Raw genomic sequence first — 72,089 nt, forward strand, 5'->3', positions numbered from 1 at the left:
ATCATGTACTCACCCTCTCAGAGTACTCAATCTCATGGTCTCACTCTCTCACTCATCACGCTCGATGCTCAGCATTGTACATGGCAGATCCAACCACACCAAACATAAATAAAACCTCATGCTCAGTACTGTATATGGCCAATCCAGACTAGGGAAGATCCATCCCAAATATATATATCAACTGAAAGCCAGTCACTCAGTATTGTATAAGGCCGATCCAACCCAAAGAAAATCCATCCCCAACATAAATGATTCGGGCAAGATCTGTGACCAGGAAAGATCCATCCCTCAATATAAATGCCAACTGTACTTGTTGGGGGTGTACAGACTCCGGATGGGCTCCTATAACCCAAGCTCTATAATAAGAACGATCCAGGCATAAATCAATAAAACATGTTGCGGCGTGCAGCCTGATCCCATAAATATCACTCATAATCAGGCCCTCGGCCTCACTCAGCCATCAATCTCTCCAATCTCTCGGACTCACAATGTCATGAAATTAGCCCAAAAATGATGATATGATGTATCGATAAATAGCAACAGAGACTAAGATATAATATGAAATGAATAAATATGATTGAGTACGAAAATTCAATTTAAATATATAATTCAACAGCAAAAATGACCTCAGTGGGTCCCAATAATACCAACATATGCCTAAGCATGATTTCTAGCATGGGTCAATGCTCAGTTTCTCTAACACATGGAAAATACAAGTTAATTGACTACACAACTCAACAGAATCGATTGAGTCACGATTACTACGGTGCACGCCTACACGCCCATCACCTAGCACGTGCGTCACCTCCAAACAAATCACATAACACGTATAATCAGGGTTCATACACACAACTCCAAGTTTAGAAGTGTTATTTACCTCGAACAAGCTAAATACAATACCGAGCAAGCCAAACAATGCTCCAAAAATACCATCTCACGCGTACCGACCTCTGAACGACTCGAAACTAGCCAAAAGAATATCAAATATATCAAATAAAACCCAAGAAAATAATTCCAAATGATAAAGGTTGAATCTTTGATCAAAATCCCAAAGTTAACCAAAAAGTCAAATATGGACCCGCGCCTCGAAACCCGATGAAAACTTACAAAATCAGACAACCCATTCAATTACGAGTCCAACCATACTAGTTTCACTCAAATCCGACTTCGAATCGATGTTCAAAACCAAAGAATTTGCTCTATGAAACTTTAGACAACCCCCCCCCATTTCTCTCTTGAAATGCTCAATCAAATGCCAAAAATAAAGGTATATTCATGAAATATAATAAAAAATAAGTGGAGAACACTTACCTCAATCCATATGGTAAAAGTCGCTTCAAAATATCGTCTCTATCCGAGCTCCATAACTATAAATATGCAAAAATGTCCGAAACCTTCAAAATAGATTACTTTATGCACTGTTCCAGGGGTAAGCTTTGCGATCGCGATTATAAAATTTTTGCAAGACAATTTTACCCAATGTGATTGCGACTATTTCCTCGCGATCGCGATGAACAAACTTCCTTTTAACCCTTCCCAAACCTTCTCAGACAGCTTGTAGTTTATTAGCCATAACTTTTTGTACAAAACTCCAAATGACAAACTGTTTGATTTTTTTGAAAATTAGACACAAAGGGCAACAACTTTTATTTATTGGATCATCTCTAAATTCCTTATAGATTGCAAGTTATAAGCTTTCAAAGTTGGATTAGTGCAACAGAGTTTTGTTTCTATGCGATCACGAGAAAGCTTCCGCGATCGCAATTCACAACTCCATTTTTCCTATTTTGCTCTTCTCCATCGCGACCAAATCCACGCGATCGCAATGTAGACCCCTGTAGCATAAGCCAGCAACTAAAAATGGCCTAGAAATAGTCCAAAACCACCCCGAAACTCACCCCAGCCCCTCGGGACTCCGTCCGAATATACCAACAAGTCCTATAACATAATACAGACCTACTTGAGGCCTCAAATCACGTATAACAACACCAAAATCATGAATCGTCGATCAAGATCATTCTCATAAGCTCATAAACTTTAAACTTCGAACCAAGCGTTCGATTCAAGCCTAACTAATCCAGAATGAACCCAAATTTTGCGTACAACTTCCAAATGATAAATCGAACCTATTCTAACTCCCGAAACAACAATCCAAGCCCAATAACATCGAATTCAACTCACGGTCAAACTTATAAATATTTCAAACCTTCAAATTTCCAACTTTCGTCAATGAGTGCCGAAACCTTCTAGGAATATCTAATTGCAAATCCGGGCATATGCCCAAGTCCAAATCACCATCCATACCTAACAGAACTATCAAAACTCCGATCCGAGGTCAAATACTCAAAAGTAAAACTTTGCTAATACTTTCAACTTAAAGTTTCCTAGTTGAGAATCATTCTTCCAAACTAATTCTGAATAATCTGAAAACTAAAACCGACAATTCTCACAAGTCATAATACATCATACGAAGCTACTCATGCTCTCAAACCATCGAGGGAAATGCAAATGCTTAAACGACTAGTAGGGTCATTATAAAATGATTTTAAAACAAGAGGTATCCCTTTCAGAGAAAGAAAAGAAGGACTTATCTGGAGTACATGCAGACTTCAATGAATTTGACATGCCTTTTGGACTGGATTCATGATATTTGTGAACCGTTCGACTCTCAAAATTTCATTACAACTTCTGCCTCAAAACTGAGAAACATTACCCAAGATTGTGTCGATGTCAATAGTTGTGAGGCTCCTCTTTTCGATCTGTGGTGCCTTTTAAGGGTTTTCACAAGTTGACCTCTCTCATTTCTCTTCTTTACGAGTTTTCACTAACAAGACTCTCTCATTTTATTGCTCTCATTTGGTTGTATCATATCCAAGTGACTGTATCCTCCAATTCTTGAACATTCTCGCCGATTGATCGGAAGGACTTGAAAAGGATATGGGCAAAAAGAACTTGGATTGAATTTCAACTTTGGAACATTTCAGGTGAAACCATCACCGAACCATTATAACATCTGCCTCAGTTTTCACTTTTGGGGGAACGTGGATTTTTGTTTTCGCGTGACTGAACCCTATAGTGAGACTTCCTATGTAGCCTTTTCGGAATCAAGTCGAACATAGTTCAATAAAGTTTGTATTTGATTTTTTTGTTTTTTTTGATTTTTTTGTTTTTTTCTTTCTTCTTACATTTTTTTTCTTTCTTTATTTGTTTTTCTTCTTTTTCTTTTTGTTTGTCTTTTTTTTTTCTTTATCTTTTTCTTTCTTACTTACTTTCTTACCTTCTTTATTTCTAATCATATGGGATTCCAAAGAGGATAATCAAGGAAAGGGAACCAACTCAAAGGGTTCGCAAAAGGGTTAAAATGGTATTTGAGTAGCGAGAATGAAGGCCTTCTTCATCCCAATCGAAGAACATTAATGCTATATAGAGGATCAAACATAGTACCTTTTGACTGCACCTGCATTGACAATTATTTCAAGGATATTTCCTTTGATGTTTCCCAGGTACAACGCTCTTTTTTGGCAGTACTCTCGTTACAATGATGGACCTTTCCAATCTGGAGCCAATTTTCCTTTAGCTGTTCCGATTCTTTGTTTTATTTCCTTAAACTTATCTTCATTCTATTCTGATTCTTGATTCATTATTTCGAAGTCTGACAACGTTTTAGGATCTAGGCATGAAGTCCGCAAGCAAGTCATATCATGTCATTAAAATCTGCATTAATAGAACTGAAAAGAGAATAAGAGAAGTGACAAGATTAAGAAAATAGACATTCCTGGACAATGAAATATTAATTTCATTTGATTTTTGTAAAAAAAATTTAAGATAGAAGGGTTTACATTAGAAATTAAGACAATAAAGCAAAACATTCGGATTACACCCTGAAAATATCCGAAAGCAGAAAAGAAGGCAAGACCAGCTACCGATATTCCCGTCTGATAGAGAATTTTTCAGGTTTGGCGTCATTTTTAGTGTCTCTTCTGCCACGACAATGGCTACTATGGCTTTCAATGATGGATCAAATTCCCGAATTGTCATAGATGATTCCAACGACTGGCCCGTTGTTGTGATTAGGCAAAGGATTGTTGGTCACATTGGGCTCTCTTCATCCCTAAGAACAATTCTTTTAGCTTCAATCAAGTCTTCAACAGCCCCCTTGAGGGTCAACAGTCCTTTGGGAGGCTCTCTTAGGTGAGGATTGTATTGGGAAATATTTTGTTGGGGATTATATGAAGCTTGGTAGGGACGGGTATTTCTGGGAGATGGAGCTAGATTTAGTGAATAATATTGTGGCCTTGGGTAAGATTACACATTCATCACCTCATAGTGAGGTGGTACCTTGGCGTATGCAGCATCAAGGTAAGGGTAATAATATTGCAGGGTTCCAGGTGGCATATATGATTGGTTGAATGGCATGCGGGTCCCCCTTGAGCTCGAAGCCTTGATGGATTTTTCTTCTCTCATGTTTGTGTTCACCGAACCCCCTGAGCCATTCTGAACGTCCTATGATTTTGCCTTGAAGGCAGCTTGACTTAAGATTCATCCTGTTTTTAAACTATTTTTGACCATCTCCCCACTTTTGATAGCCTTAGCGAACGGCTTACCCATAGCGGACATCATGTTCTGGAAGTAATCCGCCTCTTAGTTTTGTAGGAAGACCGTAACCATTTCTGCTTCGTCCATTGAAGGATTTACCCTGACGGCTTGCTCATGCCATTTGACATCATATTCACGGAAACTTTCCGCGGTTTTATTTTTCAAATTGGACATAGAATTTCTATCGGGAGCAATGTCCACATTATACTGGAACTAGCGGATAAAATCTCGGGACAGATCATCCCACACATGCCAATGGGTAATATCTTGATCCATGTACCACTCAGAAGCGATTCCGGTGAGGCTTTCTCCAAAATAGTCTATTAACATCTCCTCTTTTACACCAGCACCCCTCAGCTAGTTACAATACCTTTTCAAATAAGCAATCGGGTCTTCGTGCTCGTCGTACTTTTCAAATTTTGGCGTTTTGAAACCAGCCGGAAAATGGACATGGGGAAACATGCACAAGTCGGAGTAGGAGACATTCTTTTGGCCACTTAAGCCCTGCATGTTCTTTAAACTCTACTCTAGGCTTTTTATTTTTCCAGCCATTTCTTCTTGCTCAGAATTTTTGACTATTCTTTCCGGTTTAGCCGGAAACTCATACTATGGAGGTTGAGTGTACGAGTCCGAAGTGACATGGGTCATATCTTGCTGAAATTGAGGGCCCTAAAATGTAAAAATTGGAGATTCAAAACACAACCTGGGCATGGTTGGTTGTGCCATGGTGAAAACTTGTGCTGTGGAGAACAATGCTGGAGGTGCCCTGGAAACCAGCCTCTGGGGGAAAACCACAGAAGGTATGCTAGGACCGTTAAATGGCATTGGAGGGTACCCGCACGAGATGAACGAATTGGACACAGGGACATTGGTAGCCTTACCTGACCTTGGGATCAACTCAAGGAACCTAGGGATTGCACACGGCGGTTCCCTACCATTAGACCAGGTGTCCCACATATACAACATGCGGAGAAGCATAATCCTATTCTCTTCAGCTGTTGCTGATTCTGCTTGGGGAATAGCCGGTGCCGGGCTATCCTCAGGATTGATAATTGGTAGATAACTTTCGGAGGCCATATGAACCGTGCCTTTGGATCTTATGAAGTAAGGATGGGAAGCCATATTACCAACAAAACCAACCACCTGAACAGAACCTAGCTAATTTGCACACACAACAATCTTGTTAGTTTTGAGACATTTAACAGATAGGGAATCGCACGTTAGGATGCAATGCACCTAGACAGTTAAACACTTCTACCATGTGTTTGAACGGTTGTGTGTTTCATCCCGGCTTTAACTAACTATTTTTCACTATGTACCTCTTTTTTATTTTATTTCTGCCTCTCTTTAATTACTCTTGATTTTCTCGTTTTGTTTTTGTCGCTCTTTTATTTTTGTCACTCTATCTTTTTCTCTTTTTGTTTTTGTCACTCTTTATATTCTTTCTTCTTTTCTTTTTTTTCACTCAATTTTTCTCTTTCTCTTTTTTTGGGTTTATTTTTCATTCAATTTGTTTATGACTAAGATGGAATCTGATAGGGATTTTCTATGTATCATGACGTTGCATGAATCAGATCATTACGTAGTTCAGGAATACCAGAAACAAAGTAAATAAACTAACTCTTTTTTTAATTTATTCATCAATCTTTTATTCTTTTTTTTTAAAATCATACCACAAAATGCTCCTAACAAGGAAAATATTTTGGACTTCGATTATTTTTAAATTTTGGGGATAGACTTCTAAAGAAGCAAAAAAATATATTTTGGATTTTGATTTGATTTGTTTTTTTCGAATGAAAAACTTCTAAAAAAGGAAAAAAATATTTTTTGGTTTAAAATCCTTTTTTATATGGGATATTCTAAGAAAAGACTTCTAAAGAAGGAATTAAAGAAAAATATTTTTGAATTTTTAAAAATTGCTAGCCGGAATCGATAAGGTTTGCCTACGTATCTCACATTCGGTGAGAATCAGAACTGCATAGTTTGGTCAATTTTGATAGAACAGGGAAAACATGACACTTGAAAATTTTATCTCATTTTGAAATGACCTTTCTTTCTCTTTTTTTATCCAAAAATTCGTCAGAGTTTTGGGATTTTTCAAATACCTGAATTTTTTGGAAACCGGATGAATTTCTCTCTCCTACCTCTCACTCCTGCTTTTTCTTAAATTTTTATACTTATTCTAGAAACTGGTCAACATGCAAACCAGATCAAACAAAATGCACAAGTAGCACGCAGGATGCATCAGGATGGTCTTTTATTTTCGGGTACACCTGTCCTAAATGGGCCCAACCCTTGTGTTGAGTTTCCAAAGTCAAATGCACGTGATGCAAACAAACGTTCTTACTAGGGATCCAACATGAGGCTATATTATTCTAGGTTTAAAATCCTGGGGTGTGTTTTAGACCTGGCATACCCAAGTGGACAACTTGAGCCGATATGGGGACAATGTATCGGGAGCATGAAAGTATACCAGGCCTAGTTATTGATCCAACCTCGTTCTATTTTGTATGACCTCTAACAAAAAAAGTGGACCACGCGCATGTGTGCACCATAAATTCAGAAGACTTAGAAGGGAGGCGTAAGAAGGTAGTTTACACAATTCAAATAATATCAAAGCGGTAAATGAGTGACAACTAGCACATTAGGCTCACAAACACAGTAATATCAACAATCAACAAAGCCAAGTATAGATCACATTAAAAGCTCGAATTCTGAACCTTAAACTAGAAGTTCTGGATTCTTGTCCCTAGCAGAGTCGCCAGAGCTGTCACACCTCCTTTTTTTCGAAGAATAGGGAGTTTTTCCAATTAAAGTGATATTATTTGAAATGAGATTATTTATTTAATTAGAGCCGCCACTTGAAAAAATTATGATGGTGTCCCAAGTCATCGATTTATTTTAAAATCCCAAATTGAGGAAATTGACTCTATTTGTAGTCCGCGAACATAGAAGATCGGGTAAGAAATTCTGTTAATTCGGAAGAAGGTTGAAGCACTCCTGGATTCCATGGTTTTAGCACGGTCACTTTACAATCATATACCTGGCTTAATTAAAGAATTATTGTTAGAATCTATGTCCGTTTTTTTCTTTTACCGCTTTTAAACTACTTTGGTTATTACATTATGGATTATCTTTGAAACGAACCACGTGTATGTGAGTCTGTTTTATTTGGATGTCGAAATCATGTCACGTGTACGTGTACACATTTAAAGACACTTAATTATTTATAAAGATTATTCGGCCAAAGTCACGCGAACGCATACCTTTGATTCATTGTGGGATCATAATTATGTTACAAGAACGTGTACATAATCACGATAACAGATTAAACAACGCGCCTAAAGCATTATCAAAATATTTAAGAGTTATTGCCCTAAGCTACTTTGAGATTATTGTGAAGGACATATGTTATTGAAATTATTGTAGAAAAGTGTATTACTAAGATATTATTATAATTAAGAGGATTATCTACATTGCAGGTCAATAACGAGCTAATAGTAGGGTCAATTCTTACAAGATTCAATACCGCCCAATTTTCAACAAATGATGGTCCAATTAATCATAATAGCCCATTCCAATTATCCACCCAAAGTCCCAAATCCTTTTCCCTGGGTCCAAACCTTACATTCTAATCTCTTTTAACAAATGTTATTCATTTTCTCCTTAACATATTTCAGTTGGTTTTATCTCAAATTTAATAAATGAAACAACACCTTCCTATCAGTACACAGGATTCCAAATTCATAAAGCTGAAATATACATCAACCATAAAGAAATTCTCAAGCGGATTCGTGATTTAGGCATGCTAGTAATCAAGTTTTAATGAGAGTATCATCTAACTTTCATAACGGAAAATAAAATTGCAGCAAATACCATGGAACTAAGAAGTATATTAAGAAGAGAAAGGGACCATATATTAGAAGAAAACTCCAAACCAAAGTTTAGGAAATCAGACGACAAAATGGAGAGCTCGACACGAAATGACGAACCTCACCGGGAAACCTCAATGAACCTCAACTAACCCGACTCGAACTCGGCTCATTTACAATGATTGATAGAGTAGGAACGAGTTACTAGTTTTGGATGATGGACGACAGCTTTCTTGGTGGTTTAATGCAGGAAAAGTGATTTTAGGATTGTTTTTCATCTAGGTTCAGAGCTGGTTTTTAGTTGCGTTTTTTGTGTGATCTAGAGGTGTTTTGGATTTGATTTAGGGTGAAGAACAGGGTGCTTTACATTGCTTTACATGGTTGTTTTTGCTGGAGATTTTAGCTAATGTATGGGGCTATTTTTAGACGGTTTTGCCTCTGATTTTTGCTGGGAAACAGAGCTGTTTGAGGCATTTTTTGGGGTTTTCGGACTGGTTTTCAGCAATTTACGCAGCTGGTTTTGTTGCTCTTTGGAGATGTCTTGCGAAAGGTTATTGGGACTAGTTTGGGTGATGTTTTGGATTGAGTTTTGGGGTATTTTTGGGGTTGTATTTTTTTAACCTTAACAATTGGATAACAATTAAATTTATAAGTGGTTTTGAAGATATGTAATTTCACCTAGCACCAGTTGATAAATATGATGATTAATAGTAGAAATAAACAAAAAAATAAAGCAAACCAATATAGAAATGCAATTCAGCCCTCGAGCTAGGTCACCCTTGAACTCAGTGAGCAAGAGTAAAGTTATGGAATAAATTGATGAACAAGAATGAGAGGAAAAGAGTATTGTATTGCTTTGATATACGTGAATGTAAGGTGGTTAAAAAACTATTAGAACCCTCTTTATATAGTAGAAGAATCCTATATATGGTACAATTCTAGTTACAGAAATAAATCCCATGATTAGCTAAACAACCGCCATTGATTTGATCCGTTCCGATATTTTTGCCATGATTTCGCCCAGTTACGGATATCTCGCCTTTCCGTTATTATGCAATCTTCGGTCTTGCTCGATGTTTGTTCGTTCGGCCTCAATCATTACTGGTTTCAATATTGCTAGGTACCCTGAGTCCCGAACTCGGTCCCTTATCCTCATATCTTGGCCAAATGTTCTATAGGGTCGATTCTTGATCCATCCCCTAATATCGGTCAATCAGTAAAATCAGATGGGCCTGGTTTTAATTGTATACAAATAGAACCCTCATTTTTTGGAATGTAATGACAAGAAACGAATTGACCCTTCAAATTTATCCTCGGTTTATCATGACGTAAGCAACATGACATAAGCAGCAGAGGTGAGCAAGATGTCCCATTGGTTCAGTTCCCCAGACATTTAAGGCGCGTCAGTTGCCGGTCGGCCACTACCAGTATTGAACCGTCGTCTTCAACCTATAAATGCATCTTTTAAACTTTACTTTCAATTTCTGCTATAATCTTCAAAACTCTCTACACTCTTCAAGTTCTTCACCTCAACTTTCAAGATCCATTGTTAACCTCATTTTAAAACTCCAGATACCTTAACCCCATCCTTCCTGGTTCATAAAAATGGCCAAAATATCTAAGACTGTTCCATAGAAAGAGAAAGCCTCTTCGTCTCAGCTGGTTGGCGAACAACCGACAGCGGAGCCACGCCCTATAGAGTTTGTTCCCGGGGGGTGTGTTATTGACTCCAATTTTAAGGTAAAAAAGAACTCCTCGTTTCTAGGCCGATGCGAGCCCATGTCGAGGTACCTATGCACGATCACTGGCAGTCTTCTCAACCAAGTCAAAAAGGACCACAACTGGGTTGACAAGAATGTGGTGGTGCCCTCGCATGATGAGTCAATCACCCCTTATGTAGAAGGGTTTCTAAGTGATCACTCCTTATGTAGAAGGGTTTCTAAGTATTTACACTTACCCTTTCACATTGAGTCCCTTGGACCAGTCATCATGGACTTCTGCAAGAAATATGAAGTCACCCCCAGCCAAATACAACCCTTCTTCTAGAGGATAGTGATACTGCTCCGTTATTTTGTGGGCCAAGTCGACGAGCTTCCTTTCACCCTCGACCATCTCATACAGCTATATAACCCCCAACTTTATCTAGGGGGCTAATAAAACTTCAGTGTCGAGCCTCTAAGGCGGCTTCGAGGATAAGGACCGGGGCTAGATGGGCCAATTTGTCCGAGTGAAGACCTCGGACCTGTTCCCGGCCGAAAATATGCCATTTCCGAAGATATGAAATATGATACGTAAGTATAACTCCCCCTTCTAACTTCTGCTTTATTACCTTTATTTATCTTTTCTTATTAGCATTTCGTTTGGTGCAGCTATTGCCTGGATGCCAGGTGATATTCCCCAGCTCAAGAACTGGGTCAGATGTTTGGTGTCGAAATCGACACATGCTGAACACGTATGGAATGAATTGGCGAGAGGCCGATGTGAGGCCCGAAACCACGGTAAATATTCGTACAACTCAATAACTCGGACCATTGCCCGAATTTCTTTAATCTCATTTACCCTTCTTTCACAGGTTTTGGGAAGGATGCACCGATGAGGCCCCCATCTGGCGATGAACAAGTTTCACTCCCTAACCCGAAGTCGGCAAAGGAAAGCAAGAGGAAAAGGGCTTCGACCTCCAAGGGTCCAGAGCCTAAGAAAAAGCGGATCGAAAGTCCAAGAAGGATGTGACTCCCCTGTCCACTAAGTCAGTTCAACTTCTAAGAGAAGAATATGAGGAGGAAGAAAAGGAGGATGATTCTTGTCTGGTGGCTCAAACACGAGCCAACATCGAGGGTCAAAAGGCCAGCAGGTCAGTCGAAACTGAAAATATTCTGCGTCGTTCTAACGAAGCCCAAGAGAGGAATTTAGTTGGAGTCCCCGAGTCAACCGGAGCTGAAGGTAACTCACCTCGGGGTGAAATAATGTCGGAAATAGCTGTGAGGGCCGGTCCTGAGGCTCCTTAAAATGAGGAGAGCATCTCAAGAGATCCACCCGGGGCAATAGAAATCAGAGACTTCACATCACTTCCTTCATTCTCTAAAGAGGAAGTCCGGGAGGCTCGGGCCATGAATACTCCTCAGGTAAGAGGTCCCCTCGGAGGGGAGGACCTTTTTCATGGTTGTTTCACTGGGGTCGATGATGTCACTAGCTTGAGTGACTTAGAGGTACCACGGAGGAGCTTGGGCGAATCTTCCTCGAGTTTCAGATTGAACAACTAATTTTTTGCCCCTAGTGTTAATCCCGAGTGCAAATGGACAATCATTATTTTGATCCTAGAGGATGTACGAGTTTATGCCGCCCCCGTAGGGATGTCTAGTTACCTTAGAAGTCTAGTCACCGAGGAAGATCAAGCTCTGATTGACGAGATAGGAGCATCAAGTCTTTTTAATGAGGGCTAACAGGCTTTAAATCGAGTAAGCCCTGACTTTCTTTGTTAATACCAGTCTCCACACTTGTGTTTTTTTCTTCTTGACTAATACCTTTTATTCTATTTATGTATGCCTCGGTGCTTCATCATGAAGCCTTCTTAAGGTGTTGAGGAGAGCTGAGTCGATATGAGGCCGAAATTCAAGGGCTTATTGAGGAGAAAAAAGCTCTCAAGCTTCTCGGTTAGCAAAAAGAATAAGAAATCAAGGGTCTCCGTGCTGAGCTGGCAACGACTCAAAAAGAACAGAGTGAACTAATCGAGCAGGTAACAAAAGTCTTAGACGCTTATGGCCTCGGTTAGGGATTAATGGCTCATAATTCGATCTTACGGGTCCAGCAGCTGCACGAGACGATCGGCAACTCCGTGGAGAGGTAGATGCGGTGAAGGTGGAGAACATAGCATGGAAACAAAATATTGACCGCATTGCCTTAGAGAAAAGACTGCTCGAGCTCAGTTATCCTCATCTGAAAGCCAACTCCAAGGCATGAAAGAGAAGAACTTGGCACATGCTAAGAAAATTAAGGAGCTCCAGGCTCGGTTGGGCACGGAATTTGCAGTGGCAAAATTTAAGGCTGAGACGGTTAAGGCCGATGTTGAGGTGATCGTGACCATCTACCAATCTGACGCCGAAGCCGCTCAAGCTCGAGCAAAGGAAGTTGCCGATGCTGCTTAGACTCGAGAATACTGGGTTGATGAGTATGTCAAGTGCCAGATTCGAAGAGAGACTCTCGAGGAGATTCACGCTCGTGGATTTGACCTTGCTGCTGAGATCAAAAAAGCAAAAGAGCTAGAAGCCGAATCCAAAGCATTGATATCTTCTGATGATGATGATTCCGGGAGCGCGAGTGAATCCGAGAGCGGAGAATACCCCGAGGGCGAAGATGTTTATCCTGGAGAAGACTAAGTGTTTGGGAATTGTTTTTGGATTTTTTGCATAGAACTCTGATCAGGCCATGTTGCCCTTGTAAATAACTTTTGACGTATATAGAGGTTTCTCTTTTTGTCTTATGCATTTTCATTTCGTTTCAGGCTCATGAAATTTGTGCTTCATTTTATGCCTTATGAATTGCTATTCATAGGCTCGAAGTTTAGGCAATTTGACCGAACTGGCATAGTTTCTGCAATCAAGTAAGTGCTTGCTCGGGTTAGAAATAAGGGAACCCTCAACTTTTAATTTAAAAAGGACGTTCTTTCGAACTCGAGAGAAAAAAATAACCTTTAAGCTTAAAACAATCCCCGAGCGAGAATTTATTCGAACTCGAGTTGAAGTAGCCCTTACGCTTAATGATCGATTGAGGGCATGCTCGAACTTAGAATTAGGTAACCCTTAGGCTTTATAGTCAAGTGAGAAGGATCTCTCGAACTTGAAGTGAAAGTAGCCCTTAGGATTTTTGTAAGATTTGTATTCGACCGATCTAACCTTTGTAAAACGATCGTATATATAAGGCTTTTTCTATCCTTTTATGCTTTTAAAGTTTTCCCTTTGTTTATCATTTTCTTTCACAAAGTTTGTAATGCCTTAGCATGAAATAATGAAGTCATTTTCGAGGCTCCATACTATCGAAGCCCTTTGCCAAGGATAGCCTTTTTAACAGGTTTATGAGAATATTCATGTCACGACCCCGATGGTGGGAAATGCAGTATTAGTAAAATTCAAAGGCCTATTTTATTACGAAATTTGGACGTCTCCAAACCGTGTCAATTTGGCCATAGCATTTAGTTTGGGATTTGCCTTTTCGGCTCGTTTCCCGTTACTTCGAGCTTGTTCGAAGTGTCAGTCCTCGAGTGGGTTGGCCGTGGCCTATAAAAATCGAGGGTTGTCTTTTTAAGGTCTCATAAACTCGAGATTTTAATAATTCGATTTCATTTATTTTTCGAATGGCAGTCCCCGAGTGGGGGGATCAATTGTTCAAACTTCGGTTGTTATCGGCCCTTAAGCATGTTTACACAATATATCCAGTATGGAATTGTGAAGCAGAAAATGTTTCTAAGGAATGAGATATTGGCAAGGAAAAATACTTCTTCCAATAGATGATTATACATGCGTACATGTTTGATGTTAGGGCTCGAGTAACCTATATGGGCATGGTTCATTCGACCGTTGGCCCTAATATTTACCTATTGAGACCCTACTGCTACAAAGTAATGTCCTTGAAACAAAGTTGACATTCAAGGGTAATGCCCCCTTGTATTCGAGGTTGATTGTAAAGAAGCCTCGGATACTATTGAATTGTTCTAGTTAGCACGATCAACGGTTTCCTCATTAAAAACCTCACCAGAAAACCCTTTTGGGGACAAAATCGGTCCAAAGGAAAAAGAGTGCAACGCATGCCTTCAGACCTAAAGTCTTCGAGTCGAGGATTCCATTGCTGTCTCTAGTCGATAACCTATAGGAGTTAGTTTTAAATATAAAGGAAAATAGAGAAGGTCATACCTTAGCAGTAGTATCGTTTCAAGTATGATATGTTCTAGTTGCTCGGTAGTTGTTCGCCGTTCATTGTACCAAGCTTGTAGGACTCTTTTTTAGTAATTTCGAGAACCTGATATGGTCCTTCCTAGTTTGGACTCAACTTTCCTTTTGGATTTCGAGTGTTTAGGATGACCTTTCTTAGCACTAAGTCCCCGATGTTAAAATGTCAAAGATTAGCTCTTCGATTATAGTACCTTTCAACCCGCTGTTTTTGAGGGTCCAATCGGACGAGGGCAGCTTCGCGTCTCTCGTCCAACAATTCTAAACTCGTATTCAAGGCTTCGTTATTTGACTCTTCTGTTGCGTATCGAAACCTGATGTTGGGTTCTCCGACCTCGACCAGGATTAAAGCTTCAACGCCATAGACTAACGAGGATAGTGTTGCTCCGGTACTGGATTTTGACATAGTGCGGTATGCTCATAGAACCTCGAGCAATATCTCTTTCCACTTCCCTTTGGCATCGGTCAACCTTTTCTTAAGGTTTTAAATATTGGTTTTGTTGGTCGATTCGACCTGTCCGTTTCCGCTGGGATGATGAGGTGTCGACAAAATTCTTTTGATCTTGTGATACTCGAAAAACTTAGTCAGTTTGCTACCGATGAATTGCTTTCCATTATCACATACGATCTTGGACGGCATCCCGAATCGACATATGATGTGGTCCCATATGAAGTCTATGACTTCCTTTTCTCTGACTTTCTCGAAAGCATGTCCTTCAACCCACTTAGAAAAATAATCAGTCATAAATAAAATAACCTGAGCTTTACCTGGGGCCGATAGAAGGGGGCTGACGATATCCATTCCCCACTTTATGAACTACCATAGAGATAAAACCGAGTGGAGCTACTCCTTGGGTTGATGAATCATCAACGTGTACCTTTGACAATTGTCGCACTTTCAGACGAACTCTTTGGTATCCTTTTCCATATCAGCCCAATAGTATCTTGCCTTGATAATTTTGTGAACTAGTGATTCGGCACTATAGTGGTTCCTACAAGTTCCTTCATGAATTTCCCGTACGACGTAGTCGGTGTCTCCTGGTCCCAAATATATCGCCTATGGCCCATCGAACATCCTTCTGAATAGAGTTCCATCATCGGCCAAGGTGAACCGTGCTGCCTTCGTGCACAGAGCTCTCGGCTGTTTTGGATCCGATGAGAGCTTTCCTTTCTTTAAGTACTCTATGTACTTGTTTCTCCAATACCAAGTCAAATTTGTAGAGTTTATCTTGGCATGGCCTTCCTCGACTACTGATCTCGAGAGTTTTACGACAGTCCCGGGGTTAAGTTCATCATCCTCGACCAACGATCCCAAGTTTGCAAGGGCATCGTCCTAGCTGTTTTGCTCCCGAGGTATGTGTTTAAAGGTCCATTATTTAAATTGGTGCAAAGTTACCTATAGCTGAAAGTACAAGATGGGGGAGGTGAATTGTAGTCTATTAAAAATTAGTCGACCAACGATGATTTTAGTTGACTAGTTTGAGAGCAGAATGTAAAATAACAGTAAATTGAAAGATAAGACACACAATGATTTTATACTGGTTTGGTACCGGTGGTATACTTACATCCAGTTTCTCTTGGGTCACAAGGGTTCCCTTTAGATCTCGAAAGTATTACAACAAGGATCATTTTGATTCGTTCACCACCAACGGAGTACAACAACAATGAATTCTGAATAGTGACGCAACTCTCTTTTATGTTCTAACTCTTCCTATCTTTTGAGACACTGGTAAATTAAGGATTACAGTGTTTAGGCTAAGAAGTAGAGAGACTTAGAAAACAATGTGTGTAGTTGCGCAAGTCTTCCATTTGATCTTAGAAAACTTCTTATAGGAGAGAAAAGAGTCGTTGAGCCTTGACTAAAAATAGAGGCACAAGATCTTTAAAAGAATTTGACCCAAGGGGTGGCTCTTCGAATCCTGCTCTTGGGAAGGGCCGGATTCGATCGTATCTTTTCTTGTTAGAGCTTTTATTCACGAGACAATCAAGTCTTTGATTGAGCTTAATAAAGGATACAAAATATTTGCTGGCAACAGCTCCTTGATTTGTAATCTGATTTCCTTGGTTGAAGCTGAATGAATCTGTAGATTTTTAATTCCTTCTTCTTGTCCATTGATTTAACAATCACATCTTTTGAAAGCTTCTCATTTGTTTTATTTCCTTTTGACGATTCCTGCAAAATAAGGTAAGTGAATATTATCATCATTGAAACCTTGAAATTTAACTTAACAATCTCCCCATTTTTGATGATGACAGTCAAGAGAGAATAAACATTAGTTATGAGACTTCCCTTGAGTTGATGCTTGCTACCCCTGAGAGGTTTATTTGCTTCTCTACCTGTTCTCCCTCTCTGATATTAATCAAAAAGGAAAAGAAAATAATCAATACAAGTAATATAGGAAGTAATATACATAAATAGTGCAGAAAAAGTAATGCCTTTAGCAGAGGCATAGGTTATACAGACCCAAGCAATAAAAAGTTTGTTAGAACCACCAGCAAGCAAGCAAAAAACAAGAAAAAAGAAAATATTATTTTTGAACCCATCACACGAATACACATTCATTTCTTCCCATGAAGTACTTGAGAGTGTCGATCACTTTGGTGCAAAGGAGTTATGGGAATTCTCGATATTTTTGACAAGCTTATCCATATTTTCAGTTATAGAATTGAATGTCCTGGTTCCTTGTCTCCGCGTAGCTCCTATATCCATTCTGAGCTTAGCCACATCTGTTCTTGTCTCCTTAGTAACTCCCGTGATCTTATCTACATATTCCTTTATCTCAACCACTAGTTGTTTTACCTCATCCAAATATTTCTACATCTACCGAAGATTTTGAGAGGCAGTCGACTGAGATGCTGGTTGTTCAATTTGAACTTCAACTGACACTGGAATACTATCAACATTGGCGCGTTTAAACCATCCATCATCACCCAAGGTGTACCCCAGTATTGAAAAGGCTGTCTTATCATAAGTGCTGGTAATGTGGTTGGGTGTAAAGGTGCCAAATCTACTTTCATAACTTCGAGAATGTGTGAGATGAGCATACCATATGGTAAACAAGCAACGAAGGAAGATATGTCCCTAATACTTTCAAGCATGTGTTGGAGAATTCACACAAACCAATCCAATCTTTTATTATTAACAAGATAGTAAACGACACAAACATCTCTAGTGGATAAAGAATTAAGGGACCCAATTCTGGGGAGTAATGTACTAGAAATCATGTGAGCCAAGACACGATGTTCAAACTTTAGGTTTTTGGGGCCAATAGATGGAGGGTTATCATATAAAAAGGTTTTGGCCAAGAATTTTGTACAACAGCATCAAACCCGCTAAACTTAGTAGAGAAAATCTTTTCAAATTGATAAGAGTCTAGAACAATTCTAGTGCCTAACATCATAGATTCCAAATCATCTTTGTCATTCACAAACAGGTTTGCATAAAACATCCTCACAGGTTCCTCATAAACAGAGCTACCAACAACATCAAACAGAGAAGAAAGATGCAGGAAATCAAATATAGAGGTCACATCATAGTGCAGATTTTTCATGAGAGAAAGACTTAAAAACCGTCCATAAGCCATAGATTTTGACTTGTAGGACTCAAACCTTTCTTTTTCACTCGAGCCATAAAAGATCAACTTGTCCTCAGGTCCAATTCAGTGTTCTCTACCTTTCATTTCTTGCATGCTAAATTTTTAGGGGTTTGCTCCATAGGCCTTTTGCCTGCCTTTTTCTGCCTAATGGGAGGATTTTCGGAAGATTCACTACTCTCATTATCTATTTTGAGGAAATCTGAGTCAATGGACGACTCCAGGTCTACAGGTTCTTCAAGGTTGATGGGCTTTTGAAACCTCCAGCTTCATCTGGTTGCAGTGGAGGAAGAGAGGTTTCTTTTGGCCATGGTGAGAAGATTGACTTTGATAATAATGGAGAGAGTAACAGGGATGGAAAGGTTTATATTGATACTTTTGGGAGGAATGAAGGGTCGCCTTGGGTAAAGGAAAAGGCGGGTTCAGAAGGAAGTGATGCTTCTGAAGTGACTGATCGGCAGTACTAATGAAGAAGCAATTATTACACCTACACAAAATTTAATTAAGCCACACATACTTAAGGAAATAAAATATTTTAGGACATGGTAAAAAGATTTGATTCACGAATTTGACAAAATGCCAATCTTTTTTTTGAAAAAACAAAATCTTTCTTCCAAAAGTTGTTTTGTAAAAATATCGGCAAGTTGAGAATCTGTACTAATTAATTCTAACACAATATCACCTTTAGCGGCATGATCACGTATAAAATAATACTTAATTTCTATATGCTTTGCTCTAGAATGATGCACATAATTTTTTAATAAGCAAATAACACTGGTATTATCACAAAATATAGGAGTAGAGGTAAGAGATAAATATTACTTGAGAAGTTGATGCATAATCCAAAGCACTTGTGTACAATAGCTTCCGACAGCTAAATATTCTGCTTCAGTCGTTGATCGGGCAACACAATTTTGTTTCTTGCTATGCCAAGACACTAATGCATTTTCCAAGAGTTGACACATGCCACTAGTGCTTTTCTTATAAATCTTGTCACCAGCAAAATCTGCATCTGAAAAACTTTCTAAAGCAAAATTATTAGAACGTTCATACCATAATCCTTGATCAGAAGTACATATTAGATATCTAATAATTCATTTAACAGCAGTGAGATGGGATTCCTTAGGATCCAAATTAAATCTTGCACACTTGCAGATGCTGAACATAATATCTGTCCGACTAGCATTGAGATACAATAGGGATCCAATCATCCATCTATACATGGTTTCATCAACCTTTTTTCCATTGTTGTCTTCATTGAGCATTGTTGTTGGACTCATTGGAGTGTCGATTGACTTTGCATTTTACATGCCAAACTTTTTGATAAGCTCCTTAGTGTACTTGGCTTGGCTAATAAAAATTTCGTTAGGAGACTGTTTGATTTGAAGTCCGAGACAAAATGTCAGTTCTCCCATCATGCTCATTTAGAATTTTTCCTTCATGGAAAGAGCAAATTCTTCACATAGAATAGAGTTAGGACTACCAAAAATAATGTCATCAACATAAATTTGAGTAATAAATTACCTGAACTAGAATTCTTAATAAAAGGGTTATATTGATATTACCTCTTTTGAACTCTTTTTTTAAAATAATAGAACTTAACCTTTCATACCAGGCACACAAAGCTTATTTGAGACCATACAAAGCTTTATTTAGCTTGTATACATGATCAAGGAAGGTGACGTTTGCAAATCCTGGTGGTTGCTTCACATATACTTCTTCAGAGATGTAGCCATTTAGGAACGCACTTGTTACGTTCATTTGAAACATCTTGAATCCTTTGTGAGCATCGAAAGAATGTAATATTCGAATGGATTTAAGTCTTGCTACAGGAGCAAAGGTTTCATCATAGTCGATTCCTTCTTGCTGAGAGTATCCTTGAGCAACCAATCTTGCTTTATTTTGAACCACTTGACCAGATTCATTTAATTTATTTTTGAATACCCATTTAGTTCCAATGATGGAGAAGTTTGAAGGTCTTGGAACTAATTCCCATACTTTATTTCTTTCAAATTGATCCAGTTCCTATTTCATAGCACTTATCCAGTGAGTATCTTTCCGAGCTTCATCCACTTTCTTAGGCTCAAGTTGAGAAATAAGAGCCACATGAGATTTGTTCTTCTGAGATATTCTTATAGTGATTCCTTCCTGTAGATTTCCTATAATGAATTTGTGAGGATAGCTAGGTTTATTTTTCCATTCATTTGGAGTGTTTGAGGGAGGATATCTTTCTACATTAGTCGACTGATCTATTTGAGATGGTTCGAGAATTTCTACAATCTTTTCAACTGGTTGAGTTTGCTAATCAACTAATTCATTTTGATGATCCTTTTCTGTAATGATAGATTTAGGGATAAAAGGAATTTCCTCATCTTTAGGAAGTTGAGGGTTATTTTATCAACAAAAACAACATGAATAGATTTTTTAATGCAAAACGTTCTTTTATTATAAACTCTATATGCTCTACTTAAAGGGGAGTAACAAAGAAATATACCTTCCTGATTTTTAGTATCGAACTTACCAAAATTGTCCTTTTCATTTTTGTGAATAAAGCATTTGCATTTAAAAGGGTGAAAATAGTTAATATTGGGTTTCTTACCATTCCACAGTTCATACAGTGTCTTTTTGAGGATTGGTTGAATCAAACACTTATTGATGATATGGCATGTTGTGCTTACTGCTTCTGCCCAAAAATGGTGAAGTAGAGAATTTTCCACAATCATGGTTCTTTCCATATCATGTAGGGTCTATTTTCATGCTCTACCACTCCATTTTGTTGTGGAGATCTTGGTGAAGAGAAGTTCTGAGAGATTCCTTGATCGTTGCAAAGGTTTTCAAAAGCTCTGCTTTCAAATTCTCCTCCATGATCACTTCTGATAGAAGAGATGTAGTAACCCTTTTCTCATTGAACCTTCTTACAGAAAACTTAAAAATTCTTTAGAGCATCATCTATACGACTCAAAAATATAATCCAGGTAAATCTAGAGATATCATTCACAATGACAAAAGCATATTTTCTACCACCTATGCTTGTAGTTCTTGTTGGACCAAATAAATCCTTATACAATAATTGGAGAGGTTTTGAGGTGGAAACAAAATTCTTGATTTTGAAATATGAGGGAGTTTGTTTTCCTAGTTGACATGTATCAGAAATATGATCATTTGAAAAATCTAGTTTTGGAAGTCCAATAACGAGATAATATTTATGGCATGACCAAGTTTTCTATGCTAGACCCAGGGATCATCAACTATGGAAGCAAGACAAACTTGAACCCCAAGATTATCTAAGTTACTAATAGTATAGACATTACTATCTCTATTACCTGAAAGAATGACTTTACCTGATTCATCTTCTATAAACCAACCATATTTTTTCAAAATGAAACTCATAGTCATTGTCACGTAGTTGACTAATGCTGAGAAAATTGTAGCTGAATTCATCAACCAGGTAGACTTCATCTACATCATATGTTGATCTTAGAGGAACTTTTCCGACACCAATTACATTTCCTTTGATTTGTCTCCAAATGTGACTGTTCCTCCATCTAGTTTGGTGACTGTCTTGAACAATTGTTAGTCACCAGTCATATGTCTGGAACACGCACTATTATGATACCATTTTCCTTTTCGATTCTTCTTGCAGTGTTACTGGAAAATAATATTACTTATTTTTAGGTACCCAAGCTTGCTTGGGTCCTAAAAGGTTAGAATGCTTAGTGTTAGTTTGATTTGAAGTTTTGGTTTGCCAGACCCATCTCCTGTCATCCTTGAACCTGCAACATTTTAAGGAGTGACCCTTTTTACCATAGTAAAAACAAGACGGACTATTTGAATTTTCAGAGTCTTTTTCTGTTTTGATTCTATTCCTGCATTGGTTAGTACCATGGCCATTTTTACCAAAAAAGGAACATGCATGAAATTTCTTATATTTGTGATGAACACTCTGATTTGATTTGACTGAACTATGACTAGTTGATTTTTGCAATCCATTTAATTGAAGTTGAAGTTCGTTAACTTCTTCCTGTAGTATATCATGTTCAATTTCACAAACTTCTAGCTCAGGGCCAATTCTTTCTTTTCCCTTTGAATCTTTCTGAGTTCATTTAGAACTCTTTCCAAATTTGCAAGAGCAATATCAACAAATTCTTGAAGTTCATAACAATTAGGGCAATTTAGGGGGACGTACCTCACTAGTTTCGTCGTATGCCATGAGACCAAGTTGATCTGAGTCTTCTTCTTCTTCATATGCTCCTATATTTTTTGAGAATCCACGCTCTCCTAATTCTTCATTGCTATCATCTTCTATGGCCATGAAGCACATATTTCCAATTTATTCATGATCAGACTCTTCTTCATCACTCCAGGCTCCAAAAGACTTCTTCCTTTGAAGGTTCCTGCTCAGCTTCTTCTTTAGTTCTGGAAAGTCAGTTTGAATGTGTCCATGTTTTCCACATTCATAACATCTTCCATCATTTTCATTGTTTATCCTTCCATTTCTAATGTTTGGTTTACCTCTTCTGCTATTTTTATTTTTCTTCATCGTGCTAGTTACAACTTGAGAAAGCATGGCTATATTTTCATCATGTTCTCCTCCTTCATCTTCTTCTTCATATTTTGGTCTAGCCACAGTTGCTTTGAAGGCAACTATTTTTTTTCTTTTCTTGTTGAATCTGTCTATCCAAGTATATTTTCTCAAAAGCTATTAAATCACCTCTGAGTTCATCATAGGACATTCTGTTCGAGAGCGATGACCTTTGGCTGCTAAATCGTAGGTAGACTTCTAAGAATTTTTCTAACTTGTTTTCTACCTTTTATTGTTCTACCAAAAGATTTGAGATCTCCAAGAATTTTGCTGAAGCTGGAGAACATTTCTTCAGCAGATTCTCCGTCCTTCATTTCACATAGCTCATACTCACGAACCAAGAGATTTATCCTCATTTTTTACCTAGTTGGTCCCTTTATATGTGACTTCCAATTTACCACTTCTCCTTAGTAGTTTACCAGCTTGAGATCTTTTCATATTCTCACCACTGATAGCATTGTATATTAGATTTTTGCTTTGGCATTCACATTTATGACAACAACTTATTCCTGTAAAACAAGGTAAGTGAACATTGTCATCATTAAAACCTTAGAATTTAACTTAACAGTATCTCCCTTTTTAATGATAACAATCAGAAGAGAATAAACATTAATTATGAGACTTCCCTTTTTATTTCACTTCCTAAGTTGCTCCCCTTGAGTTAATGCTTACTCCCCCTGAGAGCTTGATTTACTTCTCTACATGTTTACTTCTCTACCTGTTCTCCCCCTTTAACATCAATCAAAAAGGGAAAGAAAACAACCAAGCCAGGTAATATAGGAAGTAATAGACAGAAATAGTGTAGGAAAGGTAATGCCTTCAGCAGAGGCATAGGTTATACAGACCCAAGCAAAAAAAGGTTTGTTAGAACCACCAGCAAGCAAACAAAAAATAAGAAAAATGAAAATATTATTTTTGAACTCATCACACAAATACACATTAGCTTCTTCCCAGGAAGTACTTGAGAGTGTTGATCACTTTGGTGCATACGAAATCATAGGAATACTCGATATCTTTGACAAGCATATCCATATTTTCAGTCATAAAATTGAATGCCTTGTTCCTTGTCTCCGCGTAGCTCCTATATCCATTATGAGCTTAGCCACATCTGTACTTGTCTCCTTAGTAACATCCCTAATCTTATCTACCTGTTCCTTCATCTCAACCACTAACTGTTTTACCTCATCTAAATATTTCTGCATCTGCTACAAATTTTGAGAGGTAGTTGTGTGAGATGCTAGTTGTTCAGTTTGAACATCAACTGGTACTAGAATATTGTCAACTTTGGCGCGTTTAACCCATCCATCATCACCCAAGGTGTACCCCATCATTGAAAAGGCTGTCTTATCATAAGTCATGATAATGTGCTGGGGTATAAAGGGTGCCAAATCTACTTTCATAACTTCAAGATTGTGTGAGATGAGTATAACATATGGTAAACAAACAGCGGAGGAAGATATGTCTTTTATACTTTCAAGCATGTATTGGTGAATCCACACAAACCAATCTAGTCTTTTATTATTAACTACACAGTAAAGGACAAAAACATCTCTAGTGGATAAAGAGCTAAGGGACCCAGTTCTGGGGAGTAAAGTAGTAGCAATCATGTGGGCTAAGACACGATGTTCGAACTTTAGGTTCTTGGGGCCAATATCATGAGGGTTATCAGCTAAAAAGGTTTTGGCTTCTTCAAAGGATATTTCAAAATCTTTTGGCCAAGAATTTTGTACGAAAGCATCAAACCCACTAAACTTAGGAGAGAAAATCTTTTCAAATTGATAGAGTCCAAAACAATTCTACTGCCTAACACCATAGATTTCAAATCATCTTTGTCATTCACAAACAAGTTTGCATAAAACATCCTCGCAGGTTCCTCATAAACAGAGTTACCAACTATGTCAAACAGAGAAGAAAGATGTTGAAAATCAAATATAGAGGTCACATCACAGTGCAGATTTTTCATGAGAGAAAGACTTACAAACTGTCCATAAGACATAGATTTTGACTTGTAGGACTCAAACCTTGATTTTTCACTCGGGCCATAAAAGATCAACTTGTCCTCAGGTCTGAATTCAGTGTTCTCTACCTTTCCTTTCTTGCATGCAAACATTTTGGGGGTTTGATCTATAGGATCAAACTTACCAAAATTGTCCTTTCCATTGTTGTGAATAAAGCATTGGCATTTAAAAGGGTGAAAATAGTTAATATTGGGTTTCTTACCATTCCACAATTCATATAGTGTCTTTTTGAGGATTGGTCGAATCAGACACCTATTGATGATATGGCATGCTGTGCTTACTGCTTCTGCCCAGAAATGGTGAGTTAGAAAATTTTCTACAATCATGGTTTTTGCCATGTCCTATAAGGTTCTATTTTTATGCTCTACCACACCATTTTGCGGAGATCTTAAAAAAGAGAAGTTGTGAGAGATTCCTTGATTGTTGCAAAAGTTTTCAAAAGCTCTGCTATTAAATTCTTCTCCATGATCACTTCTGATAGAAGAGATGTAGTAACCCTTTTCTCATTAAACCTTCTTACAAAAAACTTAAAAATTCTTTAGAGCATCATCTATATGAATCAAAACATAACACATGTATATCCAGAGAAATCATTCACAATGACAAAAGCATATTTTCTATCACCTATGATTGCAGTTCTAGTTGGACCAAATAAATCCATATACAATAGTTTGAGAGGTTTTGAGGTGGAAACAAAATTCTTGATTTTTAAAGATGAGGGAGTTTATTTTCCTAGTTGACATGCATCACAAATATAATCCTTTGAAAAATCTAGTTTTGGAAGTCCAATAACGAGATCATATTAAGAAAGCTTTTGAACAGTATGCATGCTAGCATGACAAAGTTTTCTGTGCCAGACCCAGGGATCATCAACTATGGATGCAAGACAAATTTGATCCCCAAGATTATCTAAGTTACTAATAATATAGACATTTCTATCTGTATTACCTAAAAAAATGACTTTACCTGATTCATCTTCTATAAACCAACCATGTTTCTTAAAATGAACCTCGTAGTCATTGTCACATAGTTGACTAATGCTGAGAAGAATGTAGCCGAGTTCATCAACCAGGTAGACTTTATCTACATCATATGTTGAGCTTAGAGGAACTTTTCTGACACCAATTACATTTCCTTTGATTTGTCTCCAAATGTGACTGTTCCTCCATCTAGTTTGGTGACTGTCTTGAACATTTGTTAGTCACCAGTCATATGTCTGAAACACGCGCTATTATGATACCATTTTCCTTTTCGATTCTTCTTGCGGTGTTCTTACAAAACTAAATTACTTATTTTTAGGTACCCAAACTTGCTTGGGTCCTGAAAGGTTAGAATGCTGAGTGTCAGTTTGATTTGAAGATTTGGGTCGCCAGACCCATCTCCTATCATCCTCGAACCTACAGTGATTTGAGGTGTGACCTTTTAAACCATAATAAAAACAAGACGGACTATATGAATTTTCAGAGTCTTTTTCAGCTTTGATTCTATTCCTACATTGGTTAGTACTATGACCATTTTTACCACAAAAGGAATATGCATGAAATTTCTTCTATTTGTGATGAACATCTTGATTTGATTTATCTAAACTATGACAAGTGGATTTTTGCAATCCATTCAATTGAAGTTGAAGTTTATTAACTTCTTCATGTAGCATATCACGTTCAATTTCACAAACTTTTAGCTTCAGGGCCCATTCTTTCTTTTTTTCTTTGAATCTTTCTGAGTTCATTTAGAACTCTTTCAATATCTGCAAGAGCAATATCAACAAATTCTTGAAGTTCATAACAATTAGGGCAATTTGGGGGATGTATCTCACTAGTTCCCTCATCTTCCATGAGACCAAGTTGATCTGAGTCTTCCTCTTCATATGCTCATCTGTTTCCTGAGAATCCACACTCTCCTGATTCTTCATTGCTATTATCTTCTATAGCCATGAAGCACATATTTGCAATTTATTCATGATCAGACTCTTCTTCATCACTCCAGGCTCCAAAAGACTTCTTCCTTTGAAGGTTCCTGCTCAGTTTCTTCTTTAGTTTTGGACAATCAACTTGAATGTGTCAGTGTTTTTCACATTCGTAGCATCTTCCATTATTTTCATTGTTTATACTTCCCTTTCTAAAGTTTGGATTACCTCTTCTGCTATTTCTGTTTTTCTTCATCATGCTAGTTACAGCTTGAGAAAGCATGGCTATATTTTCAACATGTTCTCCTCCTTCATCTCCTTCTTCATCTTCTGATTCAGCCGCAGTTGCTTTGAAGGCAACTGTTTTTTTCTTTCTTTGTTGAATCTGTCTATCGAAATGAGTTTTCTCAAAAGCTATTAAATCACCTCTGAGTTCATCATAGGACATTTTGTCAAGTTCCTGACATTCGAGAGCGATGACCTTTGGCTGCCAAATCGTAGGTAGACTTCTAAGAATTGTTGTAACTTGTTTTCTGCTTTTTATTGTTCTACCAAAAGATTTGAGATCTCCAAGAATTTTGCTGAACCTGGAGAACATTTCTTCAGCAGATTCTCCATCCTTTATTTCACATAGCTCATACTCACGAACCAAGAGATTTATCCTCGTTTTTTACCTTGTTGGTCCCTTCATATGCGACTTCCAATTTACCACTTCTCCTTAGTAGTTTACCAGTTTGAGATCTTTTCATATTCTTCACCACTGATGGTATTGTACAACAGATTTTTGCTTTGGCATTCACAGTTATGACAACAACTTGCTCATCAATGTAGTCATATAAATCGAGTGGATCAGTGGATATTATTACTTGACCCTTCTCATCTTTCTTTGGGAGAATTGGAAGATTTCCCTTTTTGATCACCCGCAGACTTTGATGTCATATGACGTGGTGTATGTTTCCATACGAACTTTTCAATGAGAGAAGTATTGTCCATTGAAGTATGATGGTCGAACTTGAGAGGTTCCCTCTTGAAATAGTGCATCAACAACTATGTTTGATCCCATGATCTTTTCCTCACTGGCTGTTACACTACCAGAAAATAGGTCTATTGGAACAGATTCTATAGCAACGATTGTATAACTGTTACAACCGTGGCATTATCCTTTCCACCCTGTTGAGACAGTTCCCAATAACACCGTTACAATAGTACAATAACCGTTGCAATAGATGAATCTACGGCAACAATACCCTAAACCCTAAATACACATGTGTATGCAAGTCAAATACACATGTCATATGTTTATTGGGTTTGTGTAAACACGAGTCGGGGTATGCTTTTTCTGTAAAACAATCATGTCTCTCAAAAGCAAAGCAAAGACTAGTGTCTCACTCCAGTCAGTTACACCAAACACCAGGACAAACTATTTTGCAATATTTTCTTCTGTCTACCAAACAATAATGTGAAAAGAAGTTTGAGCTTCTCACCTTCCAAAGATAGAGTGCATCGACAAATGAGAGTTCTATGCGGAAAAGTACCATTAGCATGCGTAACGCAAATAGATATTCTCCACCATCTAACTCCTCTGGCAATTACAATTGAAGTCGGTGAGTGAGAGAAAGAGTTAACTCTATGCTAGACTTTCTCCTCCCTGTTTTAGACTCTGGTCAAGATTGCAGTTTATGAATTCCTTAAACAATTTAGATTGCCAAGATATTTCCATGAAATTTTTCTTCTCTATCCCAGTGTCCCAAACAACATATATGAGGGCCATTTTTAACATGGAAAATCCATTCTTCACCATGATTAACATTACGATATGTGTGTTTGGCTCCAACTTAATAAATGGTATAGACATTCAAATTATACATCAGAATCTGCAAAAGGACTGCTAGATGATTTAATTTAATTTAAGTTTTTGATAGGTGCTAAACAACATGTTTATACTTTATATTGCCTGCATCACTTCAAGTATAATATGTAGGTCTTGTGGCAGTCAATAACAAACTTGGACTGCATGTATTAAAAGCTTAACAAGATAAATCACGATTTTATAGAACATATCGTCAGAATGCATAGCAGGCTTTAGAATCAAGTCACAATATGTAATGTGTAAAGCCAATTAATACTATTATTGAAGTGAGTGACCATCTCATCTAAAAACTTAAACTGTTAGAGAAACACATTTTTATTTACTTAATTATGTCCTTAACACGCCCCCTCACGTGTGGGTTTGATTCTTTTTTATGAGCCAAGCACGTGAAAATTCTTTTTGATATTTGGATGGCGGTGAGACTCAAACCTAGAACTTCTGCCTGCTTTAATACCATGTTGAAGTATGTGACCATCTCATCTAAAAGTGTAAGTAGTTAGAGAGAACTACAGTAGAATGAGACAGGATAAAAGCAAAAGCTGAAGCATATATAGAAACCAAGTTGTGCAGCCTCTAACAGCAATAAGTTAAATTTCTCTAAAATACAAAGCGCTCTAACTCACAAAAAGCCCAAAATTTTCACCAAGACCTATACTAGATATTATTTATCTATCTAGTACTGAGAACTATATGATATGGCATGCTAGGAAAATTAACAGCGTTGACAAGACCTTGTGTTCTCTACTTCTTACATGGGAATAGCTACTGGAAAATATATAAAGAAAAGCAACCGCTTACCAAGGTGTTGATGAAGCTTCGGATCAACAGTTTTAACAATTTGTGCAAGGGTACTTAGTTGAGATTGCACTCCTATCGAATTTGTGGTGCACTTGAAATTTTCTCGCTGTTGATGAAGCATACATGGATTTGTTATATGCTAGGTAATGGCAGAAACATAGGAAATAATTAGCAAAAACATTGAACAACTTTTTAGAAAGAGTTACTAAAGACCACATAAATATATGTGCAAGTTTATTGGGGACGCATTATCCATTTTAGGTTTGCAACACGTCCTATCACATTTTTCTCTCGCGCCAATGAGCGGCACATAGACTTGAACTTAAGACTTTAACTTTTCTCTGATTTTGAATTTTGTGACAATCTTATCTACAAACTTAAGATGTTAGAGAAGGAACACATTTATTTATTCATTTATTTTAAGGAATAAATTTATTTATTCATTTGTTTTAGGTCGGTAACAACCATGAATAGAAACAATGAAGGCATACCAATCTACGCATTGCACGTTCGAAGCACCAGAATGCATCTGCTTCATTCTCAAGTAGAATAACCATTGGGGAGCAAATGTCAGTCATCCCTGTGCAGATAAAATAAGGGCAAAAGTTTTATGAATGACTTTGATATTTTTTTTTTGGATGACCGAGAAATTCGTTTAGAGCCGATCCTTTGGACTAATCGCAACCTTCGAAACTCGGTGGATAATGGGCCCGCCCCTCTACCCTTCTCCACTTAGGCTTTGATATTATTAAAAATTAGTTTCTAAAATACTGATAAAATACCTTGAACATAACCAATATCTTTATCCATCCATGCATAGACAGCAAGCACGTCCCAGAGTTTTGCTTGATTAGCTTGATTTTCATAAAATACAAGAGCACGATCTGTGCGAACAACATCCAGACCTAAAGCCTAAATTGCTTGTAAGGGAAGCGTATCAAGCTAATAGAAATAAAAGAATATTTAAGAGAGAAAAGTAATAAATTGTACAAGACAAGATAAGACAAGATTTACGTGGTTCGGCAATTTTTGCCTACTCCATGGCCACACAAAGAATAACTTTTTATTAATTGAAGAGAGAAAGAAGAAGTTTTGGGATGTTCTACAAATGAAAATGTAGACCCCTATTTATAAGCATTTGAATGCCCTGCCGAGGTAAGCGCTTACATCATAAGAATGCCGACGTAAGCGCTTACATCATAAGAATGCTGAGGTAAGCGCTTACATCACAAGAATGTCGATGTAAGCGCTTACATCATATTTTCATCTCTTTTTGATTTTTCTTTCTTTTGTTTTGTCTACTTTCATATACAACAATAGGTTTGGTCCTATCAATCTCCCCCTCAAACCTATGTTACATCAAGAAAGAAAATAAAGAAAGATTTGCTATTCTCTGGTGGCGCCTTCACTCTATCAGTCTTGAAGGCTAACTAAGGCAGTGCACAGTCTCAGTTTGTCAACACCGACAACTTTGGTCAACATGTCTGACGGGTTCTTTGATCCTGGTATCTTCTGTAGGGAAAGAGTTCCTTCATTTATCAACTTTCGGATATGATGATACCTCAACTGGATATGCTTCGATCTTGTATGAAACAGTAGATTCTTGGCAAGATGAATTGCACTCTGGCTATCGCTGAAAAGCTCACAATTGTCCTGCTCTTTACCTAACTCTTTAAGAAAATTCTTGAGCCAAATCATCTCTTTTCCAGCTTCTGAGATTGCCATGTACTCTACTTCAGTGGTAGATAGAGCAACACTTTTCTGAAGTCTGGACATCCCACTAACAGCAGTACCACCCAAGGTGAACACGTAGCCCGTGGTACTTTTTCGACTATCCAGATCGCCACCTAAATTTGCATCAGCAAAACCTTGTAAGATAATATTGCTCTTTTTAAAACAAAGTGTCAGACCTGAGGTGCCTTTGAGATATCGCAATATCCATTTTACATCTTCCCAATGCTCCTTCCCTGGATCTGACATGTATCTACTGACAACTCCAACTGCATGGGCTATGTCAGGTCTAGTGCAAACCATAGCATACATCAAACTTCCTACTGCTGAAGCATACGAAACTTTGGACATGTACTTCCTTTCTTCATCTGTCTTAGGTGATTGGTCCTTTGACAGATTTAGATGGCTTCCAAGTGGAGTGCTTCTGGTTTTTGCATCATGAAGACTGAACCTGCTTAGTACCTTCTGTATGTACTTTTCTTGAGACAACTTTAAGGTTCCTTCCGACCTGTTTCTGCTAATCCTCATCCCAAGCATTTGCTTAGCTGGTCCTAAGTCTTTCATTTCAAACTCCTCCGCCAGTTGTTGCTTAACCAAGTTGATTTCATTTATGCTAGATCCTACAATTAGCATATCATCAACGTAAAACAATAAAATGATATAGGATTCATCAAGATTTTTGATATAACAGCAATGGTCCATCTCACATCGTGTGAAACCATTTTTATGCATGAATCCAGAAACTTGAAAACCTTCAGGTTGCTTCATGTAGATGTCTTGTTCAAGGTCACCATGCAAGAAAGCAGTTTTAACATCTAGCTGCTCCAAATACAAATTTTCTGCAGCTACGATACTTAGCACCAACCTGATAGTAGTTAATTTGACTACAGGAGAGAAGATCTCGGTGTAGTCAATTCCTTCTTTCTGCTGAAAGCCTTTTACTACTAATCGTGCTTTGTATCTCTTCTTACCATCATGCTCTTCCTTGACTCTATACACCCACTTGTTCTGCAATGCCTTCTTTCCTTTTGGTAACTCCGTAAGTATCCATGTTTTATTCTTTTGAAGAGAATTCATCTCTTCTTTCATGGCTAGCTTCCACTTATCAGAGTCTATCACCTGCATTTCTTCAACAAAATGCTCTGGTTCTCCAACATCAGTAAGAAGTAAATAGTGAAGAGAGAGAGTTAACCTATCTGGAGCATTCGTGACTCTTTTAGATCTCCTCAATGTAGGTTCATGAGTAACAGAATCTGAATTTGATTCAGGTCCTGATTCCATATTTGGTTCTGGATTTGATTCTATCTCTGGTTCCGCTTTAGGTTCGGCTTCTAGTTCTTCTTCAAATTCGGCTTCTGGTTCTTCATCTTCAATTTCAGAATCAGTTGTAATCCCTCTATCCACTTCATTTTCTGAGATTTCTTCTAACTCAACTGTTTCAAATATTGTCTGTTTGCTGGTGTTGGTTGGTTCTACTTCAAGCTTGTCCTTGTACATCACATTTTCATTAAATGTGACATTCCTGTGTCTTAGGATCTTTCTATTATGATCATCCCAAAACCGATAACCAAAAATTATCATCACCATAGCCAATAAAGAAACATTTCTTTGCTTTAGGATCAAGCTTATCTCTATCATTAGAGTTTACATGCACATAAGCAACACAACAAAAAAAATTTCAGATGTGAGAGAGTTACCTCCTTTCCTGTCCATACCTCCTCAGGAATTTCAAAATTCAGCGGTACAGAGGTTCCCCTGTTTATGAGGTAAGTTGCCGTGTTAATAGCCTCAGCCCAAAAATACTTCGGCAATACAGAATGTATTCTCATACTTCTGGCTCGTTCATTCAGGGTTCTGTTCATCCTCTCAGCAACACCATTTTGTTCCGGTGTTCCAGGAACTGTCTTGATCATTCTGATCCAATTCTCCGAGCAAAATGCTTTGAACTCTTGGCTATCATACTCTCCTCCATTGTCAGACTTCAGACATTTTAACTTTAGACTTGTCTGATTTTCAACTTCAGCTTTCCATCTTTTAAAGGTAACAAATACATCAGATTTATTTTTCAGAAAATAAACCCATACCTTTCTTGTGGAATCATCAATGAAGGTAACATAATAGCGTGAGCCTCCTAGAGAAGTTACAGGAGCTGGTCCCCACACATCTGTATGCACTAGTTCCAGCTTCTCTTTCTTTGGCGTCCTTCCCACCTTTGAGAAACTAACTCTCTTTTGTTTCCCGTAAATGCAATCTTCGCACAAACCTAATTCAACATGTTTTAGGTTTGACAACTTCTTTTTGGATGCCAAAAGCTTCATTCCCTTCTCACTCATATGCCCGAGCCTCCGGTGCCATAATGTTGTATCACGACCATGATCAACTGTTGCTATAGTATCTCTTTCTATTGCAGTTGCATACAATGTTCCCCTTTTGAAGCCTCGTGCCACAACCAAATTCCCTTTGGTTATCTTCCACGATCCGTTGCCGAATGTTGTTGTATATCCTTCATCATCAATATGACCCATAGATATCAGATTTTTCTTGAGGCCAGGAACATGTCGTACATTTTGCAATTTCCATAGCATGCCTTGTGAAGTCTTTATATGAACTTCACCTTTTCCGGCAATGTCGAGAGGTTCTCCATCTGCTAGATAAACTTTTCCAATTTTTCCAGCAATATAATTATGCAATAATTCTTTGCATGATGTAGAGTGAAAGGATGCACCTGAGTCCAGAATCCAAGATTCGACTGGACTGTTTGCACAACAAATTAGTGCATCACCGACTTGTTCAGCAATTACATTTGCTGAATTTTCTTCCTTCTTCTTCTTTGGTTCTCTACATTGACTACTGTAGTGACCCTTTTTATCACAATTCCAACAAGTAATGTCCTTGCGATTTTTGGATTGTCCTCTTCTCCTTGACTTTGATCTGCCACGACCATAAATCTGTCCTCTTTGGTTGATTCTCCCCCTGCTTTCGGTACTAAAAGCAGATCCTGGGGAATCACTTGATTCTCTTCGGCGAATATCTTCTCTTAGAACCAAGTCTCTAATATCATTCAATTTGAGTTTGGTACTTTCTGATGAACTGCTAACTGCAGTTACTGTTGTAGACCAACTCTCCGGTAGAGATGATAGTAGAATCAACGCCCTGATTTCGTCATCAATTGTTATATTAACAGAACTCAACTGAGTTAATATTGTATTAAACTCATTGATATGTTCCGTGACTGATCCACCTTCCGTCATTTTTAAGTTGAATAATCGACGCATCAAATAGACTTTATTGAAGTAGATGGCTTCTCATACATATTTGATAACGCCTTCATCAGGCCTGCAGTGGTCTTCTCGTTAATGATGTTAAACGCCACATTTCGTGTTAGTGTCAAACGAATCACACCAAGAGCTTGGCGATCTAATAGATCCCAATCCGCTTTGGACATAGTCTCCGGTTTCACCTCGGTCAGAGGTAAGTGTAATTTTTTCTAATACAAATAGTTCTCTATTTGCATTTTCCAGAATCCAAAATCTTTGCCATTGAACTTGTCAATCTTAACATTCCCTTCTTCCGATGCCATTTTTCACAAAAAACAATTTATGTGAATAGTGTTTGTGAATAGTAACGATGATCAATAGTGTCGCACTATTCTTGTGAATAGTACCTGCACCAATACTGTACTTTTCTACCAGAATTACACTGTCTGTGCTCTGATACCAGTTGTAAGGGAAGCGTATCAAGCTAATAGAAAGAAAAGAATATTTAAGAGAGAAAATCAATAAATTGCACAAGACAAGACAAGACAAGATTTACGTGGTTCGGCAATTTTTGCCTACTCCACGGCCACACAAAGAATAGCTCTTTATTAATTGAAGAGAGAAAGAAGAAGTTTTGGGATGTTCTACAAATGAAAATGTAGACCCTTATTTATAAGCATTCGAATGCCCTGCCGAGGTAAGCGCTTACATCATAAGAATGCCGATGTAAGCACTTACATCATAAGAATGCTGAGGTAAGCGCTTACATCACAAGAATGTCGATGTAAGCGCTTACATCATATTTTCATCTCTTTTTGATTTTTCTTTCTTTTGTTTTGTCTACTTTCACATACAACAATAGGTTTGGTCCTATCATTGCTCCGACATGGCAGTTTAGGTGTCGTACCTGTGTATACACGACACTAGTATGGGTGTGGATATGGGATCTGTACCGAATCTGGTCAAACAATTTCGGATACTTTGACCACAACGGACGGAAAATTCAAGACGAGATACAATTTGGTTCCCGAAACCAGAATCCTAATAATTAGGGTAAAGTTGAAGAAAATAGCATACATTATCTAAGAAATCAATCATTTACTTATCTACAACTTGAGAATAAAAAAAAATCCACACTTTACAATCTATACTTAAGTATTTCACGTAATTTCTCATAACTCAGAGACATGTTTTATATTTTTGTTTTTTTTGAATTATTTTTAGCCGGATCCCCGCACCCGTATCCGTACTAGGATCCGTATCCCCGAATCTTAGAATTTACATGTCGAAGGATCCGGCCTCTAGATCCGTACCCGTGTTGGACACCCGTACCCGTATCCGAGCAACTTAGCCTAAAGCAACATCACAAGCCATTACAGTATCAGATATTTTCAGGAAAATCAGTCTACAATTGATGAACTAGCTTCCTTACCAAAGCCAAAAAATAAGTGCACTAAGCAGTAACAATAGTCCACTAGGAGATTGCAATTTCACTTTTTTGCCACTTAATTATTATCTCTTTAAGTGACATGTTCCCTCTTTAACTCAGCATCTAACTCTAGAGTATAACTAGCAATGAAGAAAAAGATGTCATTGTCTCATCACTTGTTGAACATAGCACATCTCTCTAACCAAAACCTTTTATAGTTTTTCATCTGTATTTTGTAGCAGCTCACAAGTGATAAATGACCAACTACAAAGAAATGTCAAAAGGTTGAGTCGCTCATTCAAAATCTAAACGCTCTTTCAACATTCAATTCTTCTTCCGCCGCATCTGAGTTTCATTGGACTACACAATGACTAACTGACACAAATTTTTCACACATAATTATTATGTTGGAAAAGCAATGTTGCATGTATCAATCCCTTCATCTCAAATACCATATCTAATGGGGGTGGGTGGGGGTAAGGAGCAAACATCTTTAGGTCAATAAAATTTGGTTACATTCTGCACAACTGAGAACTATGTCAAAGTAATATATAGTTATGTTAACTATTTAAGTTTAGTTGAAAAAGCATAATTCATGAAGAGCAAAGTGGGAAAACACTTGATTATTGGGAATTAATTATATTGTTCAAACTGGAATGTATTTCAGGACCCGAACAAAAAACATTAACAGACGGACTGGAAAGAGAATGTATAAGTGACATTCAAGTTTTTCTAAGAGACGGGCAGAGATAGAAAGATAGATATAGGGAGCTCCACAGCAATTACAGAATGTATAAAGTTGGCATACTGAAACTAGAGAATAGTAGTGGCACGAGTACTAACCAATTTGGGACAAGTTAAGCTTCCACTGAAACGCCATTATCGACTGGCAGGGCACTGTTAGTATCTTGTGCATCACTGGAAGTGTTCGCATGCTCTGTAGGTTGACAATCATCAGTGACTATAGCATTTTTGTGGTAAATTTCCCACTGCCAATCACAGGTACAATCTTTTGGCATTCAGATTTCCTGCAGCATACTGTTCTCTGAGGATACAAATTCAGATTTTTAGGCCACTCATAAAGCAGGTTGTAAGAATTTACCTGTATTGGGAAAAACTGAGTTTATATTAAAGATGATGTGGCATGACACATGGATTAGTTAAATGGTCAAAGCGCAGCAATTGACTAAAGAGGCACGGATGGAGACATCCACGGGAAGAAGAATTTAAATAGGCACGAGACGACGTATAAATACGAGTCTCGTACCACTTTAAATTATTTACAGCCAACGGATTAGAAGACATTGAAGGCAAAGATCTGATGACAGAAAGGAGTCCAAATTCATTATTAAATACTTGATACGTTACAAAATTGGTATTTAATAGGAATGATTGCATAACGGCTTATTTAATGTCATTTATTACTCATGATTATATCATTAAAGCTGAGGCTTCATTCCTTTACCTAGAATTATCTATAAAAGGAAGAAGTATCATCATTTGTAAGGACACGAAAGACTATTGAGAATTTATTGAAATACACATCTATTTGCTTTTTTACCATCGTTCTCAAAAGTATTTTATTTTTGTCTCCTGATTATCAGTAACCCGAATTTCTTTTTAACTTTGACCAAAGACTCAGATTTTTGGTTAAACAAATTGGTTCCGTTACCGGGAATCTGATAATCTTTTCTTTTAAGCTATATCTTATCTATTGTCGTCACCATGTCAAACAACAACGCCGACAACAATAGTAACAACACATTAGGAAACCATGAGAATCAAATACATCAAAATCAAGATAACGTGGTTCCCTCTCCTCTAAATTCACCACGTCAATCTCGTGAAGGCACTCCTGTTACTGAATCCCGTGCTGATCAACAAGAGCAATCTGAACATTTTGAAGGAGTTACAACTGAAGCTTTGCAAAAGCTAATTGATGCACAGGTCGGCAAAGCTCTTCAGGCACTTGTTAGTCGATTGCCTGCTGCGCCACCTACACCAACTCTTAATAATAATACATTGGAGAACCCCCGTTCTGGTCTTGATAATTCTGGAAACGGAGCAACCCCCAGTGAACCACAAGAAGGGGGACCAGGTAATTTAAATAATTCGTATTTGCAAAATTTAGTACTAACCTTGCAGAAACAGCTTAAGGAACAAAATGAGCGTATTGAACAAATCCCTGGAGTTCCGCCTGTAATAAAAGGAGTAGACATGGACAAATACTCACAACAACCATGGAAGCCTAGCGCTGCCCCCCTTCCAATTCCGAAAAAGTTCAAAATGCCTGACATTCCGAAATATGATGGTACTACAGACCCATGTGACCACGTGACTGCATTTACAACCAGTGTAAAAGGCAACGACTTGACCAAACAAGAAATTGAATCAGTATTGGTCAAGAAATTTGGAGAAACACTCACCAAGGGTGCATTAACCTGGTATTCCCTTTTATCTGAAAATTCTATTAATTCTTTTGCTGAGCTTGCAGATTCTTTTATTAAAGCACATTCGGGAGAACAAAAGGTTGAGAAAAGGATGGAAGATATTTTCAAAATCAAACAAGGGGATTCAGAGTTGCTTAGAAACTTCGTTGATAGATTCCAGCGTGAAAGAATGACTCTACCTCGTGTGCCTGACAATTGGGCTGCTATAGCTTTTGCAAGTAATTTAAATGACAAAAGTTCTGAAGCCACGAGACGACTCAAAGAAAGTCTTCGAGAATTTCCTGCAACCACATGGAATGATGTTTACAACAGGTATAGCACGAAGCTGCGAATCGAAGAAGATACCGTACCTAAGCTTCATCATGAAGAAAGGGGCGGTACCCGAAGGTCAGAAACCGAAAAAAGATCAGGTAAAAACAGGTACGATCCATATATGGGACCTGCAGGAAAGGACCCACGGTCGAAACAAGATAGCCAGCAATATGATCAAAAATCAAGGAACCGGGATTCTGGCTCTTCTTCAAAGTTCAGGAATGATCGGAACAGACAAGAATCACGAGATGATGACAGAAGTTTAAAGGCACGATTCGGTGGATATAATTTTAATGTCTCTACCTCCGAGCTCGTAGCTGTTTTAAGAAGCATGGGAGATAAGGTACGGTGGCCAAAAGAGATGCGGTCAAATCCAAGTAGACGCAATCCGGATCATTGGTGCGAATTTCACAACGATCACGGGCACAAAACTTCAGAATGTAGATTCCTGCAGAGTGAAGTGGATCATTTATTGAAGCAAGGATACCTCACTGAGTTATTTAGTGAGAAAGGAAAACAAGCTTATATGAAAAACAGACAAGAGCCACCACAACCTCCTTCACCTAAGAGGACAGTGAATGTCATAAGCGGGGGAGAAGATATTCATGGCGTAACCTACACAGCCTCCAACAAGGTTTCTAAGGTAACGATTACACACGGGAAACGGGTGCGGCAGGTCCTTGAAAATGAAAGTGTTTCGTTCGATGACGCAGATACCGAAGGAGTGACAACTCCACATAATGACGCACTGGTAATATCCTTACTTGTACATGATACTAATGTAAAATGAGTTTTGATTGATCCAGGGAGTTCTATAAATATTATATTACTAAGGGTACTACGAGAAATGCAAGCTGAAGACAAAATGATACCCAAGGCGCACACCTTGTCAGGCTTCGACAATTCAAGTGTAGTAACAAAAGGTGAGGTATTTCTAACAACTTTTGCTATGGGTGTTGTGAAGGAAACTAAATTTCAGGTAGTTGATATGGAAATGGCCTACAATATGATCATGGGGAGACCATGGATACACGATATGGACGTTGTCCCATCAACTCTACATCAGGTTATTAAATTCCCATCACCATGGGGAATTTGCCAAATTCGTGGGGATCAGCAGATGGCTAAAAGTGTCAACACTGTAACAAGTACGAGCGCCGAAAATAAAGAAAAGTAGCAATTACAGGAAACAGTTGAAGGTAAAAAAGATCAAACTTCAACTGAATAGGAAAAGACAGATTTGGATTCAAGACCTGACACAATCCAAGAACCTGAAGAAAATGAAAGCATCAAAACGACAATTGAAGAGCTTGAGGCAGTGATGTTATTTGATCAATGGCCTGAACGGAAGGTTTATGTCGGGGCCAATTTAAGCACGAACATGCGAGGTATGATAATCGAATTTTTAAAAGCTAACTTAGACTGCTTTGCTTGGTCCCACGCTGATATGACAAGGATACCACCAAATGTGATGACTCACAAACTCAATGAGGACCCTTCTTTCACACCAATAAAGCAAAAGAAACGGAAACAAGGTGCTTTCAAAAACCAGGTGATTCAGGATGAAGTCCAAAAATTATTAAAAATCGGATCAATCCGTGAGGTAAAATATCCTACTTGGTTAGCTAACACGGTGGTTGTACCCAAGAAAAATGGTAAGTGGCGTGTTTGTGTAGATTATACCGATTTAAATAAAGCCTGTCCAAAAGATTCCTTTCCCTTACCGCATATAGACCAACTAATTGATGCAACCGCAGGTCATGAACTTTTAAGTTTTTTAGATGCATACTCAGGATATAATCAAATTAAAATGGATCCTGGTGATGAAGAAAAAACTTCTTTCATCACAGACAGGGGGACTTACTATTATAAAGTAATGCCCTTTGGCCTCAAAAATGCTGGGGCAACCTATCAAAGGTTGGTCACCAAAATGTTCCAAGAACATTTAGGGAAAACAATGGAGGTATATATAGACGATATGCTCGTCAAAACCCAGCAATCTCATGATCATATTTCTCATCTATCTGTTACTTTTGAAATTTTGCGAAAATTTAATATGAAACTCAACCCAGAAAAATGTGCATTTGGAGTTGCATCAGGTAAGTTTTTGGGTTTTCTTGTTTCTAATCGTGGTATTGAAGTGAATCCTTCTCAGATCAAAGCAATAGAAGAAATTTCGGATATCCTTACTAATAAAAAGGAAGTACAAAGATTAACGGGAAGAATTGAAGCTTTGAGGAGATTTATTTCCAAATCCTCAGAAAGGTGTTTTAAGTTTTTCTCTGCACTTAAAAGGCAAGATCATTTTGAATGGAATGAAGATTGTCAACAAGCCCTTAGAAATTTGAAAGCTTATTTGTCAAAACCACCGTTGTTGGCAAAACCGAAGGTGGGGGAAAAACTTCTCATTTATCTGGCCGTATCTGAAGTCGCAGTAAGTGCTGTTTTAGTCTGCGAGGACCAAGGTAAACAATCTCCTATTTATTATGTAAGTAAGTCCTTATTGGAAGCTGAGACACGATACCCAAAGCTAGAAAAATTAGCATTAGCTTTGATCATGGCATCTAGAAAGTTAAGACCTTATTTTCAATGTCATCCCATTGTTGTAGGTACTGCTTTTCCGCTTCGAAATATTTTGCATAAACACGAACTTTCAGGAAGATTAGCAAAATGTGCTATAGAACTAAGTGAGTATGAAGTTATTTATCAACCCAGGACTGCAATAAAGTCTCAAGTACTAGCTGATTTCGTGGCTGATTTTAGCCAGGAGATGCATTTAGAAGCAGAAAAAGAATTACTAGTTTTTAATGGTGCGAACCCGGGGACTTGGGTTTTATACACTGACGGTTCATCTAATGTAAAAGGTGCATGCCTAGGAATAGTCCTCGTACCACCTGCGGGTGAGACCATTAGACAGACTATAAAATGTCATTCTATAACTAACAATGAAGCAGAGTATGAGGCTGTAATTGCAGGTTTAAAATTGGCACGAGAACTCGGCATAACACAGATTATAATCAAGAGTGATTCTCAACTTGTGGTTAATCAGATGCTGGGGACTTATACAGCCAGAGAGTCACGAATGCAAGAATACCTCGCAAATGCATGGGAATTAATAAAGCAATTCCAAACTTGGAAAGTAATGCAGATCCCAAGAGATGAGAATGTAGAGGCAGATGCTTTAGCAAACCTTGCATCCGTAGCAGACGTGGCAAACAATACAGATGCTTCAGTCATACATCTATTTCATTCCGTTCTTGAATCTAATAAAAACGAGGTAAATTTTAATCATCTAACATGGGATTGGAGAAATGAAATTGTTGCCTTTTTACAGCACGAAACCGTGCCTAATGACAAAGGAAAGGCTTACGCGCTTCGCAAAAAAGCTGCACGATATTGTTTATATCAAGGAAATCTTTATCGAAAGATGTTCGGCGGACCACTAGCAAGGTGTCTCGAACCCTCTCAAACCGAATATGTCATGAGAGAAGTACATGAAGGACATTGTGGGAATCACGCAGGAGGACGGTCACTAGTAAGAACGTTAATTCGCACAGGATATTATTGGCCTAAGATGGAAGAAGAGGCAACCAGTTTCGTGTCCAAATGTGATAAATGTCAAAGGTACGGCAATAATATGCACAGACCAGCTGAGTTATTACATCCTGTTTTAGCCCCATGGACCTTTATGAAATGGGGAATGGATATCGTAGGTCCACTTCCACAAGCAAAAGGTCAGGTAAAATTTCTACTTGTACTTACAGATTATTTCACTAAATGGGTAGAAACAGGGGCATTTAAATAGGTACGAGAAAAAGAAGTTAAAGACTTCATATGGCAAAATATAATATGCCACTTTGGAGTACCAAAGGAGATCGTGTGTGACAATGGACCACAATTCATTGGAGCTCAAGTTACAGAATTTCTTCCAAGTTGGCAGATCAAAAGAATAACATCTACGCCATATCATCCAGTGGGGAATGGACAAGCAGAATCAACTAACAAAGTTATTATCAATAACTTGAAAAAGAGGTTACAAGATTCAAAAGGTAATTGGCCAGAGGTGTTACCTGGGGTATTATGGGCTTATCGTACAACGACCAAAACAAGCACTAGAGAAACACCATTTTCAATGGTTTATGGTACGGAAGCCTTAATTCCAGTTGAAATAGGTGAGCCAAGCACACGATACGATCAGGCAACGGAGGAATCTAATAATGAAAAGATGCGGGTTAGCCTAGATTTACTTGAAGGAAGAAGAGAAGCTGCTTTGATAAGGATGGCAGCACAAAAATAAGTAATAGAACGATATTACAATAGGAAAGCACGCCTCAGATTTTTCAAAATTGGGGACTTCGTGCTTAAAAAGGTGTTCCAATCTGCAAAAGCTGCTAACTCAGGAAAGCTAAGTCCAACATGGGAAGGACCATACAAAGTCCGTGGCATTGCGGGAAAAGGAGCATACCAGTTGGAAACAATGGATGGTAAAGTTTTACCCTCACATTGGAATGCTGTCCACTTAAAAAGATACTACTTTTGAGAAAGTACCTACGGTTAGGTATCATCGTGTTAAAATTTCTCTCTTGGTTTATTAGTATTTTACTAACAATTTTAGATGCTAGGCAAAATATCCTAACTCGTGCCAAATGATGAGTCACAACCTGCAAGGCAAAATGGAGTATTCTTAAATTCCTAGCCCAGGGTTACAATTAATCTGATGGAAATACACACGAGTTAGGCGGTCTTCATCTATAATCGCACCTTCGGGTCCCGCATATCTTTCTGTTTCAGGAAAAAGGGCCAAAATAAAAGAAATAAACAAGTGCTCGAGGCTTCATACTTCACCGCTCAAACACTTGGGGGACTACAATATTGTACACAGATACGTGTAGAAATGCAGATACGCAGATACGAATATCGAACGATAGAAGTCAAGTGTTGAGAAAAATTATGAAGTCTTCAGCATTCATGAGAACAACAGAGTCATCTCTCAAACTCATAAACAAAGTCACCTCTCAAAACCCTTCTTAATATGTAAAGATAGGGTCATGACTATGTAGTGAAACAGGTTATGAAGAAAAACCTTGTTTATTTTATGTTATTCACAAATCTGTTACAAGAAAAACAGTTACGAGAAAGTTTAGATGTATTGTAATACATGTAACAGTCAAACACTTGATAAAAGTTTATAAAAAAAACTTGCCAAAGTTGTTTCATGCAAAACATGTGTATTCTTATTTCTTTCATCGTATTATAACACCATTATGAAGTTGAGACGTCTTCTTCAATAAGTGTTGATAAAATAAAAGGGCCCTCTTTTATAAACCTCATGTTAATAAGTCATGAGAAGAATCATAAAGCATTTTCAAAGGATAAAAATGCTAAACTATTCTATAAGTCCTAAATAAGTAAGGAAAAGACAAGAATAGAACACATTGAAGTACTAACAAAACTTCTTAATATAATTAAAAAGACTAAGTAGAAACTTAGTCAATAAAAGTTTATACAAGTGCCCCATTATGATAACTCGGGACTTTCACCAAAAAATCCCTTAAAAACTAAGGGATAAAACCATCATCCAATTGAAGGGGTTAGCACATCAGAAGTTGCAATATTAATTTCACTTTCAGCCACAGGCACGGTGGCAACTTCTGAAGAAGCAGCAATAGGAACGGTTTCAGCAGAGCTTGAAATGTTAGGATCAATGAGGGAAACAAGAGTCACGGAAGCTTCAACTTCCACAGACTGAGTCATAGAAGTTTCACCCTCTGAAGCTGGAATTGCAACATTTTCAGCTGAAGCAGGAATTGTAATCCCAATTGCTGCAGTATTCACTTCTTCATTTAAAAGTTCTTCTGTTCCAGGAACTTCAAGTGCAGGAGAAGGAGTATCAGTAGACTGTTGGCTTTTCTCGATGGTATCTACGACTTTGGCCAGTTCAGACTGCAAGTCAAAACCTTCTTGAGCAGCTTCCGTCAAAGCATCACGACGAGATTTCAGGAAAGCCCAACTCACTTCTATGTTAAAATTTTCCTCTAGAAGTCCATATTCCTTTTCCCACATAGCAAGATCGTTTTTAAGATTTGATATTCAGCTAAATGGGAATCAAAGGAAGCTTCAAGAGAAGCATGAGAACTCTTCAAGGCATGAATCTCGTCAGAAGAAGTCTGTAAGTCAGCCTGAGCTTGAGTCAAGCTTTGCACTAACTCTCCTGCATATTCTTCCTTCCTAGCAAAAAGTGCCTTCAGCTCCCTAACTTCTTCACTAGCCCTGGATAATTGTTCTGACAAAGAGCATTCCAAAAGCTCTTTGTCTCTTTTCAATTGGCTTGAAGAGGCTTTGACAGTTGCCAGTTCAGAAGTTAAACCACGGTTTTGCTGCTCCAGGAGATTTTTATTTTCTTGCAACTCCTCTATGGTCCCTTGAGCATTCTCGAACTGCTCCTTCCAATTGGTTGCTTCAAGCTGGGCTCCCCTAGCTATTTCTTCGGCCTCGTGGACAGTCTTTTCAGACTCACGAGCTTTTCTTTCCAGTAGGGAAATTCTTCCCATTAATTCCGCGCCAATAAGGTTAGCCTACAGAGATAAGTCATAGAAATAAGAGATTGAAGATAATTAAAAAACAAAAAAAAAATTGTTGGTAAAAATACCTTCAAAGTAGAATGAACTACGTCATTCATCAGAGTTAAGAAACTATGGCTCTCCATCTTCTTCTTCTCGATATCTCCAATTAGAGGTTCGAGCCAAACATCGGCTCTGCCGGTCTTCCTCAAGAGGCTATGATTGGAAGGAACCTCCAAAGTAACACTTCTCATAGTCATACTTCCACTGCTAGAACCTGTCTCTGTATGATGAACAGAGGGAAGAGGAGCAGTGGAAGGAATGGAAGGAAAAGATGTAGAAACCAACACAGGAGCGGAAGCAGGTGCGGTAGAAACAGCCAAGGGAACGGATATAGGAGCGGTAGAAACTGGCAAAAGAACGGAAGTCGTCAAAACTGGTAAAGAAATACTTACGGTTGGCAGAGAAATGGAGGAAATAGGAACAAATGACGAAAGAGGAGCTTCATCAAAAATAGGGTCGAGCTCGCCACTCCCGAAACCACTGTCAAAAAGATGCTGAATTGACTCATTATTATCTCTTGGTTCGGCGTCCTCGTCAGATTGAATCAAAACAGGCTCGGTGGTGGAGGTACGAGCAGGAGTGTTTTCAATTTCATCATCAATGATTATTCGTCTCCTGACCCTTGGCCTGGTAATTAGGGAGGTACCCTCCTCTTCTTCTTCAGAACTTTCCTTTGTAGCTTTCCTTTTAGGCAGCAAGGCTCGAGCCTTATCCAAATCAAGAGCAGCATTCGCAGACATGCGAATGGCCATAGCTACTTCAGCCGTCATTCCTCTAATGCCAAATCCTGATTAAAGGATGGATATACATGATTAAAGTTGAGGAAAAAGTGCTTAACATGTAAAAAAAAAATTCATATAAAAAGGGGGATACCATTTGTTTTGACCTTCCAGCCATGTAAGGAAGAAATTGATTTCCAAGTTCTCTGCTCCCTAGAAGCAATCTTCAAAAGTGAGTCTACCCAACCACGAAAGTTGGGAATAGGTTCCATATCTCCCATGGTTGCTACAAAAAACCAAGAAGGGACGAGGTTAAAAACAACTTTCTTTTGAAATTCTCAAAAGTAGGTACGGTAAATAAAAGGAAACCTACGTTCAAAATTCCACTTCTCAAGGAAGGGAATATTTGTTTCGCCAATCAAGTCTACCGTACGGACAGCAACGTAACAGATATACCATCCACGATCTTTGTCATCCTCAGGATTTACCAAAACCTTTTTGCTCTTTGCAGTTAAGGTAAAAACCCCATGGCGTATTAAGTTAGGATGGTATAGATGAATGAGGTGAGAAAAGGTGAAATTGACATTGGCCTTGGAGGATAAATATCTCAAACAAGCCACTGTTCTCCACACCAATGGACCGATTTGGGCCAAACAAATTGTAAAGAAACGACAAAAATCGAGAATAACTGGGTCAATCGGAGGATTAAAACCTAAAGTGAAGGGGTAAGTGTAAACAGAAGAATACCCACTTCTAAAAGAGGAAATTCTTTGATTTGGGGAAGGAATTGACATTCGGAGACTATCCTTCCAGTTACAATCTCTTCTTATGGTGGGGATTGTAAGCTCGGTTACTATTGTTGGGTAAGTATCGGCTCTTTCTAAATTTTTAATTTGTTTTTGAAGAGACGTTTTGTCACTTTCAAAAGACAAATCGCCGGGAACTATATCATCAACTGAGGGTTCTTGAGAAGAATCAAGAATTTCCCTACTTTTAGAAGAAGGGTCTTTTGGGATAGAACTCCTTGAAAAAGAACTAGAGGAGCCGCCTCGCGTAGATTCTAACCCTGTTCGAAGCCTACCTCCTCCGCCTCTTCTGTTTCTAACAGGGGCGTTGGGGAATTGATCTAGAATTGGAACTTTTTTACGGTTAGGGTTTGAAGAAGACATTGTTAAGAAGGAAGTATGTGCTGAAGATTTGTGAAGAAGACAAAGGAAGACAAAGTTATGTGTAAAATGGGAACCGTCAACTTTAGAAGTGTAATGATGAAAAGCCTATAATAAAGGCAGCTATCACTTCGTAAATAGTGAGAATGAAGAAGTCTCGAAAAAGGGTATGAATAGCGGAATCAATTAGAAAATGACACATGGGCAGAACATTAAATGGAAAAGACTACTGAGACGTTAATACTGTCATGAGCATTAATTGTGGCAAAAATTCCTTTTACATGAAGATCCACTTCCCAATTATTTAATTGATAAAAAAAATGGAAAGTGGGGGGACTATCTGTATTGGGAAAAAACTGAGTTTATATTAAAGATGATGTGGCATGACACGTGGATTAGTTAAATGGTCAAAGCGCAACAATTGACTAAAGAGGCACGGATGAAGACAACCACGGGAAGAAGAATTTAAATAGGCATGAGACGACGTATAGATACGAGTCTCGTACCACTTTAAATTATTTACAGCCAACGGATTAGAAGGCATTGAAGGCAAAGATCTGATGACAGAAAGGAGTCCAAATTCATTATTAAATACTTGATACGTTACAAAATTGGTATTTAATAGGAATGATTGCATAACGGCTTATTTAATGTCATTTATTACTCATGATTATATCATTAAAGCTGAGGCTTCATTCCTTTACCTAGAATTATCTATAAAAGGAAGAAGTATCATCATTTGTAAGGACACGAAAGACTATTGAGAATTTATTGAAATACACATCTATTTGCTTTTTTACCATCGTTCTCAAAAGTATTTTATTTTTGTCTCCTGATTATCAGTAACCCGAATTTCTTTTTAACTTTGACCAAAGACTCAGATTTTTGGTTAAACATTACCCAAAAGAAAAAAAAACCGCTATAAGGAGGGCACAGGTGTCTTTTCAGCTGATAGTGACAGTATCCTGTTATAAATTTTGTTTTCCAGGCAATAACACATTTTTACTTCACTCTTCTTTTTTTCCCTTTGGAGTCAGGTCTAATAAACACAATACACAATTAACTGTTTTGCAACACCCATTTCAATCTAATGTCAAGACTCAAGAATCAAGATATTGGAGAATTTAATGATCAAGGGGTTAATTTCCACTAGCACCTGTCGCGAAGGGTCCTTTTAATAAGAACATCAACTAAACCAAGCTTAAACTAAGACACTTGGCCCATGCTTGATTCGACCTTTAATTAAACAAGACTCGCTAGCCGAGTCCAAGTTGGTTCACCTCGTGCTCTGACCTAACTAGATGATAAAGTTGCACTTTGATAGGAAAGCTCTATGAAAGTGAGAAATTTGTCGCATACTTCCTCCAGTCTCAATTTGTGTAACACTTTTTCCATTAGTTAATCCTAAAAAGAATGACACCATTCTATATTTAGTAACAATTTAACTTTTAAAAGCTCATTTCACCTTTAGTGAGATGATTTAGCATTCTGCTCTCTATTTCTTAAACTCCATGCCCAATCACATAAATTGGGATGGAGGGAGTAACTTACACCGAGGGCCCTTTGACAGATGCATGGATTCATGCACCAAATTGAACAAAATTCAATGCATAACCCCTATAGTTTTGATTGCTGATTTTTACTTCTATTATTTGTTATCTACATTAAACCAGTTTATCTCTTTGGTTATAGCTGAAGTGAGTTAGATTACCTTCGCTGTTGTCTAAGCTCATTTCTTTCCTCAAATGTACTATTGGGATCAAAACAACCCAGCAAACACTCCCAGACAGCCCCTTTTATTGATGGATGAATACTCTAGCATTCACATAATATAATTAAATAAGCATCAGACTTCTTAAGAGATACGTTTCCACCTAAACAGCAATAAATCGAGTATTGTTGTTGTTTCTTTATAATGAACTGAGTGGACGTGCTAATGGTGGATCAGATTATCTGCCTAATATATACTTCCTCAATTCCCGTTATTTGAACCTATTTACTTTTTAGTTTATTCCAAAAAGAATGATTCATTTTTAAATCTGGAAACAATTTAACTTAAAATTTCTAATTTTACCCTCAATGAGAAGTTTTTAAAGCCACACAAAAACTATGACATATTCTAGACCACAAATTGCAAAAGAATTATATCCACACAAATGTTATGACTTGTTTAGTGCCACAAGTTTCAAAAGTTTTCATCGCTAAATAGGTTCACATAAATTGAAATGGAGGGAGTAGTTTGTAGAAGCCTAATCAATTGTATGCCAAAATGTTATTCCACACTATGAATAATTTTACGAGACAAGTGTTGGTGTAATTTAGACTGTTCTAAACTGTCCAAACTCAAACCAACAAGCGATTGTAGCGTGGATAAAAACAGTTGTTGCTCGGGAATAAGAGAAATGGTTGTTTCCCCTTTATTATTATTTGCGTTAGCAATTATAACTTGTTATATTATCATAAATTTCTAGTATTAACACAAAAAGAGGATCCTTAAACATTCTCCTATTAAGGCTCCCAATGGAATTGTCATTGCTGGAAAAACATAAATGGAATGATCCTTTTATTTTTGTTATGTGTAATGGCATAATCCTTTTATAAGTGGAGATGACTGAGGGGGAGAAACTGATGAACTTAAATTAAATATTCTAGATTTTTTAGGGGAAATCTGTTCCATATGTGCTTTAAACAGTGTTAGAATTTCTGTGCTCAGAAGATGTTAGAAAATATTTCACAATGAACACCTTTGATTGTCCCAAACAAATATAGATGTAATTTACTGGAAAGGCTAATTGTATCTCTCGAATTTGTTTGAATTAATATTGCCTTCTCTCATTTGTATATCAACTTGAAGAGATAAATATTCATGCATTGCACAAACAGGCATCAACTTAACAATTAATCTGGTAGATATAGCAATGATAGGCTTTAGTTATTGTCGTTTATGAGGTAGAAGTTTTGAAGCTTACTTTATTGTAAAGGAATATATATGATAACATGGCTCAGCTAGTAAATTTAAGTCTTCTCCATTTCTTATAATCTATGGCCTCCCAGCTTCTCATGCTTTTTTCAGTTATCTTTATGTGTCACTGTTGATGACTTTGGTCTTATTGCTTTGTGCACTTTTATTAGTTAGTTCTAAACTGATTATCTGCTAAAAGCTCTCATTTAATTATTTATGAACTCTTTGAAGAAATCTATCAACTGGCTTGTTTGTGAATCTTTATGACACTATTATAAAATCGGACTTGTTTTCTTGAAGAGCTTCCTCTAAGACATTTTCCAAGTGACAGTAAGTTGTTTGTCATTTGATTGTATCAATAATTGTGTCATTGGACTTATTTTTCTTTTCTCTAATACATTCTTAATGTGTGAATGAAATATATCTAAAAAAAAAAAAGCAGTTCTGTGCACTAAGCTCCCGCTATGCACGAAATATATCTGTTTTAGTTAATTATATAAAAGACATTTGTATACGGTAATCACTTACTCTTTTATAAATTGAAGCAATATCCTTTTGCAAGTCTCTTTTCTTGCTTTGTATTCGCACACTATTATCAGATTTACTTTGGTTTCTTTTTACTCTACATTAAGGTAACAGTGAGGTAACAACTGCATTCGTAAATGGTGGCATTTATTGGAGAAGTATGTCCAAGATCCTAGGCATATTGAATTTCAGGTATTGTTGTACCTTATTTTATTTACCATTAGAATTTGACGCCTCATAGATGTTGGACATTACATCTCTTACTAGTCCTCATGAGCCGTTGTCTGTGGCATTTTATACATACGAATGTCTAAGTTACGGATTTATGTTTATCTTTTTTAACGCATTTACATATTTATTTTTCTTCCAATACTAGAACTGTAATGAGCCTTCGAATATTGCATTCTTGCTAATATTTAGGTGCAGAAAGGTCTGCGTCAAGTGTCGGATTTTATATAGAAGATAAAGCTTGCAGTGATATCATGTCCAACTCAATTTTAGATCAGCTTTTAATGTAACTGGCCTAATTAGTGGTTTCCTTCTTCTTCTTTTTCCTATTGCAGGAATCTCCAAACTTCAGCTCAAATTAATGGTAGAAAAAATACTGTAAGTAGTACTAAACTAAGTACTGAAATATTCATTAAGGTTTTGATGTCAAATGAAATTAGATAATGTGGTTTGTTGTTTGATCAAGTAGATTCTCCTTTTATTTACACTCTAATAATATTCAAAGTTGTTATTCAATTTATCGAATGAGTAATTCCAAGTTTCCTGATCAACACATGCTAGATTATTGAAAATTTTGATACCTAGAAAATATCTATTTCACAGTTTAAAGGAGTTGGTAGCAGTGTCTTAAAACTTTTTCCAAGGGAATGAGTATGGTGTTTGAAAACATATCTTTTGTTATACTCATTATGCTTTAGGTGATTTCCTTTGTTAGAACCCAAGATTTATATATATGATATTAGCTCAAGTCTAGGTAGAATTCTGCTTGAAATGGTGTTCTAGAGTGCAAGTGAAAGAAAAAGTTGAACATGTCTTTTCATAGTGGACTAAATTTTGGGTTTGAACACTGGAATCTTATGTCATTACCTACACTAAAAAATTTCATCGGTGATTTGGCTTTTTGATTTGAGAATCTATGAAGTTGGGTATGAAACTACTAACTATCTGAGTTCTTTTAATTAATTGATATGTAATCAAATGCGCTAAAGATTGATTTTTTCTGTTTTATGATTTTGTAGGTGAAGCACCAAAAGAAAGGACAGACAAGCAGTGAAGACCATACTTAGGAGTATTGGTTGATCGTTTCTAGATATTTAGATGTTCTAGGAATTTTTTGTTTAGAACTCTGTAAACTTATATATGACAACTCTTGAATTGTCAAACGATAGTGTATGTTTTGCTTTTATTTATTTATGGATAATACTAGTTAAATATTTTGGAATATATTTTTTATTAATGTGTAGTTTCTTTTTACGATTTCTATAAATTTCAGGGTATTATATTTTGTTATGTAGGTAACAATTATTTTAATAACCATCAAATTGTTGCAATTACCTAAAAACCACTGTCCTAACGACTGTTGCCACAGCTCCTAATAACTGTTGCCATAGCATTACAAACCGTTCTAATAGGGGTATTGCAACAGTCTGTAACCGTCCTATACGAGTAAATAACCGTTGCAATAATAAGCCTATGACAACGCCCCAAAACCGTTGCGACAGATTGGCCTATGGTAACATTTTGACAACTGTTGCAATAAATCTATTGGCACGGGATCTGATGGAACACCTCTAAAACCGTTGCAAAAGGTCTATTGCAACGGTTTAACTATCAACTACAACAGTTTTCAAACCGTTGCTTATAAGTAACGTTTGTGAGCCTAGCTCTGATACCATTTGAAAGTACAAGAGAGGGGGGGGGAATGAATTGTGGTCTATTAAAATTTAGTCGACTAACGATAATTTTAGTTGACTAGATCGAGAGCAAAATGTAAAATAACAGTAAATTGAAAGAGAATGACACACAACGATTTTATACTGGTTTGGTACCGGTGTGGTACTTACATATAGCTTCCCTTGGGTCACAAGGGTTCCTTTTCGATCTTGAAAGTATTACAGCAAGGATGGTTTTGATTCGTTCACCACTAACGAAGTACAACAACAATGAATTTCGAATAGTGACACAACTCTCTTTTGTGTTCTAACTCTTCCAATCTTTTGAGACACTGGTAAACTAAGAATTATAGTGTTTAGGATAAGAAGTAGAGAGACTTAGAAAACAATGTGTGTAGTTGCGCAAGTCTTCCATTTGATCTTAGCAAACTTCTTATAGGAGAGAAAAGAGCCATTGAGTCTTGACCAAAAATAGAGGCACGAGATCTTTAAAAGGATTTGACCCAAGGGGTACCTCTTCGAATTTTGCTTTTGGGAAGGGCTAGATTCGATCGTGACTTTCCTTTTCACATGTTTCATTCACGAGACAATCAAGCCTTTGATTGAGCTTAATTAAGTATACTAAATATTTGCTAGCAATAACTCCTTGATTTGTAATCTGAATTCCTTGATTGAGGCCGAATGGATCTGTAGATTTTTGATTCCTTCTTTTTGTCCATTGATTTAGCAATCACATCTTTGGACAACTTCTCATTGGTTTTCTTTCCTTTTGACGATTCCTGCAAAACAACGTAAGCGAACATTGTCATTATTGAAACATTGGAATTTAACTTAACAATTTCTCCCTTTTTGATGATGACAATCAAGAGAGAATAAACATTAATTATGAGACTTTCCTTTTTATTTCACTTCCTAAGTTGCTCCCCCTGAGTTGATGCTTGCCCCCCCTAAGAGGTTGATTTACTTCTCTACCTGTTTACTTCTCTACCTATTCTCCCTCTTTGACATCAATCAAAAAGGGAAAGAAAACAACCAAGACAAGTAATATAGGAAGTAATATACATAAATAGTTCAGCAAAAGTAATGCCTTCAAAAGAGGCATAGGTTTTATAGACCCAAGAAAAAAAAGGTTTGTTAGAACCACCAGTAAGCAAGCAAAAAACAAGAAAAAAGAAAATATTGTTTTTGAACCCATCACACAAATACACATTAGCTTATTCCCAGGAAGTACTTGAGAGTGTTGATCACTTTCGTGTAGAGGGAGTCATAGGAATTCTCGACATCTTTGACAAGCTTATCCATCTTTTCAGTCATAGAATTGAATACCCTAGTTCCTTGTCTCTGTGTAGCTCCTATATCCATTCTGAGCTTAGCCACATCTGTACCTATCTCTTTAGTAACTTTTCGATTCTTATCTACTTGTTCCTTCATCTCAACCACTATTTGTTTTACCTCATCCAAATATTTCTGCATCTACTGAAGATTTTGAGAGGCAGTCGTCGAAGATGCTAGTTTTTCAGTTTGAACTTCAACTGTCACTGGAATACTGTCAACTTTGGCGCGTTTAACCCATCAATCATCACCCAAGGTGTACCCCATCATTGAAAAGGCTATCTTATCATAAGTCCAGGTAATGTGTTGGGTGTAAAGGGTGCCAAACCTACTTTCATAACTTCGAGAATGTGTGAGATGAACAGAACATATGGTAAACAATCACCGGAGGAAGATATGTCCCTAATACTTTCAAGCATGTATTGGGAAATCCACACAAACCAATCCAGTCTTAATTATTAACAAGACAATAAAGGACAAAAACATCTCTAGTGGATAAAGAGCTAAGGGGCCCAGTTTGGGGAGTAAAGTAGTAGCAATCATGTGGGCCAAGACACGATGTTCAAACTTTAGGTTCTTGGGGCCAATATGAGGAGGGTTATCACCTAAAAAGATTTTGGCTTCTTCAAAGGATACTTCAAAATCTTTTGTTCAAGAATTTTGTACAAAAGCATTAAACCCACTAAACTTGGTAGAGAAAATCCTTTCAAATTGATAAGAGTCCAGAACAATTCTAGTCCCTAACACCATAGATTCCAAATCATTTTTGTTATTCACAAACAGGTTTGCATAAAACATCCTCACAGGTTCCTCATAAACAGAGTTACCAACAATGTCAAACAGAGAAGACAAATGCTGAAAATCAAATATAGAGGTCACATCACAATGCAGATTTTTTATGAGAGAAAGACTTACAGACTGCCCATAAGCCATAGATTTTGACTTGTAGGACTCAAACCTTGCTTTTTCACTCAGGCCATAAAAGATTAACTTGTTCTTAGGTCCGAATTCAGTGTTCTCTACCTTTTCTTTCTTGCATGCAGATTTTTTGGGGGTTTTCGCTATAGGTCTTTTGCCTGCCTTTTTCTGACTAATGGGAGGATTTTCGGAAGAGTCACTACTCTCATTATTCGTTTTGAGGAAATCTGAGTCAATAGATGATTCCAGGTCTACAAGTTCTTTAGGGTTGAGGGTTTTTTGAAACCTTCGGCTTCGTCTGGTTGTAGTGGAGGAAGAGGGTTTTCTTTTAGCCATGGTTAGAAGGTTGGCTTTGATAAGTATGAGAGAGTAACAGGGACGGAAGGGTTTTTGTCGATACTTTTGGGAGGAACGAAGGGTCACCTTGGTTAAAGGAAAAGGCAGGTTCAAAAGGAAGTGATCCTTCTGAAGTGACTGATCGGCGGTTCTGTTGAAGAAGCAATTATTGCACCCACACAAAAATTAATTAAGCCACACATACTTAAGGAAATAAAATATTTTAGGACAAGGTAAAAAGATTTAATTTACAAATTTGGAAAAATGCCAATCTTTTTTTTTTTAGAAAACAATTTTGTAAAAATATCGGCAAGTTGAGAATCAGTACTAATAAATTCTAACACAATATCACCTTTAGCGACATGATCACGTATAAAATGATGATTAATTTCTATATGATTTGCTCTAGAATAATGCATAATTTTTTTTGATAAGCAAATAGCACTGGTATTAACATAAAATATAGGAGTAGAGGTAAGAGATAAATCATAGTCGAGAAGTTGATGCATAATCCATAGAACTTGTGTACAACAGCTTCCGACAACTAAATATTCTGCTTCGGTCGTTGATAGGGAAACACAATTTTGTTTCTTTCTATGACAAGACACTAATGCATTTCCCATGAATTGACACGTGCCACTAGTGTTTTTCTTATCAATCTTGTTACCTGCAAAATCTGCATCTAAAAAACCTTTTAAAGCAAAATTGTTAGAATGTTTATACCATAATCCTAAATCAGAAGTACCAATTAGATATCTAATAATTCGTTTAATAGCAGTGATATGGGATTCCTTAGGAGCCGACTAAAATCTTGCACACTTGCATACACTAAACATAATATCTGACCGACTAGCAGTGAGATACAATAGGGATCCAATCATCCCTCTGTTGATACCCAATTTTTTTCTATATATTTTTAATATGCAAAATAGCTCCAAAATAGCATATAAATGCATACATAAGCATTTCCAAATGTTTTATTATTTTTTCAATATTTTTCAAGGTTTTTAAATTGATTTATTTCTCTTTTTCATCCATAAAATCCCAATAATTATGCCCAAAATTATTATTTTTGATGATTCATTTATTGTATTTTTATATTTACGTCAAAATATGGCTAAGGTAAGGTTTTTTTTACATATTTTTACAATTTTATTTAATATTTTTTAAAGCTAATTGCATATAATTGCAATATTAACCTTTTTAAGATTTAATTGTGTTTTATATTCATAAAATTGAGCCCTATATTTTTAAATTGTTATTTGCATGTTGTGAATCATTTTAGCACTTTCAATTTATTTTCAAAAATTTATTTACTATTTTTTATAATTTAAAAGGAGGAAAATTGGCTATTTAAATAATAGCCCATTTATATTTAAATTTTAGCCTAAATCAAACCCAATTTTCGCAGCCCAATTCTGAATCAAACCCGACCCTAGCCCATTTTTAACCGACCCAAACTCAGATCCCTACCTACCCGTTTAATCCAGGCCGTTGATCATTCAGATCAACGGCCACCACTTCACCTACCATAATTAAACCCCAAATGACCCCTTGCCCTAACTCATTTCTCACCACCCGCTGCCCTTGAACCTCTCTCCTCTCAATTCTCTCTGCAGACTCACATAAACCCTAGCGGCCGCCACCCAATTCCACCCTAATCCACCTCAATCCATGCCTAATCCATGAACTCCCATGGCCGTTCGAAATGTAGACCGACCTCTTATATCTTCTGGTGGCCCGTTTGTGTAATTTCACGGACACATCTCGAAGTGATCTGGTCCAGTCCGTGCTCGACCTCTATCTCTAGTCTTTCTCCGTCCATCCATGGCCGTTCAAGTCAGATCCTTGACTTTTCTGGCTAGATCGGTAACTTTCAAAGTCTTTCTCACTTTTTTGGGTTCTCTGAAACCCTAGCTTTAAGGTCTTTCAATTTTCTTTTAGATCTATCGCAGATATGTGCTTATCATGAACTTCTTTAGTGTTTTCTCGAATGTTCTTCGATTTTCTTTAAAAATGACTCTTTTTTTACAACGATTAAGGTTTTCTCTTAACCTCTTTTAAAAGATCTCTTTTCTGATTTTTTGTTGTTGTTTCATGATTTTTACTATGTTCAAATGACTTGGTTATGCTTTCCTTCTATTTAATTCATCATGTTGAAAATCCTAGGTCTTTTTTGGTCCTATCCGAGTTCTGCAACTATTTGTTTGAATGTGTACTTGTTCGATTAAATGTACCGCTCGGCATACACCATAATTATGTAGATCTCAAAATCAATATATAAATCCAAGACCCGAAAACCCACGAATCACAAGCTAAGAAAAAGAAATACTACATAGCTCTAACTTCGGAATTCTGTCTAATAGGAACAGAAGTACAGAAGGGCTAAATACTAAAAGCATGAATAGAAAGGGACTTCTCGGTCTGCGGACGCGGTAGATGTACCTCGAAGTCTCTAAGTAGTCGCCTCTCTTAAGGATGATAGGCCTGAGTAGCGGTACCTGGATCTGCACATGAAAAACATGCCTAGAAAAGGCATGAGTACACTACACTGGTCCTCAGTAAGTGCCAAGCCTAACCTCGGTTGGGTAGTGACGAGGAAGGTCAGGTCTCTACTGAGATTAAATAAATATAAAGATGACAGGATAAGATAAGCAGTACAATTGAGTATCTACATAGGATAATATGAGTACAATAACGGAAACAGAGATATAGGCAAACCACAAGGAAAGTACCACTCATAACAAGGATGATAACCGGGGATCTTTTGGTATCCTCAATAAATGCTAGGGATCTCTTGGTATCCCGAGGATCTCTTGGTATCCTCAATATATGCTAGGGATCTCTTGGTATCCCGAGGATCTCTTGGTATCCTCAATATATGCTAGGGATCTCTTGGTATCCTGAGGATCTCTTGGTATTCTCAATATATGCTAGGGATCTCTTGGTATCCGGAGGATCTCTTGGTATCCTCAATATACGAGCCAGGGATCTCTTGGTATCCCACACCTCAGTTTAGATCATAAATACGTACAAGGGATCTCCCGGGATGCCATCTCGTAGTCCCAAAGTAAAACACATAGCAGCAACACAAGACTACCCAATTAAGCTAAATTTTGTACCAAGTAAACAGTTAATTCTAGCCTAACATGCTTCACGTAATGCAATTAAGGCAGTTTAAGCAAATAGGCAATTAAGTCAACTAAACATGCTTTTCTAAACTAGCAACATGCTAAATTCACAAGTAGAATAAAACAGGAAAAGAACTCAATTGAAATACTTAAGAAAAAACTGGATTTTCAACAATTAGCTCAAGTACGCGCTCATCACCTCATATACAAGGCATTTCAATTATCAAATATATCATATCCTAAGAGGAAGGTCCCCCAAACAAGGTTAGACAAGCAACTTACCTCGAACCGGCTCAAAAATCAACTCGAGACCACATTCTTTCCATGAGTACTCGACTTCAAATGACCCAAATCTATTCATTTCAATTTCATAATGTAAAAAAGACTTCAAGTAACTGATACTACAAAGAAATTCTAAGCTAATACGCGAAATTAGGTAAAATAACCAAAATGCCCCTCGGGCCCACGTTTTGGAATTGGATTAAATTTATATTTTAAGAAACCTCGTACTCTCATGAGCCTATACATAATAAGAACACTAAAATCGGAGCCCAAATAACCCCTCAAATCCTCATTTAAAGGCCTCTTAAACTCAAGCCCTAATTAACCATTTTCCCAAATTGCTCACCACTACTTAGGTCTTTAATCACATATAAACGAGTTATGAAGTCAAGGATGTTACCTCCAAGTGATTCCCCTTTGTTTTCCAAAAAAAGCTCTCTCAAAAGCTTCAAACCCGGATGAAAATGGTGGTAGAATCCCACAAATTCGCGAAGGCAACTATTTATATGTTCTGCCCAGCGATTTCCACATTTGCGGCCTTGGGACCGCATCTACAGAACTAATGTCGCATCTGCAACTTTTCCGCATCTGCGACTCCCGATCCGCAGATGCGGTACCACTTTTGTGGAAATACAACCGCTTCTGAAGTTCCTGAAAAAGTCCCCAATTTCCGCTTCCGCGGAAAATTGCCCGCATCTGCAGAACCTGCTGAAGAGACCAAAATCTGCTTCTGCGTCCCCTTTGCCACTTCTACGGTGTCGCATCTGCGGTCCCCAATCCGCATATGCAAAAATACCAGAAGCAGCAAAAAATACAGCAGTTGCAACTTTTCCTCTACTTCTCGTTAACCATCTGAATTTACCCCGAGGCCTCCGAGACCTCAACCAAAGGCACCAACAAGTTACAAACCACTATCCAAAATTTTACCAATCCTTAAAACACCTAAAACAACATCGAAGCCCTCGAATTAACCATGGGTTTAAGCCTAAGAACTCCAAATTTCTCAAAATACGCTTTCGATCAAAAAGTCTATCAAACCTCGTCCGAATGACTTGAAATTTTGCACACACGTCACATTCAACATTACAGAGCTACTCCAACTTCGGAATTTCATTCCAACCCTCAGATCAAAATCTCACTATCGGACCGGAAATTTCAAAAATTCAACTTTCGGCATTTTCAAGCCTAAATTAGCTACGGATCTCCATAACACGATCCGAACACACCACTAAGCCCAAAATCACCTAACGGAGCTAACAGAACCATCGGATTTCCATTCCGAGTCTGTCTTCAGACTATTCCGACTACAATCAACTTTTCAACACTTATGCTCTCATTTAGAGACTAAGTGTCCCAAAACTCTCCGAAACTCAAAACCGAACATCCCGGCAAATCAAAATAGCAAAAATAAACTTGGGGAAATCAGTTAATAGGGGATCAGGGTGTTAATTCTTAAGACGACCGGCCAGGTCATCACATCCTCCTACACTTAAATATTCGTTCGACCTCGAATGAGCATAGAGAAATACCTGAAGTAGGGAAAAGATGAGGGTAGCGGCTGCGCATATCCTGCTCGGTCTCCTAGGTCGCCTCCTCGACCGGCTGACCCTGCCATTGAACCTTCACTGATGCAATGTTCTTTGACCTCAGCTTTCTGACCTGCCTGTCCAATATTGCCACTGGCTCCTCAATATAAGATAGATCCTTGTCCAACTGGACTGAACTGAAATCCAATACATGCGACAGATTGCTATAATACCTTCGGAGCATCGAAACATGAAATACCGGATGAACTCCTGCCAAGCTAGGAGGTAAGGCAAGCTCATAAGCAATCTCCCCAACACACCTCAATATCTCAAAAGGGCCAATAAACCTCAGACTCAACTTTCCTTTTTTCCCGAATCTTATAACGCCCTTCATAGGCAAAACCCTAAGTATAACCCGCTCTCCAACTATATAGGAAACATCACAAACCTTCTGGTCCGCATAACTCTTCTGTCTGGACTGGGCTGTACGGAGTCTATCCTGAATCACCTTAACCTTCTCCAAAGCATCCTGAACCAGGTCTGTGCCCAACAATCTGGTCTCACCCGGCTCAAACCAACCCACCGAGGATCTACACCGTCTCCCATATAAAGCCTCATACATTGCCATTTGAATACTAGACTGATATCTATTGTTGTAAGCAAACTCCGCCAATGGAAAGAACTGATCCCAAGATCCCCCAAACGCAATCACACACGCATGGAGCATATCCTCAAGAATCTGAATAGTGCGCTCGGACTGTCCGTCCGTCTGAGGGTGAAATGTGATACTCAACTCCACCCGAGTACCCAACTCATGCTGAATGGCCCTCTAGAACCATGATGTGAACTGAGTACCCCTATCTGAGATGATGGACACTGGAATACCATGCAGACGAACAATCTCCCGGATATAAATCTCCGCCAACTACTCCGAAGAATAAGTAGTACACACAGGAATAAAATGAGCGGACTTGGTCAGTCGATCCACAATCACCCAAATAGCATCGAACTTTCTCAAAGTCCGTGGGAGCCCAACTACAAATTCCATGGTGATCCGCTCCCACTTCCATTCCAGAATCTCTTTCTACTGAAGCAACCCACCCGGTCTCTGGTGCTCATACTTCACCTGCTGATAGTTGAGACACCGAGCTACAAATCCAACTATATCCTTCTTCATCCGCCTCCACCAGTAGTGCTGCCTCAAATCCTGATACATCTTCGCGGCACCCAGATGAATGGAATACCACGGGCTATGGGCCTCTTCCAGAATAAACTCCCGAAGCCTATAAACATTGGGTACACAAATCCGACCCTGCATCCTCAATACCCCATCATCACCAATAGTCACATCTCTGGCATCACTGTGCTGAACCCTATCCTTGAGGACAAGCAAATGAGGGTCATCATACTGTCGCTCCCTGATACGGTCAATAAGGAAGACCGAGAAACCGTGCAAGCTAGAACCCGATTGGGCTCCGAAAGATCCAATCTCACAAACTGGCTGGCTAAGGCCTGAATATCCATCGCCATAGGCCTCTCTAATGCTGGTAAATAAGCCAAACTCCCCAAACTCTCTACTCGATGACTCAAAGCATCGGCCACCACATTGGCCTTGCTCGGGGTGATACAAAATAGTGATATCATAGTCCTTTAGCAACTCTAACAACCTCCTCTGGCGCATATTTAGATCTTTTTGCTTGAACAAGTGCTGCAAGCTCCGATAGTCAGTATAAATATCCAAGGCACACCGTATAAGTAATGTCGCCAAATCTTCAGGGCGTGAACAATGGCAGCTAACTCAAGGCGTGAACATGGTAGTTCTTCTCATGTATCTTTAACTGTCTGGACGCATAGGCAATCACCCTACCATCCTGCATCAACACCGCTCCGAGGCCAACCCTCGAGGAATCACAATAGACCGTATAAGACCCCGAACCTGTAGGCAATATCAAAATTGGGGTTATAGTCAAAGCTATCTTGAGCTTCTGAAAGCTCGCCTTACACTCCTCCGTCCACTGAAAAGGAGCACCCTTCTGGGTCAACCTGGTCATAGGGGCTACAATCGATGAAAACCCCTCCACAAAGCAACTGTAGTAACCTGCCAAACCAATGAAACTGCAGATCTCTATAGCTGAGGATGGTCTGAGCCAACTCTATATGGCCTCTATCTTCTTCGGATCCACCTGAATGCCCTCACTCGATACTACGTGGCCTAAGAATGCCATAGAATCCAACCAAAATTCAAATTTCGAGAATTTAACATATAACTTCTTCTCTCTCAGAGTCTGAAGCACAGTCCTCAGGTGCCACTCATGATCTTCCCGACTCTGGGAATACACCAGAATATCATCAATAAAGACAATAACAAACGAGTCAAGTTACGGTCGGAACACACTGTGCATCAAATGCATAAAGGCTGCTGGGGCATTGATCAACCCAAATGACATAACAAGGAACTCGTAATGACTATACCGAGTCCTGAAAGCAGTATTCGGGATATCTGGCTCCCGAATCTTCATCTGGTGTTAACTTGAGTGCAAATCAATCTTAGAAAACACCCGTACGCCCTGAAGCTGATCAAACAGATCATCAATACGAGGAAAAGGATAATGGTTCTTCACTGTAACCTTGTTCAATTGGTGATAATCAATACACATACGCATGAAACCATCATTTTTCTTCACAAACAAGTCAGAGGCACCCCAAGGTGATACACTAGGCCGAATAAAACCCTTATCAAGAAATTCCTGTAACTGATCCTTCAACTCCTTCAACTCAGGAGGAGCCATACAATACAGAGGAATAGAAATAGGATGAGTGCCCGGTAACAGATCAATGCCAAAATCAATATCTCTATCGGGTGGCATACCCTAAAGATCAGCTGGAAACACATCAGGAAAATCCCGTACTACTGGGACTGAATCAACTGAAGGGGTATCAATACTGACATCTCTCACATAAGCTAAATACGTATCACACCCCTTCTCAACCATACGCTAAGCTTTAAGAAAAGAAATAACTCTACTAGGAGTGTGATCTAAAGTACCCCTCCACTCAACATGCAGTATACCTGGCATAGCCAGCGTCACGGTTTTGGCGTGACAATCAAGAATAGCATAATAGGGCAACAACTAGTCCATGCCCAAGATAATATCAAAGTCTACCATGCTGAGCAACAGTAAATCGGCTGTGGTCTCAAAACCACTAAGAGCAACCAAACACGACCGATAAATGTGGTCCACAACAAGGGAATCTCCCACATAAGTAGAAACATAAACAGGGGAACTCAAAGAATCCTGAGGTGCACCCAAATGCGGAGCAAAATAAGAAGACACATAAGAGTAAGTAGAGCCTAGATCGAATAGAACAAATGCATCTCTATGGAAAATCAATATAATACCTGTGATGACAGAATCGGAGGCAACAACCTCGGTACGAGCAGGAAGGGCATAGTATCTTGCCTGGCCTCCCCCTCTAGGGCGACCTTTACCTCCCCAACCTCCACCTCTATTTGGCTGAGCAAGTGGGGTAGCAATTGGAGCTATAACCATAGCCTGAGAACTCTACGGGGCATGCTGTGGCTCAAAAGTCTGCGGAGGTGCACCCTTCCCAAGTCTGGGAAAATCCGTCACCATATGGCGTGTGTCACCACACTCGAAACAAGCTCTGGGAGGATGTGGTGGCTGCGACTAGCTAGGGCCAGGTCTGCTCGACTGACCTCTAAAAGCACCCCACGCAAGAGGCGCATTAGAAATCGGAGGTGCATAATAAGGCTCCTGAGATCTAGGAGGAGCTGAAGCACTACTGGCTGCTGGAAGAGCTGAATGAATAGGGTGACTCATATAACCCTACCATGGTGACCTACAGCTGGGGTACGGGCACCAGAATAATGGCCTGACTCTCGAGACCTCTTGGCCTCCCTCTCCTCTCTCTCCCTAGCATGCATACCCTTAATCCTCCTAGAAATGCTCACCACCTGCTGATACGAAATATCCATCTCCAACTCACGAGCCATGCTAGATCTGATGCTGGGAATAAGGCCCTCAATAAACCGGCAAACCCTCTCACGGATAGTAGAAACCAAGGCTGGTGCATGCCTAGCCAAACTGGTATAACGGAAAACATACTCTAAAACATTCATTGCACCCGGGCACAAATGCTCAAACTCTGCGCGCCATGCATCCCTGAGCTCTGAGGAACATACTCCCTCAGGAACAGATCCAAAAACTGAGCCCAAGATAGTGAAACAGCCTCATCTGGACTGTCTAACTCATAGGTACGCCACCACTCATAGGCGGCCCCTTGAAGCTGGAAAGTAGTGAAGGAAACCCCGCTCGATCCTGATATATCCATGGTACAGAGAATGCGGTAACACTCATCAAGAAATCCCAGAGCATCCTCCGATGCTAGATCACGGAATACAGGAGGCTTGTACTTCTTAAACCTCTCAAGCCTCAACTGCTCATCCTCGGAAGCAGCTGCCCTGTCCTCGGGCTGAACTGGCACTACAGGTGATACAGGGATAATCTAAGGGACCTGCTCAACATGCACTCGCTACTCAGGAGTGTGGGCAGCGGGAGTCTGTGCTCCTCCCCCGATCTGTGAAGTAGTTGGTACAACCTGAATCAACCCCGCCTGAACCAATGTGCCAAACATGCTCATTTACAGTATTAAGGTCTCCTGAACTGCTGGAGTAGTAGTAGTAGTAGCAGTAGTAGGCGTATCTGGTGCCTGGGCTCTGGCTGGAACTGCTGGTGGCTTCTCGGTGGCAGCTCGCGCGGGTGCTCTGGCTGCACCGCATGCGCATCCTCGGCCTCTACCCCGGCCCCAACTTCTGGCGATTCTCGCAAGGGCGCATGTGCCTGATCATCTCTGGTAGCGCATGTCCTCACCATCGATGAGAGAATAGAAGATAGAAGTTTAGAATTGTGATATCAAAAATCTCACACGACAAGGAATTCAAATGAAGTGGAAATTTTCCTAACGGTTACATAGCCTCTCGTAGATAAGTACAGACGTTTATGTACCTATCAGCGAGACTCTAATAAACCATCTTGTGATCCATGACTCCTATGAACCTAAAGCTTTGTCACCAACTTGTCATGACCCCGATTCGCCCTCCGTTAACCATCGTGACTGCACCTAGTCTCTACGACTAGGTAAGCCTAAATTACGAAAGAAAAACCAAAATTTTGCGGAAGTAAAACAATTTGGAAACATAAATAAGGTAATAACAGTGTTAAATGTGCCGCTCGACATACACCATATTTATGTAGATCTCAAAACTAATATCTAAATCCAAGACCCGGAAACCCACGAATCACAAGCTAAGAAAAAGAAATACTACATAGCTCTAACTCTGGAATTTAGTCTAATAGGAATAGAAGTACAGAAGGGCTAAATACTAAAAGCATGAATAGAAAGGGACATCTTGGTCTGCGGACGCGGCAGATATACCTCGAAGTCTCTAAGAAGTCACCTCTCTCAAGGATGATAGACCTGAGTAGCGGTACCTGGATCTGCACATGAAAAACATGCACAGAAGAGACATGAGTACACCACAGCGGTACTCAGTAAGTGTCAAGCCTAACCTCGGTTGGGTAGTGACGAGGAAGGTCAGGGCCCTACTGAGATTAAATAAATATAAAGATGATAGTATAAGATAAGTAGTACAATTGAGAATCTACAGTAAGAATCTACACATGATAATAAGAGTATAATAACAGAAACAGAGATGAAGGCAAACCACAAGGAAAACACTACTCATAACAAGGATGATAACCGGGGATCTCTTGGTATCCTCAATAAATGATAGAGATCTCTTGGTATCCTCAATAAATGCTAGGGATCTCTTGGTGTCCCTAGGATCTCTTGGTATTCTCAATATATGCTAGGGATCTCTTGGTATCCCAAGGATCTCTTAGTATCCTCAATATATGCTAGGGATCTCTTGGTATCCCGAGGATCTCTTGGAATCCTCAATATACGTGCTAGGGATCTCTTGGTATCCCGCACCTTAGTTCAGATCATAAATACGTACAGGGGATCTCCAGGGATGCCGTCCCGTAGTCCCAAAGTAAAACACAGAGCAGCAACACAAGAATACTCAATTAAGCTAAATTTCGTACCAAGTAAACAGTTAATTCTAGCCTAACATGCTTCACGTAATACAATTAATGCAGTTTAAGCAAATAGACAATTAAGTCAACTAAACATGCTTTTCTAAACTAGCAACAGGCTAAATTCACAAGCAGAATAAAACAGGAAAAGAACTCAATTGAAATACTTAAGGAAAAATTGGATTTTCAACAATTAGCTCAAGTACGCGCTCGTCACCTCACGTACAAGGCTTTTCAATTATCAAATATATCATATCCTAAGGGGAAGGTCCCTCACACAAGGTTAGACAAGCCACTTACATCGAACCTGCTCAAAAATCAATCCGAGACCACGTTCTTGCCACAAGTACTCGACTCCAAATGGACCAACTCTATTCAATTTAATTTCATAATGTAAATAACATTTGAAGTAACTGATACTATAATGAAATTCTAAACTTATACGCGAATTTACGTAAAATGACCAAAATGCCCCTCAGGCCCACGTCTCGGAATTGGATGAAATTTATATTTTCAGAAACCTCGTACTCTCACGAGTCTATACATAATAAGAACACTGAAATCGGAGCCCAAATGGCCCCTCAAATCCTCATTTAAAGGCCTCTTAAACTCAAGCCTTAATTAACCATTTTCCCCAAATTTCTCACCACTACTTAGGTCTTTAATCACATAAAAACGAGTTATGAATTCAAGGATGTTACCTCCAAGCAATTCCCCTTTATTTTCCTCAAAAATCTCTCTCAAAAGCTTCAAACCCGGATGAAAATGGTGGTAGAATCCTTCAAATTCGTGAAGGCAACTATTTATATGTTCTGCCCAACGATTTGTGCATATGCGACATTGGGACAGCATCTGCGGTCCCGCTTCTGTGGAACTAATGTCCCATCTATGACATTTCCGCATCTGTGACTCCCAATCCGCAGATGTGGTACCGCTTCTGCGGAAATACAACTGTTTCTGTGGTTCCTGAAGAAGTCCCCGATTTCTGCTTCTACGAAAAGTTGCCCACATCTGCGGAACCTGTTGAAGAGACCAAAATCCGCTTCTGCATCCCTTAGCTGCTTCTGCGGTGCCGCATCTGCGGTGCCACATCTGCGGTCCCCAAACTGCAGATACGAAAATACCAGAAGCAACAAAAAATACAGCAGCTGCAACTTTTCCTCAACTTCTCGTTAACCATCCGAATTCACCCCGAGGCCTCCGGGACCTCAACCAAAGGCACCACTAAGTCACAAACCACTATCCAAACTTGTACCAATCTTTAAAACATCTAAAACAACATCGAAACCCTTAAATTAATCATGGATTTAAGCCTAAGAACTCCAAATTTCTCAAAATAAGCTTTCGATCAAAAAGTCTATCAATCCTCGTCCGAATGACCTGAAATTTTGCACACACATCAAATTCAACACTACGGAGCTACTCCAACTTCCGGAATTTCATTCCGACCCTCGGATCAAAATCTCACTATCAGACCGGAAACTTCAAAAATTCAACTTTCGGCATTTCAAGCCTAAATTAGCTACGGACCTCCAAAACACGATCTGAACACACCCCTAAGCCCAAAATCACCTAACAGAGCTAACGGAACCATCAGATTTCCATTCCGAGGCCATCTTCATATTGTTCCGACTATAGTAAACTTTCCTACACTTAAGTTCTTATTTAGGAATTAAGTATCCCAAAACTCTCCGAAACTCGAAACCGAACATCCTGGCAAATAAAAATAGCAGAAATAAACTTGGGGAAAGTAGTTAATAGGGGATCGGGGCATTAATTCTTAAGATGACCGGTCAGGTTGTCATACTACTCTTTTCGTGTTAATCAATATAATTAGAAAGCATGCCTACAGAATCAAAATTCCCTGTTTAAAATTAACCACTACTCTACTGCATTCTTAATCAATATAGATATCATGCTCATAGAACATCACCATTACGCCTAGGCAAGCCTTGGGTAATTACTTAAATAAAACTGGAACTGCCTTTGTTAATTACCAACTGCTACAACCAACAGGCATGCCTGATTCGGACTTCTTTTCTGAGTTATACAATGAATCTGGTTTTGACTCAAACTCTGCTTTAGGATTTTTTTTTATTCAGACCTTAACTGTGGTAAGTCATGCTATTTATATGAATATTTTACGGAGGTATATATGAGCCCTCTAATTGTTTATATGTTCCCCTCAAAATGCAGTCCTACATGTTTTGTATGTCGCCTTAGCCTTTTACTTTTAAACCTAAGATTCAGCCAAAAACCCTCCCTCTTATAGGAATAGTAGTCCTAAATTCCTCCGGGACTGATAGGAATGGGATGGGTTATAGCATGCAATAGAGGTCGAAATTAATCCGTGCTTTAATACTTTAATGGGGTGGGAAGGGTAGATATGGATATGATGACCAATGCGCTAATACCACGTGTATCCCCTCTTCTGAGGAGTGTCATACCGGATGTTGCATTGAGGTGATCCATATTATAAACAAACCAAGGACACCCTTTCATTTTTTATAAGCATGTCTAGCTTATAACTCTTTTTCCAAAACCCTGCCTTTTAGTAATTGTTTGCATTTGTGTATTTAAAATTAAATCCCTTATTACTTGAGCCTTTAATTTGATTACTTGCTAATTGCACAAATTCACAAAAAGCTATCTGGCCGGGAAGCACACTAGGAGATCCTGAGGGGTGCCTAACACCTTCCCCTTAGGATAATTTCAAGCCCTTACCAAAATCTCTGGTTATCAAACCTAGTTGTAAATGAACTCTAAGGGTGTCCTAATGCGCCTTAAATCATTAGGTGGCGACTCTTCAAATACTCAATTCCCAAAAGGAACGAGTAATTATACCCTATGAATGTCGAAACCCAGACTCCTCTCCGTTGCGAGGGGGAAAAAGGGGGCTCGACAGCATGGAGACTCTGTTGGGGATCTTTAGGCTTTTACCATTTCAGATTGTTCTTGTGAATTTGTACCTCCCTTATGTGCGATTACTTGTTTAAATTTCTTTAAGCATTTAATTCTTTTTCAACTGCAAAACTGCCATATCTTCTTTGTTTCCTTCCTTTGTTACTGCTTTAAATTATAAAACTGCTGTATTTATTACTTTCTTAACGTGCAAATACATGTCAACATGTTTATTTTAATTATTGCATAATCATGCTCAACATTATACTCCACTTGTGCCAAAAAAATACCATAGCAACGCTTTTAATGAGTGTTTGCGCTCTTCCTATATCATTATCCCCCTAAATTCGGAAAGGCATATTTGCAGTAAAACTAGTCGATCAGCGGTGCAGTCGACAGTTCCGTGCCTTCCCCCTTGAGTTGTCCACTCAAGGGTACCAGTTTAAAACCCCATAGAAACCTTACTCTGTTTAAATTGTGCATGCATCATGATCAAACCTAGCTGGGTCAGTTATGTTGTCCACATAATGATCTTTTAAGATAGCCTTGTCCAAAGTCCACTGGGTTTCCCTAAACCCAAAAACGGACATCACACGTTCTGTGCATTTATTTGGAGAACTAAATGCTTCATGCTAATTGTTGATGATAAATAGTCGAGTCTGGTGGGGGTAGGGTCTAACCCTTTTGTTTTTTCCAAAAAATGAGGCACGAGGTCCCCAGTTTCGGTATGATTAGCATGCCCCCACTCTTGTTAGACTAGTGGAGGAGTCTTCAATCAAATGACCAAATCAATGAGTGGAAAGAGAGGGCCGCCAAAGCTAGCAAAAGGTTGGAATATCTGGAATACAGTCTGCTGGAATTGGAAGGAAAAGTGAGGAAGAGAGTCACCGACTGCCAGAACGCCGAGGGAAACGAAGGAGAACACTTGGCAAAGGCATTTCTACTGGTGAACCTATGTGAGCTGGAGGATTTGATCAACGAGAGCATTCAACCTGAGGAAGGTCCTTCTGGGACAAAATAGATAGGAATTTATTTTTTTTTTCGCTTTATGAATGTAATAAGGCTAATGGCCATTAGTGACTTTTATTTTTTGCTTATTTAGTGTCTTTTTGGGATTCGTCTATTTTTATCAATAAAATGAGGCATTTAGCATTCTAAGTTCTCCAAATCAATTTGTCGCTAGGCCTACCTCGGGCACAAGTTCCCAAATTAGGACACGCTTTACATTCCCACACTATGTGTCTAAATATTGCAATACCTTTTATAATCCTCACTGACTTGATTAACTTTTGTTTTATTTTTATTTTTATTATTCCCCTCCCAAAGGTTAGTTCGTGCACTCTGGCATCATCATCTTATCACAAGATCCAAAGGCCCTTCCATACAGGCTGTGAGCAGAGGGGCACATCTCAATAACTGGACCATCAGGACAACCAGAGCCCGACAAGCCTCAGGGTAGCAAGGATAAAACAAGCATTATCCACTGTTTTTACTAAATGGTTTTCTTTTCGCATTTTCAATTCCCGAAATAAGATCTTCAATGTTCAAAACAGTTATGCAATTCATCAAAGCATTTTGACTTTTCTTATGAATCAACACTCATTATCGTTTTCTCTCATTACTTTACCAATACATCATTATTATTACTTATCTTGATGAACCAATGACTATGGCATGCAATGAGATAACGCAACAAAGGGACATGGATTCAGAAGAAGATGACATACCTGACGAGATTGTCAAAGAGGTTGAGAACTTTGAGAACAGACCTAAGTCCAACCTGGACGAGACCGAAATTGTTAACCTGGGAGATGCAGAAAATGTTAAGGAAACACGAATCAGCGTTCACTTATCGCCATCAGAAAAGAAAAAATACACAGAATTTCTAAAGGAGTACGAGGACATATTCTCCTGGTCGTATGATGACATGACTGGTCTAAGTACGTCTATTGTGGCTCACAAACTGCGAACCGATCCGACATGTCTGCCGGTAAAACAAAAGCTCAGAAAGTTCAAGCCCGATATGAGTTTGAAAATCAAGGAAGAAGTCACCAAGTAGGTCAATGCTAAGGTCCTCAAGGTAGTAGAATACCCGACATGGTTAGCCAACATCGTGCCAGTACCAAAGAAGGACGGGAAGGTCAGAGTCTACGTCGACTATCGGGATCTCAACCGGGCCGGTCCGAAAGATAACTTTCCTTTACCGAACATACATATCCTGATTGACTAAATTTTTGGTAATAGGGAACATACAAATCGCAAGTATGAACATACACATCCTGATTGTTGGTGCACGGGAACATACAAATCGCAAGACTAAGCTTTGTCTTGTCTGCATCATACTACTGCATCCTTCATGGGCTGAAATATCGCCAACTCATACGAAGGCGTCATCGTTCAGAGGCACCATCTTCATAGCCCGAGAACACCATGTCATGGCCTGAGGATCCTTTTCAATTTTTTTTTTTGCATATCATTGTGAGCACGTGATTTTTGTTTTGCGCGACAGTCACTCCAAAAGAATAAAATTGGTCCTGTTGTACAATTTTGGATTTCCATGCGGCACTTTGTTGATTTATTAGTGACTTTGGCCCGTTTTTATTTATTTACTTTATTAAAACAAAATTCAAAAAAAATGTGTACGTGTCATGCATAATCTGAACCGTAACATGGTTTAAATAGAAAAGCATAAACAAGCATCTTCGTCCGTGATTTTAAGTTGTTTGATTTTACCTATTTCGAAATATTTTTAGTGTGTGTGCAAATAATTGTAGTGAGTGTGTATTTAATTTTTATTTTTGATTTTTTGCTTAGTTTTGTTTTTAAAATAAATAAGGAAAAGAGATGAAAATAATAATAAAAAAAAAAATAATAATAAAAGAAAGAAAAGAAAAGACCCCTTCCGGACATGGGCCAATTTGTTAAAATTAGCCCAACAAACTCAGCCCAAAATCCAGGCCTGCCCGGTCCAACACCACCTGATGCCCAGAGAATCCAAACGACGTCGTTTTGATACAGGTTGATCTGGGCCGTTGATCTTAAATTGATCAACGGCCAAGATCAATTCCCCATAACCCATCAACAAACCCGACCCGTCTCACCCGGACCGACCCTAACCCTTTACCCTTGAAACGACGTCGTTCCCTGATAGTCAAAGGATCCTGGCCCTTCCTCTCATCTCATCCAACGGCCAGGATCCATTTGCTCACTAACTATATAAACTCCTAACACTACCCTGCCCCCCTATCCAAACCCCAGCCTTCGTCTCCCCAAACAAACAGCCCTAAAACCCTAG

The 72,089-nt window shown here is 38.5% G+C and overlaps 1 pseudogene; it reads right to left on the reverse strand.

Annotated features, from left to right (window-relative positions):
* Positions 1–25,602: 25,602 nt before the first annotated feature.
* On the reverse strand, positions 25,603–53,722 carry LOC107814544 (rab GTPase-activating protein 22-like; annotated as a pseudogene).
* Positions 53,723–72,089: the final 18,367 nt, after the last annotated feature.

Source organism: Nicotiana tabacum, chromosome 3 (assembly GCF_000715075.1).
Source record: "Nicotiana tabacum cultivar K326 chromosome 3, ASM71507v2, whole genome shotgun sequence".
NCBI lineage: Eukaryota > Viridiplantae > Streptophyta > Magnoliopsida > Solanales > Solanaceae > Nicotiana > Nicotiana tabacum.